Raw genomic sequence first — 72,089 nt, 5'->3', positions numbered from 1 at the left:
CAGCTGCGGTCTCCATCCAAGGCTTCAAACATTTGCCCCACTTCCATACTTTATTTATTTATTAATTTTGCATCTACCAAGTAGTGAAGTGCCTGTGTGATACACATGGCTAACAGATGAGGCAGTTGGGTAATTTCATGTCAACTTGAAGATAAATTCAATTGTAAGGGTGCTATCCAACCTGTTCATCAGCTCACAATCTGATAGTCCCTCCTTGTGAGTATGGCCTTCTCATAACGAGGGATCTGGGAATCTCCTCACCTTTCTGCGTGCTGGTAACCCTGAGGGCTGTCAGAGCCTTGCCAAGTTTCCAGCAACCTTGGATCTACGTGACTTTGCAATCACCAACCTGTAATCACCCTGCATTGTGTGTCTGAAGAGGGACTTAGGAACTAGTATCAGACTTATGAACTTGGTTGTAATGGGCTGAGATGTTTTCTTCATATATAAATACTCTAATTACTTCTTGATAGGAAGTTCTTTCTTACACATCATGAGTGTCACTGGATTTGTAATACAAGTCAACCCAGCCTCACACAACAATCTTGACTGCTAAACAAAATTTAGGGAGTTTGAGTCCACCCAGAAATTCCTCTGGCAAAAATCACAGCAATTGGTTTACCAAAAACCAGGTATTGCAAGCATTATGGAATACAGTTCTATCCTCACACATGAGATGGTCGTAATTTAGAATCAACTTGACAACGGGTAATATGTGCCCGAGCACAATGCCAACACTCCACCTCCTATAATAACTGTTACTCCCTGTGGCAGTTATATAATCTCCTGTCAACTTGGGAAAAGGGGAGGAGTGTAGTCTATCAATCAGGTCATAGACAATGATTACTCTGTGCTCTGTGTGGACATAGCCTTCTCAGGAGGATTCTGGGAGCTGCTGTCCTCCTCCCTGGAAGTGGGACACACACTCTCTCTGCTTCACCTTCCTATTGACAAGTCACATGAAGCTATGCTGATGGAGCCAGAACCTTGAAATTGGAGGAACCATGTGGACACCTACACTAGTGCTGAGATGCCTCTGCCACCACTGGATCCACAAAATTTTCTACCCACTGGCCTCTGATCTTCCTGCATTCAGCATCATTGCATGTGCCGCATGAGTCTTTGGAGTAATTTATGGACTATTATCAGACATAAGGGCTAATATTGGACTTATGGAATTGATGTAGACTGGGCTGGGATATTTTCTTAATACACAACTACTCTTTGATATAAATATCTTTCTTATACACATATGAGTGTCTGTGAATTTGTTTCTCTAGTCAACCGAGACTAACACCCTAAATTGATTTTAAGAAAATCATGCTATTAGATACTATCTGGGAATCAACCTCAAGTCATTACCTATACATAATAACATCTGACTTATAAACCCCAACTCTAGTAAGATATGATAAAATTCATAATAAAATGCGTCAATAGGTTTCTTCCAATATCTTTTGTACCATCTTACCATGATAATTTTATATCAGGTGACAATTCTATATCACAATTCCATATCCCAGCAATATCTTCTGACTTGGTTGTTGTTTTCAGGTACGATCAAACAGGTTCTGACCCACAGTGTTATGCACTACAGAGCGAAACACTGTGCAGTCCTCGCCATATTCACAGTTGTTCCTATGTTGGAGCTCGGTGTGGCAGCCAGTGTCTCAATCAATCTCCTTGAGGACATGCTTCTTTTTTGCCACCCCCCTACCAAGCAGGAGAGCCTTCTCCAGGGACTGAGCTCTCCTTACATGTCCAAAGTATGTAAGACAAAGTCTCTACATGCTTATCCCCAAGAGACCTTCTGACTTTACTTCTTCCAAGACAGGTTAGTTTGTCCATCATATTTCAATATGCTTCTCCAGTACCACAATTCAAACACACTGTTTCTATTTTGCTCTTCCCGATTCAATCCCCAGCTTCACATGCACATGACACAATTGAAAATAACCTGGATTGGGTTAGGTCACCTTAGTCCTCACAGTAATCTCCTTGCTTTGCAACACACAAATGAAGTCTTGTGCAGCAGTTGAGACAATTTAACATGTCACTTTACTGTTGCTTCGATGGATACTGATTATAGATCCAAATAAGACAAAATCCTTGAAAACTTCGATCTTTTCTCCATTTATCATGAGGTTACCGATTGGACCACATGTAAAGAGTGTCGTCTTCTTTACATTGAGTTGTAATTCATACTAAAGGTTGCAGTCATTGATAAAGTGCCTCATTTCTTCCTTACTTTCAGCAAGCAGGCTGTGTTGTCTGCGCATCACAGGTTGATAATAGGCTTCCTTCACTCCTTCTGCTGCTTTCTTCTTCATAGAAGCCGGCTTCTCCAATACTTGGCACATAGACTGAATCAGTGTGGTGAGAGGTTATAATCCTATTACTGATTTAAATCATGCAGTATTCCCTGTTCTGTTCCCATAACTGCCTCTGGATCCATGAACAAGTTCTACATAAGCACAAGGACGTGTTCTGGAATTCCATTCATCTCAAGGTTAGCCATAGTTTTGTGATCCATACAGTTGGTTGCCATGGTACAGTCAATAAAACATAAGTAAACATCTGTCTGATAGTCTCTGCTTTTATCCAAGATCCATCTGGCAATAGCAACGATATCCCTTATTTCATGTTCTGTGAAACTTTGGCCCAAACCTTTGGCAGTTTCCTGTCAATGTGCCACTACAACCACTGTTGGATGACCTTCAGCAAACTATTACTTGCATGTGACATCCATAAATTTGTTCTCTAATTTGCGCATTCTGTTGGGTCACCTTTCTTTGGAAGGGGCTCAAATGTGGTTCTCTTCCCGTCACTTGACCAAGTAAGTGTCTTCCCAGTATAGACAGGTAAGTGCTTCCAGCGCTTCATCAGCTTGTGGAACAGTTCAACTGGTGTTCCACTGATTCTTGAAGTCTTCTTTCGGACTAGTGCTTTCAGTGCTCCTTGAGCTTCCTCTTACAGTTCTAGTAGTTCTGGAATGTCTAGTAGCTAGTTTGGGTACAGTGATTCTGTGTATTCTTTCCATCTTCCGATGCTATCCGAATCATTCAATAATTTGCCTCAACATTACATCTCAAGCTTAAATTTTTTCTTCAGTTTTTTCAGTTTAAGATATGCTTAGTTTGTCCTTCCTTTTTGGTTTTCTACCTGGAGGCCTTTGTTCATTTCATAGAACATTTTTGTTTTGGGCACTTGGCGGAATGTTTTGAAGAGAATGCACATTTTGAAGCGACGAGCCCCCTTTTCAGTGGCTTTCTTAGCAGTGGCCCGCCTTGCACAGGGACAGCTCTGCAGTCGGATCCTTTGCTTATCTTTCCAGTCGTGGGGCTTGGTTGCATCGGCCTCATCTGACGGGTGCTGGCTTTGGCAAAGACCCTTTTACTTTGTGTTCACCTTTACAGATGATATGCCATGAGGAAGACACAGCACACGGGAAGTACGTGAAAGGGAAAAGACATTGCGGCGTGATGGCTGGCTGTGTAGATTACGGATTAAAAACACAGGATTCAGACATGCGTGTCATTAGAACATTTTTCCTATGTCTTCTCGGGATGCCTTTGAAATTTTCTGTTCAGTTATTAGACTTCATCATTTCTTCCATTTGCCTTATCTACTCCATAAATAAGAGCATATTTCAGAATTTCTTCTGCCGTCCACTCTGATTTCTCTGTCTCTCTTGTCTTTTTAACAGCCTTTTGCTTTCCTCATGAATGGTGTTCTGAGGTCCTCCCACAGCTAACCAGTTTTTCTGTTATTGTTGCTCAATAGAGCAAGTAAATTCTTGAGCTATTCTCAAAAGTCAGGTGGGATAGACTCCAGGCCGTATTTTGTCTCTCATCAATTTAATTTTCTTCAGCTTCAATCTGAACTTACATGTGGGTACCAGGGAATGTTGCACAGTCAGTCTTGGGCCTAGTTTTAGCTGCTGATCTTGAACTTCTCCATTGTCACTTCCCACAGTCAATGTAACTTCCGTGTATTCCATCGGGAGTACTCCATGTGTAGTTGCTGCTTGTGTCACTAAAAATAGGTATTTGCTATGAATTAGTCATTGGGTTTTCAACATCCTGTCATGAATTCTCCAGCTTTGCTTCTATCACAAATAATGCTCTTTCCTTTATGTTTTCAACTTTTTAAGTACACTGGCCAATAATTATCACAGTATTTTGATTGGATGTTTGGTCAATTTCACACTGAAGGCATTAATAAAATATTTCAATTTCTTCATCATTGGCTTTCATGTTGGGTACATAAGTTCCACTTTAGGAATGTGATTATGATTTGAAGATAGTCCATAGAATGGCTTTTTAAAAAAAGATCCACACCACTGTTCATAAAACAAAGGCTAACTCTGTTCCTAAAGCTGCATTGACTTTGAAGAGGAAACTGCTCTGTGGTTGTTGAGTTTATTATTCATATTATTTAATTTCTTATGTCTTTTACACACACATTCCCATTCACTGGAAGAAGCGTAAGTAAGTCTTGAGTCCTTACTGTTTGAAAATGTCTAATTCACACAGTCTTTCCTATTGATGGTGTTTTATAACCCTTACAGAATCTGTCACTCAAAAGTCACAGCCTCTAATAATGATTTAGTCTGATCTGTTCATGGACTTTAGGTCAGATTTCTTTGTAATTTATTCCCTAAGTCTTTAATGGCACCTGTACTCAAGGCATCTGTTTTTTTGTTGTTGTTGTTTTGTTTTTTTAAATCATTTTATTGGGGGCATATACAACCTTTATCACAATCCATATATCTATTCATTGTGCCAAGCACATTTGTACATTTGTTGCCATCATCATTCTCAAGACATTTTATTTCTACTTGAGCCCTTGCTATCAGCTCCTCATTTTCCCCTCCCTCCCCACCCCCCATCACTCATGAACCATTGACAATTTATAAATTATTATTATTTTGTCATGTCTTACACTGTCCGACGTCTCCTTTCAGCCACTGTTCTCTTGTCTGTTCCCTAGGGAGGGGTTATATGTAGAGCCTTGTGATCGGTTTCCCCTTCTATCCCACCTTTCCCTTCCCTTCCTGGGATTGCTACTCTCATTATTAGTACTTAGGGGTTAATCTGTCCTGGATTCCCTGTGTTTCCAGCTCTTATCTGTACCAGTATACATCCTCTGGCCTAGACAGATTTGTAAGGTAGAATTGGGATCATGATAGTGATGGGGTGGGGGTGGGGGTGGGAAGGATAGTAGGGAGCAAACATTAAGAGCTGGAGGAAAGTTGTATGTTTCATAGGTGCTATACTTCACCCTGATTGGTTCATCTCCTCCCCACAACTCTTCTGTAAGGGGATATCCAGTTGCCAACAAATGGGCTAAGGGTCTCCACTCGTCACTTCCCCTCATTCACAAAGATATGATTTTTTGTTCTTTGATGCTTGATACCTGATTCCATCACCACCTCGAGCTCAAAAAGGCTGGTGTGCTTCTTCCATGTGGGCTTTGTTGCTTCTCAGCTAGATAGCCACTTGTTTAACTTCAAGGCTTTAAGACTCCAGATGCTATATCCTTTGATAACTGGGCACCCTCAGCTATCTTCACATTGCTTATGCACCCGCTTTGTCTTCAGTGATCATGTTGGGAAGGTGAGCATCATGGAATGCCAGTTTTAATAGAACAAAGTGTGCTGCATTGAGGGAGTACTTGAGTAGAGAGCGGCCCAATATATGCACATATATCTAATTCCCTATCATCATATACAAATATATTTACATATGTACATGCCTGTAGTTAGACCTCTATAAAGACCCTTTGCTTCCTAGTTTTTTCCTCTATTTCCTTTTACTTTCCTCTTGTCCCACTATTATGCTCAGCCTTCATTTAGGTTTCAGTCATTCCTCCCAGTCACATTGCCCTTGATCAAACCCTACCTACCAGCCCTCCTATACAGTCCTTGCCATCAATTTTGGATCACTTGTTCCCTTGTCCCTGGGTTTGTTAACACCCACTTCCTTTCCCCTGACTTCTCCCTCTTCCGTGTCCCCCGCAGCCATCGGTCCAATTGTTTTCTCCTCCAGATTGTTTATCTGGTCTATCTTATCTAGCTAGCCCTGCAGAGATAATAATATGCACAAAAACAAGACAGAGCAAAACAAAGCAACAAAAGAAACAAAACAATGACGAAAAGAAAGAAAAGCCTGCAAATTGTTCAATGTCTGTTTGTAGATCTTTAGAAGTGTTTTCCAGTTGAAAATGATGGGTTCAAATCAGGCACAATTCCCACACTGTGTCTCCAGGGTTGTTCCCCTGTCAGGCTATGGGTCAGTGAGGGATGTTGTGTCTAGTAGAGGGGCTGACCATATGGTCCTCTCTGTGAATTGGCTGCTCTGAGCAGGGATATCATTCTCAAGGCTTGGTAGGCCAGAACGTGCTCCACTGTCGCTTCCTTCCCCTTCATGTGCTCCTGTGTGCTCTGATCAGACATGTCTCTCTCTCTGAGGCAGCTCTGTTTTATAAAGAGGTATGCTATTTTCAAGAAGAAACTTCCTATATTTGACTTAATTATTCATATCATAGACCTGAGAAAGTATTTGCTTTTTAAAAATATATTTTTATCCAATCAAAAAGCAACAATTGAAAACTTTTAAACTTCCATATGTTTTCATACATATATGCTTGCCATTCACCTCTCTAATGTATGCTCTACTTCTTTTGGTTATTTCAACTAATATTTCAGATTTGCCGATGAGCAATCTCTCCTCTCCTCCATTGCATACTAGAAACTCAAAAAACATATTGAGTTCTCTATCCTTTCTTCTAAATGTGCAATCTTATCATTTTTTCTTTTCTTCTCTATTTTCTATCTGTTGTCTCAACTCTGTTCTTAGCACCCTCCATCCACTAATATTTCAGAGGAGCTGGGTTCTTTTTCTATCTTTCCATTTCTGCTATGTCCCACTATGTGCTATGTTACACTTCACACTGACTCAGTCTTACATCTGCAAATGGGAATGTAAAACAGCCATATTTTCTACTTCATTTAAAAAGTTTTGAGAATGTAAGATGGAAATGTGCATTAAGATGTCCTGATATTGTAAAGTTTTACACATATTTTATGCAATATCTAGAAAATAATCTCATCATGACTTTGTCACGTCAAAAAGAAGTCATTGCATTCATAAACAGTTTGTATTTTAATGTATGCTCTTTTATTTATATTTGCCCCATTAAACACTATTTTGACGAGTGAGAATTGGTTTTTGTAACAGTGTGAAGCCTATGATTTTGAATGTGCACTCTTGTTCTTACTTGTGCTAAGTGCCTCTATCTATGTCTGACTCTCAGCAATCCAATGTAACGTGGGAGAAAGCACTGCTCAGTCTTGTGCCCTCTGCAGAGGTGATGCTCTGAGCTGCTCTTGTAGTCATGGTGTCAAGACTACAGCTTCTTGAGGACCTTATCTTTTTCTGATGCTGTTACCACTCATGAGGCCTTCCTCCAGACACTGCCAAAGTGTGTGAGAGGAAGTCTTGCCATTCTTGAATTTATGAAGTATTCTAACTGTCCTTCTTTCAAGGGAGATTTGGTTCTTTTTCTGGAAGTCCAGGACATATTTAGTGTTCTTTGCCAATAGCATAATTTAAGTGTACTAATTCTTCTTTGACATTCTTCACTCGTGTTTTAGTATATGAAGCAATTTTAAATATGATGGTTTGAATTTTCAAGGTGACATCTTGACATTTTATTACTTTATGTCACTTGTTTCTTGATTCCTGATTCCACGAGCTTTGATTATGGGAACAAGTAAAATTAATCCTTGATAAAAAAGGTGGTCTGTGATTTATGAAGAAGATTCTTATGGATCCACTTGTGAGGATATTTGTCTTGTTTACATTAAGTTGTAACCAATACTGAAGAATGCAGTCTTTGATGTTCGGTAGTAATTGCAACAAGGCTTCTTGAATTTTAGGAAGCAAGGTGTGTCACTTGTATATTTACATTTGTTAACGACTTTCTACGATCTGTATGCTGCATTCCTCCCATATACTCCAGTTCCTGGGGTTAATGCTCCTCATACACACTGACTGAATATGGAAAAAAAAAACAAATCCGACACACGTTTCTTGATTGTAAGCCACACAGGGTCCTGTTCCGTGTGAACTGCTGCTCTTGTTAATGGACAGGTGTTATGTGGGCAGAGTTAAAGGTTCAGGGACTCTCATTCTTCGCAGTGTTAGCCATAGTTTCTGATGAGTCACGCAGCAGAAAGCCTTTACTTAAATAATAAAACATAAAAACCTTTATATTATTCTATTCTTTAAGCAAATTCTATAAGAATATAATAAGTGATCATATCCCATTTTCCACATCCTCTTCTCTTCCAGTTTGAATTTCTGGGCCTTCCCTGATGATCTGCTGCTGAAACTGATTTTGAGTTATCTTCAGTATAAATTTTACTTGCATTTGATATAAGTGATGCTGTCAGATCATTCCCGAGTTCAGTTTGGTTGCCTTTATGTGAACCATGCACAGGGCCGGATCTCTTACAGTTGGTTGTCCAGGGAGCCGTTTCCCAAATTTCTTGGCCTAGACAAATTGAGTGCTTCCAGTACTGCATCTCTTTCCTAAAACACCTTATTGGTATTCCATAAGTTCCTGGAGCCTTCTTTTTGCTTATACTCATAATTTATTAAATTAAAAAATATTTAGAAAACTGTTTTAAATATTAGTTATCAAAAATAACGCAGTGGTCCTTCTCTAAACTATGATGAGAAAATCAATATGTTTTGTCTACATTATGAAACAAATAGAGCTATGCCCTCCCTCCTTGATGTGATTAAATTAATATACTGTCATGGAGATTTTATGACTTATTATGGATGTAATATGTGAAAACATTATATACTAAAATGTATCACAGAAGACTGTTACATACTTACCAAATAATTTTTCTACCTATTTTGAAGTCTTAGCATTTCCCATGTTTATATGATGCTTTTTCCCTGAGGATGGAATAGTCTATTATCTTGCAATATGAGCTAAAACAAAAACTAATATCTATCTGAATATAAAATATTAGAGTAGAGAAGACTATAAAACGTACTGCTGGGTTCTCATAATAACTTGGTTTGTGCTATTATCAGAGTGGTTTCCTTTTGTACATTCAAAATTGAGGATGAAGTAATGTCCAATTTCACAAGTAAAATGAATAATAATTATATATAAGATGAATAAAATAATTCAGTACATTTCGTGAGATGGTGAAAGATCTTTTCTGAAAGAACAGATTGTACCTATATTTCTACAGAGGCACATGGTAACAGTGTCATACAGCAATTTCCTTAAGGGATAATTCATTATCATTTAAAAAAATATTCTGAGGCAAGATTTATGGTTCATTTCTTATTTTCATCTTATTATCAAGAACCTGTTCTATTTACAATTATAAACCAGAAAAATTAACAGCTTTAGATATAAATATATCTGTCTTAAGAAATTGGTTGCTTAGTTCAAAAGATAATGCTGTGATAGCTTTTTAATTGAGCCATATGATTTCTATAGTTGAATATATTTGGGCTTTCTCCATTCTCTGTCCTTTAAAATGCATAATGTGACACATCATCAAAAAAAATAGGGACTTGATTAATTTATAGCTATATGTTTCAGAGGAGAATTATAAGCTGCTCCCAGAGTCTTTAAATTTCAACCTCAATTTTGAATGCTCACACCATTTAAATCCTGACATTGATTCAGAAAAGTGAGAATTGAGGAAATAAAATGTACTATTATAAATTTATAAAATAGGCTTTGAAAGACTGTTAAAACACATGCCAGTCATATTTAAATACCTGTTTTGTTCAGAAGGAGTTGCTTCAATTATAGTCACTGTGAAATTGGTTTAGTCCTAAAATTATCATAATTGAATTTTATAAAAAAATTCCTATTGAGCAAAGTTAATTGGAATGTTTGTCTTTTTTTCTTCAAATTTTAAAATGTATTTATGGGATCACAAATTTGTGTTTCATTTATTTGAAATAGTTCCTCTAACAGTGACTTGAAAATTTGATAGTGTTTAATAGTGTTTATAAAATGGAGGCAACAGAAAAAAACGAATTATATGATTTTACATAACGCTCTTTAAAAAATGCAAGAATTTTGGAGTTATACAAATAACAATTAACAACAAAATATGCTGTGTACAAGATATTGGACTTTGGATTTTAAATAATAAAATAATCTGTCAATTCCCATAGCATGTAAACGGAATAATTACAATCATATCATAAGAATTAAGAATAATGATCCCAGTCCTATACTAATAATAACAAAGTCTAGACAAGCTAAGTGAGCTAAGGAATCACAAAGATAATGTTATAACTAGATCCACAGCCATGGGCTTTAGGTCCTACTCCATGCCTGATGACAGAGTGGTTCTGAGTTGGGTTGCTAAGCACAAGGTCAGCAGTTCAAAAGCTGGGACATTCGTTTCACAGTTTCCAAAACTTATAAGAGTAGTTCTGCACTGTCCAATAGGGTTTCTACAAGTGTACGTCCATGTGATGTCATTTAGCTTGGTCAGTTTAATTAAATATTGGTAAGCGCGTAGTCACTTAAAGTGACTTAGATTTATTACTTCCTTAATAATGCCTTGAATACATTTAACATGCAAGTGATATCTTCTAGAAATTAATTATTGTCATATAGAGGACAATATTTTTTTAATTTCTAGTAACTCTCATATGATAATATACTAAATTATTTCAGATTATTGATCTGCAAATTTAACTCTTGCCTGGTATGGCTATTTGCAACTCTGATACAGCTTTAAACACCTTTAACTCAACTTGAAGTTTATGGGTTTTTTTTCATTCCTTTTAATTCATAAATTAACCCAGAAAATATACATTTGGAACCAGTCTATAGAAATAAGTATGATTCCATAACTAGTTGAATTTTCATTGTCTATAATTACATAATCAAGTGAAGAGATTCAGCAGTGAAATTTAATTCAAGGATTTTGCTGCAGAGATAAAGGAGGAGATGGGGACAAAACAGAGGGTGAGATAAGCAGAAATTAGTAGCATCAACAAAAGACCCCACCATGCCTAATCTGGAGGTAACAGAGAAATGATGGTGTCACCTAAAACAGGCCTGCTCCTTGCATGAAAGCTGGAGGGCTGGTGAACTGTCTAGTAAGACACTGTAAGAGTGGAGCCAGAGAGAATATCCAGCTTCCTCTAGAGGAGTGGTTAAGCCAGCAAGTGAGGAATGAATACCTGTCTTCCTCTCTTACTGACTGCATCCAGTCATTTTGTCTCATGGCCTGAACTAAATGAAATCAGGAAAGAAGGCAGTTGAGAGGCTAAGTCGGATTCCTTAATTTCTGTGTTCTTCCATATATTTTTGATCTGATCATGTTTCCTATTGTCCTCCCCAATGCTTTTGTTATTAGCTGCTATGGAGCTGACCCTGACTTATGTGATCCCATGTGCAAAGGAAGAAAACAGCCCGGGGCCACGGCTGATTTCAGACTGAACTACTGTGATCCACAGGCTGATTTTCAGAAGCAAGTAAGGTCTTTCTTTCTAGTCTGATTGTGTGGTAGCCGCACTAAACACTGTTCAGCCTCATAGGAAAAGGCAATTTACCACTCTCAGAGAAATTTAGACTATGCAAAAAGTACATTGTTCAGAACCTAGCTTTCCTCCATGGTTAGCAAGAGTTTTACCATTGTACCACCACTGTCTTATTAGATAGTTTACTCGTCCAGTTTACTAAAATAAGGTGTCACTTGTCTTAATGAAGCACTCCACAGCAATAACCGTCCTCCAACGTAGAACCAGTAGCTGTACTGAGGTGTCAGATACCTCCGATGATACTCCCCCACATAAAAACGAAAGAAAAAATAGCACAACCTTTGGGTATATTATGATTCGTAGTAACCTTACAGGACAGGTAGAACTGTCCCTATGGGTTTCTGAGACTAAAACTTTTTACCATCGTAGGAAGCTATATCTTTGTCCCCCCATATAGACTCACAGATTGATACTCATGCATTCAAACCTCACAACCTGGGTTCTCCTCATTCTCCTTAGCTGCAAGAGGAAAATCAATTCAAGAGACGAACACTGACATCTAAGTGGGATATTTTCAACGTACAATTACAACTTTATATAAAACAATATAATGCGTGGTATGAAACAAGTGAAACTCTATGTCACATTTCTCAACTAATTCCTTTGTAGATGTGTCACATTTTGTTATCAATCAATATTCTAAGCTAAGCAATCCTTATATATGATGTGACAGATTGCCTCTATAGCAACTATGCCTGCACATCTTTGTATTCCTGGATAAACATCTATTTTTGTTGTTATCAGGTGTTAGTGAGTTCCTTCTGAATCAAAGAAATCATGTGGGCAACAGAATAAGGTACTGTCCAGTCCTGGGCTAAAATAGCTCCTAGCCAAAGATAAATACTTATTTCCTTCTCCAATGATATTATGGTTCATGAAAGAAATTAAATCTTCTTAGAATGCAACAGTATTTTTCAAGTTATTTGGAATTTAAAAACAGGAAAAATCCAAGAGCCACTCCTCAAGCCTACCTGTTGTTGTGGTTGTTAGGTGCTTTACCTTGGTTCAACTCACAGTTTTGTTAAAAAAGAAACTAAAAGGGAAAAGTAAAAGGAAATATATCAAAGAACTAGGAGACAAAGGACATTTATAGAGGCATGTACAGGCATGTACATATGTAAATATATTTATTATTAATGATAGGGAAATAGATCTGTGTACATGTATTTATATGTTAAATATTAAGGTAGCAGATTAACACTGGACTTCTACTCAAGTACTCCAACAATACAAGAACACCGTGTTCTAATAATCTGGCATTCTGTGATGCTCACCTTCCCTACACGATCACTGAAGACAAAATGGGTGCTTAATAAGCAAATATGGTGAAGAAAGCTGATGGTGTGAGGCTATCAAATGATATAGTGTCTGGGGTCTTAAAAGTTTGAAGATAAACAAGCAGCCATCTAGTTGAGAAACAAGAAGCCCACATGGAGGAAGCATACCAGTCTGTGTGATCATGAGGTGTCGGTCGGATTAGGTATCAAGCATCAAAGACCCAGAACAAAAAACTATATCAATGTGAATGCAGGGGAGGGCAGAGTGGAGACTCAAAGCCCATTCATAGACAATTGGCCACCCCTTACAGAAGGGCTATAAGAAAGAGACAAGCAAGTCAGGGTACAGTTTAGAACCGAGGAAACATACAACTTTCCTCTAATTCTTTAAAGCTACCTCTTCCCCACTATCATGACCTCAATTCAACATTACAAATCTTAGACCAGAGCATGTACACTAGTACATATAAAAGTTGGAAACACAGGGGATCCAGGACAGATCCAGGACAAGTAATGAGAGTAGTGATACCAGGAGGGGAAGGGGTAGGTGGGAGGAGAGAGGAGGAATCTATCACAATAATCTACATATGACCCCTTCTTAGGGGAATGAACAACAGAAAAGTGGGTGAAGGAGACAGCAGTCAGTTAAGACATGGGAGTAAAATTTTATAAATTATCAAGGGTTCATAAAGGAGGGGGAGAATGAGGAGCTGACATTAAGGGCTCAAGTATAAAGAAAATGTTTTGAGAATAATGATGGCAGCAAATGTACAAATGTGTTTGATACAATATGGCTATATGGATTGTGATAAGAGCTGTAAGAGTCCCCAATAAAATGATGAGAGAGAGAGAGAGAAAGAGAGAGAAAGAGAGAGAGAGAGAGAGAGAGAGAGAGAGAGAGAGAGAGACTGAAGCACTGCCAGAGCTTAGACCATCTTCACAACAACTGTTATGTTTGAGCCCATTGTTGCAGCCAGGGCGCCATTCAGTCTCATCTCGTGTCTTCCACTTTTCTGTTACCCTTCTGCTTTACCAAGCATTATGTCCTTTATCAAGAGCCCCAGTGGCGGAGTGGTTATGCATTTGGCTGCTAACCAAAGGATCATCAGTTTGAGTCCCTCTGTGAGAGAAAGGCAGGGCTTTCCACTTACACAACAAGTTACAGTCTCTGAAACTCCTAGGGGCAGTTTTACTGTGTCCTATAAGGTCACTATGAATTGGCCAGGACTCAATGGCAGTGAGTTTGGATTTAGTTTTATGCCATTTTCCAGGAACTAGTCTGTCTTTATAACATGCCCAAAGTATAAAGGGGGAACCGATTACAAGGATCTACATAAAATTTCCTCCCTGGAAGATGGACAATGGATAAGTGGGTGCAGGGAGACGTCGGACGGTGTAAAATATGAAAAAAAAATAATAATTTATTAATTATCCAGGGTTTATGAAGGGGAAAAATGAGGAGCTGATACCAAGAGTTCAAGTAGAAAGCAAATGTTTTGAGAATGATGATGGCAACAAACATACCCATGTGCTTGACACAATGGATGGATGGATGGATGGATTGTGATAAGAGTTGTACGAGGCCCAAATTAAATGATTTAAAAAACAAACAAACAAAAATATCTGAGGTGAAGTCTAATCATACTGAATTCTAAGGACCATCCTGGTTGCACTCTGTCATTCTGAGTCAGCAGTGACTCAATGGCAACAGGTAAGTTAGGTTAACCAGTCAGGGAATTTGGAAATTCTTTACGTATCAGTAGAGGAATCTTCCCATGGTAGAGTTCTACATGATTTTTTCTCTTTGTAGACAATTTAAAGTATGTTATAAAAAATAACAAACTGATTTTTAAACTATCTGTACAGTGTCTGGAGTCACTGGGTCATAAAGATGGTTAACGTGTTTAGCTATTAATCAGCATGCTGTGTATGCAGATGTTTTAGAAGAAAGGCCTAATAATATGCTTCCTTTTCTTGTCATAAAGATAAAATGCAATTTACTTTTATTTAAATTTCTTCTAACATTCCCTCAATTTTATTTTAAAATTACATTTATCTAAAACTCCAATATGCTCAATAAATACCAAGCACCATAAATCTCAAAAAGATACACATCAAGGTCTGTCACAGTCAAGCAGCAGAAAGCAAAAGACAAACAGAAAAATCCCAAAAACATTAAGCGCAAAATCTATCAAGTACATAGGGTATTTTAAAAAGGAACAAAAGAACAAAATAACATGAGACACACTCACACTGCAGTCAATTTTGATTTATAATGTCTCATTGGGCTATGCATTGAGCTGCTAATTGTAAAGTCAGCAATATGAAACCATCAGTCGCTCAAAAGGAAAACATGAGGCTTTCTATTGATCCCTTCAATATCCTGTGATCACACAAGCTGGTGTGCATCTACCATGTGGGCTTATTTGTTTCTCAGGTAGATGGCCACTTACTTATCTTCAAGCCTTTAAGAACCTAGACACTATATCTTTTGATAGCTGGGCACCATCAGCTTTCTTCACCACATTTGCTTATGCACACATTTGTCTTTGGCAATCGCATCAGGAAGGTGTGCATCATGGAGTGCCAATTTAATAGAAAAAAGTGCTCTTGCATTGAGGGAGTACTTGAGTGGAAGCCCAATGTCCATCTGCAACCTTAATACTAAACTTACAAATATATGCATATAGATCTGTTTCCGCATCTTCATATATAAATATATTTACATATGTACATGTCTGTATGTAGACCTCTATAAATGACCTTTGCCTTCTAGTTCTTTCCTCTATTTACTTTTCCTTTCCTCTTGTCCCACTATCATGTTCAGCCTTCATTTGGGTTTCAGTAATTCCTCTCGGTTACATTGCCCTTGATCAAGTCTTACCAGGTCTCCTACACCCTCCTCGCCATCAATTTTGTATTACTTGTTGTTCTCTTGTCCCTGGGTTGGTTAACACCAGTCCATTTCCCCCACATCCCCCTCTCCCATTCCCCCCCCCCCCCCGAACATTTGGTCCCGTTGTTTTCTCCTCCAGATTGTTTATTCCACCTATCTTATCTGGATAGATCTGCAGAGATAATAATATGCACACAAAAACAAGACAGGGTGAAACAAAGCAACAAAAGAAAAGAAAACAACAACAAAAGAGAAAGGCCTGTAAATAGTTCAAGGTCTGTTTGTTGACCTTTAGGAGTATTTCCTAGTCGAGTCTGATGGGTTGCTGCACCCTGGCCCCAAGTCTATTTTTGGTATTCCCTGGGGACTTTTTTACTCTGTTCCCCTTGCTGTTCTGTTGCACACCCTTAGTGTTTTACCTCACTGTAGTGGGGTCAGATCAGGCGCAATTCCCACACCGTGTCTCCAGTGTTGTCCCCATAGCCCTATGGGTCAATGAAGGACATCATGGGAGAAACTGGTTTAGAGTGTTCAAAAAGTTTTGATTCACTTAGGATTATGATTATTTTTCATCTTCTGACTACCTCAATACAAAATAATTCCAGGGGAAAAAAATCAACAAATGTAAAACATTAATAATAAATTCCCAGCTACATCTTCATTATTTTTATTATTCATTATAATAAGTTAACTGCAGTTACACTTCATTGATTGCTTATTGATTAGTTACATTAAATTTATTTTATGCTGATATCATAACTAGTATTTAACGTTTTCTGCATAAAGCATACAAAAATAAAGCAGTGATGAGCAACCCTCTTTTAGCATAAGGGCCACACTTAACACTTCATAGACTTGTAACTAATTACTTCTACCTGAGAATTATCAGCGAAAGAGTGCTTTAACAGCTCTGAAATGAAAATCAAGAACTTCTGTGGCATACATTTGACCCCTAGTCAGTTACAGGTCAACTGTGCATATTTTTCTAGCAATTGCTATAGCAACATACAGTAATTGCTTTTAAGTCGCAAAAGGTGCCTTTGTTGAAATCATTTCAAGTACATTCATTTAACTCTGTCAACAAAGCAATGATAGGTCTTTGGTTCTTTAATGGTAGGTTATTTTTACAAAGAAATGACAGATTCATAATTATTCATTGAAAATTTCAGAAAATGAAAACACATCAGATAAATGTATTTTATAACTATCAAGAAATGATTTCTAAATCCCTATCATTCTTATATAGTTAACATTTTCCTTCACATGTATTGTCTGCAGACATAAGGCCTTAAGCATTGCTGTGCTGCTAGTTTTCATTGCTTTCTTACAATCATTTTGTATAGACCTATTAGGATAATGAATTCACAGGGGTTTTTTTTCTCTTAAAATAGTATATTTTCCAGGATACAATTGTGAAATGAGTGGCAACCAAAGAGAATATATATATATATATATATATATATATATATATATATATATATATATATATATATATATATTACTAAGACATTTTTGTAAATTCAATTCAATCAGCATATATTGAAAGATGCTTAGTGATTTTTTGCATCAGACTCCAAAATGTTCAACATCGATATAACTATATTTCCTTTATATTCTTTATTTTCATCCCAGCCAAATAAAACAACTTACTTCTGTGTGTAAATGGCAATGCTGTCTTTATTATCTGGTGTGCCATAGAAATAACTCTGAATACTAAGATATAAATAGAAATCTACTAATAATTTACACATCCTTTTTTTCCAATTTAAAGAAAAATAGATTATTTCCTCCTAGGAAGAATAAAAAAGGCAGCAAGTAACACTACTCTATGGTCACCTAAAATTAGCAGCTACTCCTATAAGAATGATTAGCCAGCCTTACTGGAAACCCAAGTCAAGAGATGGCTGGGTGGAGGGCATGTCTGTCCAGAGAAGGTGACTGCAATAGTTTGACGCACAAACAAGGCCGGCAGCCTGCTACTGAGGAAACATTCTCAACATTAAGCAGACAGACCACCAATGGGAGAATAAGCTCGATATCAAGTACCTAATTGGACACTTTTGACCTAGTTTGTATTCAAACTTCATGATGCAGTCCATGTCCTGTAGACACCCCACAGATTTAAACTGTCCATTCATGGTGCACAATATCCTTCATAGCACACAGCAGCAGCAGGTTTAATCTGGAAACCCCACTGAGGAAACTGGACATTATCCCAAACACACCAGTAGCAAATCAAAGACAATGAAAAACTCCCGTGTGAATAAGATTGACCTGACTCTAGGCCTTTATAAAAGAGCATTAATGAAAGTGTTGATCTCTTCCCAAATCTCTAAGTAAATGCAAATAACATCCGGTCACTTACATTGCTAATCTGTACAAATCAGAAATCCATGTATTTTGGTCTAAAAAGCTGTTCTATACATGGATACTTTCTTTTTCTTGACAGTGATTTCAATTCTATACCAGTGGCTACATTAATGGTAATATAAGTAGAATTACATCAATATCAACAGAATATCATATGTACTATAGGGATAATTTATAATGTCCTTCAATAAAATAATAATGATATATTTAAAGTAAACCAGGGACTTATAGAAGTCATAGATATATGAATGGATTTTGAGCTTGCATACCTAATCAATCAGTCCCAATCTAATAACAATTAATTCTTAGAACATATCCCTGTTCAATATATACTCTCATTAAGAGATCACTAAAGATATAGTTGCTGCAACAAAGTGCGGTGAAGAAAGAAGATGGTGACTAGCTAGCACAAAGGATCATGCCTGGGGTATTAAATGCTTGTATTTAAACAATCAGCTATATGAATATAAGTCCACATGGAAGAAGTAGACTAGAAGAAGTAACTAAAAAATTATTTAAAAAAATAAAATCCAACCACAGAGGAGGGAATGGTTTAGATCTTAAATTCTGAATACCGGGTTTGCAGAAGACTGCTGACTACAGTGAAACCCAAAATGCATTTCCTGGGTTGCTTATGTGTCTTCTTTAGAAAACATGATGTCCTTCTCCAGAGACTCTCCTGACAACCTGTCCAAAGTATGTGAGAGGAAGTTGCTCCATCTTTGCCTCCAAGTAGCCTTCTGGCTGTACTTTTTCCAAGACCGAGTTGTTTATCCTTTTGGCAGTCTTTGGTACTTTTAATATTTTTTTGCCAGCACCACAGTTTAAATGCATGTGTTCTTCCACTGTGTTGTCTGTTTTAAATGCATCTATCATTCCACTGTCTTGTTTGTTTTTCTTATTCAATGATCAAATTTCACATGCACATGAAACAACTGAAAATTCCATGGCTTGTGTCAAGCACATGTGAGTCCTCAAAGTAACAAGCTTGCTTTTCAACACTCTACAAAGATCTTTTGCAGCAGGTTTACATAATGCAATATGTCTTCTGATCTGTTGATTGTTGCTTCCATGACCTTTGATTGTGGATCCAAGCAAATCAAAATCGACAACCTCAACTGTTTTTCCATTTGTCATGATGTTACCTATTGGGCCAGTTATGAGGATTTGGTCTTCTTTACAATGAGTTATAATCCACACTGAAGGGTACAATCCTTGATCTTCATCAGCCACGGATTCAAATCTTCCTCACACTCAGCAAGCAAGGCTGTGTTATCTGTGTATCACTGGTTGTTAACATCAGTTCTGATGCCACTTTTTTTTTTCATACAATCCACCTTCTCTGATCATTTCTCAGCATACAGATAGAATAAGATGAGATGATACAACTCTGACACACTTGATTTCAAACCATGCCATATTCCCTTATACTGTTCGAACAACTGCCTCGATTCATCGATACATCCTCCACAAGCACATGAAGTGATCTGCAATTCCCACTGCTCTCATTGTTTGTGATCTGCATAGTTGAATGCCTTTGTCTAGTAAATAAAACACAAATAAACATCTTTCTGATATTCTCTGCTTTCAGCCAAGATCTACCTAACAAAGGCAAGGATATGCCTTGTTCCACATTCCCTTCTGAAACCAGTGTAAAACTCTGGTAGCTCCCAGTCAATGTACAGTTACAAACATTGCTGTATGAACATCAGCCAAAATTTACTTGCAGATTATATCCATTATATCATTCTATAATTTGAGCATGCTATTGAGACATTTTCTTTGGAATGGGTAAAATTTGAATCTTTTTCCAGTCAGGTGGGCAAGTAGCTGTCTTCCAAATTTTCTAGCATAGACAAATAAGTATGTGTAAGTATGTATATTGCATCATCATCTTATTGAAACATATATATTGGTCTTCCATCAATTCCTGAAGCTTTGTTTTTGGCTAATGCTTTCAGTGCTACTTGAGCTTCCTCCTTCAGTACCACTGGTCTTGCTCCTGAGAATAGTTATTTTGGGTACAGTGATTCTATGTATTCTTTCCATCTTTTTTTTGTTACTTCCTGCATCATTCAATATTTTGTCCATTGAATCTTTCAATATTAAAACTTGAGGCTTTAAGTTTTTCTTCAGTTCTTTCAGTTTAAGGTATATTGAGTATGCTCTTGTTGTTTGTCTTTTTAACTCTAGGTCTTTATATATTAAAATAGTTTCTTTTGTCTTCTTGAGCTGGACCTCTGAAATGATCTATTAAGATCTTTAATTTCACCATCTCTTCCATTTTTCCTTAGCTGCTCTGTGATTAAGAGCAAGCTTCAGAGGCTCTTCTCACATCCACTTTGATTGTTTCCTTCTCTCCAGTCTGTTTACTGAGCGTTTGCTCTCTGTTCAGGCATGATGTTCTAGATGCCTTCCACAGCTCATCACAGCATCTCTCATTAGTGGTCAATGCAGCAAATCTCTTTTTGGAATTCAGCTGGTGTATAGTATTTTGGCTCCTGTGGAATTGTTTTCATTTTCTTCAGCTTCAATCTGAACTACGGAGGAGTCATTGGTGGCCCCTTCTCCAGTCAGTCCCATAGCCCGGCTTCAGCTGCTGAGACTGCACTGCTCCCTCTTCTCTCCCCACAGGTGGAGTCAATTTGATATTCATGCATTTCATCAGGAGACGTCCATGGGTATCGTCTCTATTGGTGTTTCTGAAAAGTTATTTACTATGCGCAAGTCATTTGTCTTGCAAAATTCTATCATGGGATTTCCAGCTTCATTTCTATCATATTTCCCAACATCTGTTCCTTTCTCTTGTTTCCAACTTTTGCATTTCAATAACCTATAATTATCAATGTGTCATGACTGCTTGTTTGGCCTATTTCAGACAGAAAGCATTGGTAGAATTCTTCAATTGCTTCAGCATTAGTTTTTGTGGTTTGTGAATAAGAGTTTTATTGCTTGGATTTCTTTGAATGCAGACAGAGATAATTCTATCACAGACAACAGTGTACTTGGAGATAGACCTCAAAACGGCCTTTTGACAATGAAAGCAGACCATTCTTACTGATTGTGTCATTCCCAGCTTAGTAAACAACATGGCTCTGATTTAAAATGGTCCAAACCAGTGCTTGACAGCTCTCTAACACCTGGGACATGGATCTCCATGCCTTCCATTCCATTTCTGATGATTTCCAATTTTCATAGATTCCTGTTTTATACATTTAAAGTTCTGATTATTATTAGATTTCTGCAACATTTTCTTCTCATTTTTAGTCATGCCTCACAAGCAAGTGAAGATCCCAATGCTGCATTCCGACAGGCTTTACATCATTCACGTCAGATGGGCCACTTTGCTGTGAAAAGGTAGCTCATTCACACTTCTCTTTTGAGTGCCTTCTGACCGGACCCTGTCTTCTGGCACTCTCTGCCAAAGTTCTGCTTCTCTTCCTTCGGCCTGCAGTATCTGACAATGATTCCATGGCCTGCATACAGTTATCAGTGGATAATTCCTCCTTATTGGCCAGCCTCTTCTTTGTAGTCCGTTCTTAGTCTGGAAGCTCTGCTGAAACCTGTTCACTTTGGGTGATTCTGCTGGTATTTGAACTATCACTGACATAGTTTCCAGTTTCACAGCAACATACAAGCCACCATAGTGTAACAAACTGACAGAAAAGTGGTTGATTTACTCCATAATTATTTATAAATATAGTTTATTTTAAACTGAACAACCAAAAACCTTATGTAATTAATATGAAGGAATTCAAATAAGTTAATGCTCTTCCACAGTTGTGCTTTTAAAAATCCATGTGAATAATGAAAGCTATTTTTAAAAATCCATGATAAATATTTCAAGTAGTCATTTTAAGCTACATACAGGCACCTTTAAACTTAAAAGTGACTGAAACACTTATTTGTTTAGCTGGTTTATGAGTACCTACTCATTCTGGTGCCAAATAGGAGATCATAAAAATAATTTCAACATATGAAATTCAGACAACTTTTTATAATGCAACTAGTATCTTAGTTATAAGGTTGAGCAAATGTGAATTTACTGTATAATGAAACTAGCTAACTAAGTGATTCTAGACTACTTGCCTTTTCAATAGAGCTTCAGAGACTTGTTAAACTTTTCTTAAATAACTGTGCTCGTGAAGGGCAGAGGAGACCAGGTCTCAAACAACAAAGGCGGGGTGGTGGTGAGAATCACATAAGTGAATGAGGAGGGGTGCGTGACGGGGACCCAATGCCCATCTGTAGACAGCTGGACATCCCTTGCAGAGGGGTAGTGGGGAGGAGATGAGTCACTCAGGGTTCAGTGTAGCAACAATGAAACTCAAAACCTTCCTCTAGTTCCTGAATGCTTCCTCCCCTCCCAATCATCATGACCCCAATTCTACCTTGCCTTGTGGACCTGGTTATACCAGAGGATGTACAGCAGTGCAGTGGGGATCTGGAAACACAGGGAATCTAGGACAGACGAACCCCTCAACACCCACGGTAGGAGTGGCGACACCAGGAGGGAAGGGGATGTAGGAAGGGAGAACCGATCTTGGAGATCTATGTGTAACCTTCTCTCTGGGAGATGGGCAATGGGGAGGTGGGTGAGGAGAGATACCGGGGAGTGTAGGATAAGATAAAATAATTATTTATAAACTATCAAGGGATCAGGAGGAAGGGGCGAGCGGGGAGGGAGGGGGAGGGGAAAAAAAGGGAAACCGAGCTGATTCCAGAAACCCAAGTGGAAGGTGAATTTTGAGAATGACGAGTGCAACGAATGTATAAGGGCGCTTTGCTCAATTGATGTATGTACGGATTGTGATAAGAGTTGTATGAGCCACAATAAAAAGATTTATTAATTAAAAAAAGAAAGAACAATAAATAAATAAATAACTGTGCTTCTATTCAAGCTGGAGATTACTACATAAAGGGGCTATAAGATTAGTCTAGGCAAAATGAGGGTGATAGTGTATTGTTTTCCCTTCTGAATTCCAATTTTGTATCCTTACCTGAAAATTGTTCTTCTCTATCCATGTCAACTCATAGTGTATGACATCTCAAATAAGCATTTTGTAACTTCATGCCAGCTGCTGTCAGGATGACAAGGTATATGCAACCCACAAGGTAAAGTCTGTATTATAATGATATTTTAAATGCCCTTAAATTAAATTAAATTCCATGTGATTATCTTCCAGATCAATTGACAAGCAGACATAATGTTAATTGTATTTTTCTGAAAGAGTATATTGCTTGTATTTAGTGTATACTTTGAAATATGAAACAAATAAGTATAATACTAAAATATGCTTTACTATCTAAAAGCCAGTAGAATTTATTTCCATTTAGTATAAATATGTTATCCAAAATGTTTAAAGGGTTCTATGCTAAATTCATTCATTCATTGAATTCATTAAGTAAACACTTAATTGAGCATTACGGGTTCTTGGCAGTGATGAACATAACAATGATTTTTAGGGTGACAGAGGAATGCAGTGTTTGCCTTTCTTGTACATACGTTCACTATGAGTTTGCACTGACTTGATGGCAGCTAGAAACTACAGCTCCAGTTTAATGAGGTCCCAACTATCAGTGTTCCCTTTGCCCATGGTGTTCACCTTTCTATGTTTAACTAAAAGTTCCCCCAAAAAAGGAATCTGTATGTCACAATACATTATTACAATGTATAAATTAAGTGCAAGAAACAAAAACAGTGTAAAATGCTGGTCTGTTTTCAAAAGTTCCTTTTATACCCAAATGTATATATACAAAGGACCTAGTTTGTATTTACTGAAAAGGAAGATAAATTTATGTGTTACCATACTGTACATTAGCTTTATTAAAAATAACTGAAATCTGAAACCTAAAGTCCACCCAAGTAGTAAATAGATAGACAATGATAGTATATTTGTAATATTGAATACTATTAAAAATTGAAGGAATAAATGACAGATACATGCAACAACACAGGTGATTTTCACAAGCATTAATATTGTATATAAAAGAAGGCAGACACAAATGGGAAAATCTTTATAGTTTTATTGAAACTACAGTTAATAAAAGAAAGTTATAAAATATATTCAGAAGAGAAACAGACTCAGTGTTTGACAGAAACTGGGGCTTTGGGGTAGAGTATTGACTATAAAGTGGTATGAGGTCACATTTTTTAATAACAATCATTTTTATCTTAATTATATAGCAAGCTCTATATGTATTAATATTAATCAAGCTGCATACCTGAAACAATTGAGTTTTCTTGCACAAAAGGTATATATTGATATTCTTTAATTTATAAATATTTCTCAAAGAGTTAAGAGATTGCATTTATGACAGCAACAACAATGAAATCCAACAAAAACGGCAAGGCGTTGTTGAAAAAGACTAGGTGGTTGTGAAAGAGGTGAGCGAGCAGATATATGTGCGTGATTGTGGTGGTTATATTTTAGGACAACTTGATGGTGCCTGCACGGAAGCAGGGGTGGGGTCCAGGTCACGTCCTTCCTAATGATGCCTTCTTAGAGGTGTGGCCTTTTTAGGAGACGATGGGCACCTCCCTCTTCTCTTGTCCTCATCCCTTGGATTATGGACTCTGGGAGCTGTCAGGGCCCTGCTCTGTTCCCACCAACCTTGGGTCCAGACAGTTCTGCACTGTGATCTCGATCCTTTCCTCCTCACCCTTCTGCTTCCTGGCTCTCAGCGAGGTGAGTCTGAAGAGGACTGTGGCTTGCATTGGGACCATGAACTTGACACGGACCAGTCTGGGACTCCTTCTTGATCAACAATATTTCTTTGTATGAAATTCTTTCTTATACATATATGAGAATCACTGGTTTTGTTTCTCTGGACAACACCCAGTCAGGCAGAGATAATTGCAGGAAATCTCTGAAAGTTTTTATTTGATCACTTCTTACATCTTCTGCTTGATGGACTACACTTGTGCCGTGATGGATACAGCCCTTTCCTCAACTTTCAAGATTACATGCAACGACCTCATTGTTTTTCAAGGACTTTGATGTTTAATTGGCATTTATTTTGGTGAGAATACTGAGCTGGGGTCTTTGTTTCTCTGCATGATAGCTTTAAAGAAGATTCACACTATTATTGAATCTAAAATCATTTTACAAAATATAAACATTCAACTATCTTCTTCCTGCACCTTTTCATGAAAGAAGTGAAACTTAAAAATATATCAAACCATCTCATAACCATGTATAAATTATATCAAGAAGAATTGCATAATGCTAGAAAGAAAATATTCCAAAGACCATATAGAGAAATTCTCTTTCCATACTAGAAAAGTTCTACTAGTAACATTCTGCAGTATAAAATTAGACTCAGAAGAAGCAATAATTTCTGTGACTATTATTTTATTTGAGCCTGTGTCTGGATACTCAAGTCTATAATCATATGAAGGTATTCTGATTTGAATTGATAGCTATCTACATGGAGAAACCCATTAAAAATCCCAGTTTACATCAGCTGGTTTTCTGGGGGAGGGCTCTGTTTGTTTTGTATTCTAGGCTCAAAATCTTGCCAGAAAGTAAGTCCTCCTGAAAACAGTAATTTAGAAAATATGCCACTGAAATTACCAAATTCCCACTGCACCCACTACAAACTAGTCAATACCAACTTATGTCGCACTACCCCAGGTGGGATAGTGGTAACACATTCCATTGCTAACTGAGAGATCAACAGTTTGAAACCACCGGCTTCTCTGTGGAAGAAAGGTGAGGCTTTCTACTCCTGTACAATGTCATTCTTGGAAATTCATGAGGACTATTTTACACTGTCCTGAAGTGTCACTATGAGTCAGAATTTATTCTATGGCAGTTTGGGGGGGGGTTGTTTTGGTTCAAATGGGACCGGGTAGAACTGTCCATAGACTTTCCAAGGCTGTAAATCTTCACGGGAGCAAATTGGCTCATCCTTCTAGGAAGCCTTTGATGGGTTCCATTGGGTCCCTTTTTGGTTAGCAGCACCCCGCTGATCTGATGCACACCAAGAGGTCCTTGAATTTACAATGACATATGAACATTTTATTTCATAAAGATAAATATTTTAACATTAAAGTCGCTAAAGCAAAAGAATTTCACAACGTGTGTCATTTGAGAATATGATATATTTTGAAGCAATACAATAGGAAACCAAAATCCTTCCAACTGGACTAATAGCCATTACTGTAATAAATAAAGACTGAGATTATCAAGGATTTTATTTTACCTGAACCCAGAATCATGAAAGCCACAGTCAAGAATTCAAATGATAAATTGCATTGGGCAAATCTGCTAAAGGGATCTATTTAAAGTGTTGAAAAGCAAGGTTAGAGCCTCACTTTGAGGTTCTATAAATGACCCAAGCTATAGTGTTTTAAGTCATTTCTTATGCATGTGAAATCTAAAAAAGGGATTAGGATCGCCAGAGAAGAATTGATCTATTGAATTTATGGAGTTGGCAAGAAATGTTGAATGTAGCATGCACTGCCAGCAGAACAAACATTCCGTCTTGGTGAAAGACCACCCAGAATGCTCCTTAAGAGCAAGGATGGTGAGACATGGCTTCATGTCCTCTGGACATGTTATAGGTCAAGACTAATCCCCAGAACAAGGGCATCATACTTAGTTAAGTGGACTACCCTCACTGAGATGGGTGGCACCATGGCGAAGATCGTTGTGACGAGGGAGCCTGGTGGACAGTGCTTCAGCTTGTTGTGCACAGGGTTGCTGAGCACCAGAGGATGTGCACCCAGAGAATAAGGGAGTACAGGGATAGTCCAAGAAGAGTAAAGATGCTGACACAAAAGTAAACTGTTGAATTAATGAGCCCTCTAGAAAAGAAAAGGTAGAAGATGAATTTTAATAACCTGATCGTTCCCAACCCCCACCCCCTGATATTTCCATAGTGATGTCACTTACCTCTTTCTACTCTTCTGGACAATTATATAAGTTATTAATTTTCAAATGTACCTACAGTCCTTCATACTTAAAACATATTCCTTTAAGTTATAAATGTTTTTATACAAGGAAATTTTATGATATTGAACATTTGTTTTTAACTTTTAATTGAAAAGTTCTAGACTTACAACAATGACACTGAGAAGTAGAATTATTGTTATTTTTTATAATACCTATATTTGTGTCTTTTTTGTTCAAACTTAATATTCCTAAACGATAATACCTCTTCTTCTAGATTTTAAAATTGAAGCACCCATCAGTTTCACTAAGTCCTATGATATAATGGAAGCTTTTTTTCCTTTGGTCTAACTTTAGAGCCTTAGAAGACCAGTGTTATAAAATCAAACTTGAAAATTACTATTCAAAGTTATCCCATTATTCAGTATAGAGAGTTTAGTTTTACTTGTTCTTTTATCTGAAATAATATTTGTTGTTTTACCCTAAATACAAGTTTCAGGGACTTTTATTGTCCTCATTCTTTAGCAGAATTCAATTCATCATATATGATCAGTATTTTTATTCATGTTAAACTTTGCTTGTTTTTAGCTCTCTGTTCCTTATATAATGAAATATTTAAAATGATTATTAATACTCTTGCTAAAGATAATCTCTTGATAAAGAGTATCAAGTACATATTCAAGACCAATGTTTTATTCAATTAAAATACGCCAAATAGCAACATAAGTTTATAGAATGTTCAGTATGTATATATATATATATATATATATATATATATATATATATACGCACACACACATACTGATATATATATATATACATACTGAACATTCTAATAGGAAGTCATATAAATGTAAATAACATATATACTCAAGTATAAGCTGAGTTTTTCAGCACATTTTTAATGCACTTTTTGTGGTAAATTAGGTGCCTCAGCAGATATTCAGATTGGCTTGAGTATACATGGATAATGCATACATCACATGTAAATATACAAACATTAATTTTATATGCAAAGGTATATATATAATTTCAATAAACATGATTTTTAAAGAGGTTTAGAAAAATATAAATTGAGTGTACAGATTATACAACCTTAATTTTTAAAATATTAAAAATAATTTGACAAGGATTATTCTTTTTAATGATCAATAATACTGATTCTCTTGTTCCTAAATTTTAAGTAACTGGATATTCAGTTAAATGATAGACTGCATGGTTAAGAGCAACAAAAGCAACTATATAAATTTTTATTGTAATTTCTCTGTCTCTATATTGATTGAAAAGGTTTATTGAACTACATGAGTAAGCAGATTTCAAATTCTCTAAAAAATAAGTTTGTTGTATATTACCTAAAATAAAATAAACACTTTTTTAGGGTAAAACAATTAAATTTACTTATATCTTTAATATTTTATGATTATATGGACATGACTCTAAATTTAAACTTAATAACACTTGGGCAATATACAGAGCTCAAGTGGTACAATATTAAGTGCTTGGCTGCCAAGTAAAAATCCAGAAGGTAGAAGTCTCCCAGAGGCTCTCTGAGTGAATGACCTGGTGTGTTGACACATAAAGACTGTTATTTCTGTAGCTCTTTTACATCATCAAGGATATGAATGTTTCAATACATGGAGACTTTGTAGGGTGAAGTAGAATAGTTCCACAGTTGCATAGGCAGTCATCTTCATGGGAAGAGATCACTTGCTCTTTTCTCATACAGAGCACCTTCTGGGTGTGAATTGCCATCCTTTTCCTTAGCACTCAGGCCTTTAGCCAATGTGCGGCAATTGTGTCATCTTTTCTATAATTATTTCAAAGTAAAAAAACTAAACTCACTGCCATAGAGGGAATAGGGACTAGTAGTGATCCTGTATAGAGTTTTCAAAACGGAAAATCTTTACAGGAAGAGATAGCCTCATCTTTCTCCCATGGAGTTGCTGGTGGGTTGGAACTGCTGACCTTGCAGTTAGCAACCAGTACTTGCCCCACAACACCGCTAGGGATCCACTGTTTTGGACATTTCTGCTCTGTCACATGGGTTTCTCTGAGTTGAAAATCAACTCCAGAGCACCTAATTGAAAGATTTGTCACCTGGTTTCCAATAGATTCCTACTGCTGTGGAATCAAATCCAACTTGCAACAACCCTATGAGGCAAAGTAGGTTGTCTGTCCAGGGTTCCTGAGGCTGTGAATCTACACAGGAGCAGAAAAGCTCATCGTTTTCCCTACAGGCTATTAGCTTAACTCATAACCCATTGTGCCAGCGAGGCTCCTTCTTCAATACATAAACAGCATTTACTAAATTTTTGTTTCAATCGTGTACAATGTTTACTAAATCTTTGTTCTTACTAGGCAATTGTTTTGTATAAATTTTAGACCTGAATAAATAATTTTCTATAAATTACACAATAGGTATTCTGACTATAAATCTATGCAGTGAGTAAAACTATGCAGAACTCACTTCCATCAGATTGTACAGTGCAAGCATTTTAACTTTAAGTTGGTCAAAAATAGGGAAATTTAATTTGATTATGACGCCTAACTTATGGCTTATGCATGCAAGTAATGATTATATTATCAAAATGTTTAACTTGGTTGAAAAGGTCCATGACCACCTAATTTTTCTCATTTGGGGATTATTAGGAGCACACATTTTCCCCTGACTTAGGGCTCATTAAAGATGCGTAGTCTGAAGTTTGGCATTCAATATTTATTCTGTGATCCAGCGAACTAGTTTACAACGTTCTTTTTACTCTCTCTTTTTTGAAGCAGATGAAAAAGAATTTTTGGTCTTTAAAGAACATCAGAGAGGCTTCTCAAACAAACACTAATATAGTCATTAAAAATGAAGCTGCACTGAGAAATCTCATGTATTTAAAATTCTGAAGAGCAAGTTCGACTTAGCTACTTTGAGAGACACTTCTTATTGTTGTCTTATTATAGTAGGTATAAAGAAGTTACTCATTATATATTCTGTATTTGAATCAAATGCTCATATCTGAGAAAAATTGTGACATTGTTTTACATGACATATAAGTATTCCTTGAAATTAATTTATTTAGTCAATATTACTACTCAGTAGTATTATTTATTATGTATGTATTTTACAGCCGAGGGTTAATGCGAGTAGTTTCTAACTAAAAGTTTGGAGGATCAAATCAGCCAGAGGAAGCTCCAGAGGAAGACCGGTGATCTACTTTAGAATGGCCTCCATTGAAATCCTTAGGGGCTATTCTAAAGTTTAATTGTGTATACTAAAAACAATGTGTTACATTCAATTAATTGTTTTTAATTTAGCCATTTAAAAAACAAAGACCTGTTTAGTATTTCCTAAGCCTCGAACATTGTGGTCTTCCTACATACATAAAAATACATAAAAGATTTGTGTTTACTTTTTAAAGGTCTTGCTGCTAAATGATAGGAGAGTGAAGTAAAATAAATAAATATAATGCAATGACATGTATAATATTAAAGAAAATCAGGGAATACATTGGCAGCATAGTACAATGACAGCTAGACTAAACATGTAAAAAAGCTTTTTGAGGTGTGATAAGTGAAATAAATTTGAGTAATTTCTAAACTAGAATTTTTTTTGGAAACAGTACATATAATCAATGGTAAATATTGCGTGGAAACAAATGTCAGGTAATAGTCACCTCTAAAAAATGGAGCAAAGGTACTATGGACATATTAAAACTTTAACTATATTACTAGGACTTATTTTTTACTTCTGTGTATCATCATAAATTTTGGATAACATTGAGAATAATGGGAATTCTTCATGCCACCTGCAAAGCCTCTGGAGTGCAACATAGTTTGTGGAACCTCAAACAGGACAAGGCATCCTTTTTCAGTCAAAGAGAAAAAGGAGAGTATTCAGAGAGGCCACAGTGGCAGAACTATACAGCGATAACTCCAGAGAACTACGGAGTATTCCTTTTACGTCATCATTTAAGTAAGGCTGTTGTCCATCACCATAGTTATGAGGGGGGAAATATGAGGTTAGAGATAAACCACCAGAGAAGAATAGACGAATTATGGAGCTCACAAAAGTCTAAAATAATTCAATTTCCAGAAAGCTAAAACAGAGAAGCCTCACAATGCATGGCAAACTAGTTTAAATTATCAGTAGTCCTAAGGGGGGTGGGGGGGGATTAGCTTTAAGGAAATGATGGCCTTGATTCTGCTTAGCAAATTTCAAAGCAATCCCAAAAAGGATTAAAGTGTTTCTGAATCTCTGAACTCTATTCTATAAGAAAAAAATTTCAAAACAATAGAAAGAAATTGAGTTCAAAAGAAGTCTCTTTCATAATATTTGTCAACTCATCAAACATTTACCAACAACATAAAGACACAGAGAAGCAAAACAATAAATCAATAGAAGCAGACACCAAAAGAAAACAGAAGATGTTCATTATACACATATTCTTCATGTTGGAGAATTCTTCATGTTGGGGACGGTGGAGAAAGGCAGTATCTTATAGATGCACACGAAGTACTAAGACTCATTCAGGAGTGAAATACACTTACTAGCCCTTTATCTATTAGGAAAAAAAATAATTAACATCACATATTTCTACTACCTTTTTTTAAGTTATCTTTTCTCAGCTTCATGGAAACCATCAGCTGTGATTTATTTTTATCCCCACAAATGTGTTTTAATCCTGACCCAGACACCTGTGAATGCCATTCTTTTTGGACTTAGTATAATGAGGTACTGAAGAAAATAGACTTCATGTGAACTAAAGAGCATCTGAACTGTAGAGGAGGAGACACAACTCCCCATAGAGATCCGGCCCTACAACTCACTGGCTTGCTGCCACCGAGTCAATTCCTACTCGGAGACTACAGGACAAACCTGATCCACATCTGTGGGTTGACGGTGCTTTCCAAGAGTAGAAAGCCACATCCGGCTGAGCCGTTGGTGCTTCCCAACTGCTGACCTTGTGCTTAGCAGCCTAATGCGTAACCCAACACACCACACCTCGTGTATGAATTGGAACTTCCAGGTTCGTGAACTGTGAGAAAATAAATTCGTTTTATAAATCTACCCATCTTCCTTCCCTAGCTCTCGCTTTGCCAAGTTTGTTCCTCAGTCTAAGAAGAACCAAGGCCGTTATTTTCCTCTGCAGAGACACATTTCCTGAGCAATGCCTTTTCTGTCTTCCTTGAGTCTCTCCTGGTCAAACCTGTAGCTTCTAGTATACTCTGGGTCTCCACAGCTCTTCAGCATAGTAACAATAGCAAATGAGGGAAACTGGTTATCCTGGGCTAAATTCTTTCCTTGGGATGTCAATTTAACTCAAACTCCATTTTAGGATACCACTTTAAATAATTTTGTGAGGGCTGTGGAGAGATACAGAGAAAAGAACAATATATAGCTAGCTATATGAGAAAGTATTATAGACAATGCATATAAAGAAATACTGCTAAAAATGTAGGGAATTATTCCATTGGAAACTAAGAAAGTTTCCTTGGAGGAAGGAAATTTTGACACAGACTTTCAAATAAAATAAGAAGACTGCAGCAGGATTTGGGCTTGAACGTTGTTTTAAATTCAGAAAACACTTTGAACAAGGTCTAAAGTATGGTCTTTAGGAAAATAGCTGTGACATAAAAGGAAAGAGTTTCCTTCTGGGCATTCACAGACAATTTTCACCTACTGCCTTTCTTAAGGAGAGTACATGGTTTTTGTGGTTTAGTTTTGTTTTTTAAATTCACAGAACAATCATAAAGGACATAAATCGAGGATAGCAATAGATAGAGACATAAGTATTGATTATGTGCAAAACAAACAACAACAAAGAACAAATTGCAAATAAAAACTATTTAACAAGTATAATATGAAGTCCGTTTTATATTTTAAAATTCAAACAACATTTTTAATAGTTTTATTAGGGGCTCATACAACTCTTATCACAATCCATACATACATCAGCTGTGTAAAGCACATTTGTACATTCATTGCCCTCATTGTTCTCCAAACATTTGCTCTCTACTTAAGCCCCTGGCATCAGCTCCTCATTTTTCCCCTCCCTCCCCGTGCCCCTAACTCATGAAACCTTGATAATTTATAAATTATTATTTTGTCATATCTTTCTCTGTCCGAGGTCTCCCTTCACCCACTTCACATGTAGATCCTTGTCATTGGTTCCCCCTTTCCAACCCAGTCTCCCTCTATGCTCCCAGTATCACAGCTCAGACCACTGGTCCTGAAGGTATCATCTGCCCTGGATTCCCTGTGTTTCCAGTTCCTATCTGTACCAGTGTACATCCTCTTGTCTAACCAGACTTGCAAGGTACAATTCGAATCATGATAGTGGCGGGGGGGGGGGGGGGGGTAAGGGGCGGGCGGGTGGAAGATGCATTTAGGAACTAGAGGAAAGGTGCATTTTTCATGTTGCTACATCGCACCCTGACTGGCTCATCTCATCCCTGAGACCCTTCTGCAAGGAGATCTCCAGTGGCCTACAAATGGGCTTTGGGTCTCCACTCAGCATTCCCCACCTCATTCACTATGGTAAGATTATTTGTTCTGAAGATGCCTTACACCCGATCCCTTTGACACTTCGTGATCGCACAGGCTGGTGTGCTTCTTCCATGTGGGCTTTGTTGCTTCTCAGCTAGATGGCTGCTTCTTTACCTTCAAGCCTTTAAGACCCCAGATGCTATATCTTTTGATAGCCAGGCACCATCAGCTTTCTTTACCACATTTTTTTATGCACCCATTTGTCTTCGGCAATCGTATCATGGAAGTGAGCACACAATCATATGATTTTTCATTCTTTGATGGTTGATAACTGATCCCTTTGGCACCTTGTGATCACACAGGCTGGTGTGCTTCTTCCATGTGGGCTTTATTGCTTCTGAGCTAGATGGCCGCTTGTTTACCTTCAAATTTTAAGACCCTAGATGCTATATCTTTTGATAGCTGGGCACCATCAGCTTTCTTCACCACATTTGCTGATTCACCCTCTTTGTCTTCAGTGGCTGTGTCAGGAAGGTAAGCATCATAGAATTCTAATTTAATAGAAGAAAGATTCTTGCATTTAGGGAGTACTTGAGTGGAGGCCCAATGTCCTTCTGCTACCTTAATACTAAACCTAAATATATGCACATAGATCTATTTCCCCATCCTCATATATAAATATATTTGCATATGTACATGCCTATATCTAGACCTCTCTAAATGCCCTTTGCCTCCCAGCTCTTTCCTCTATTTCCCTTGACTTTCCTCCTGTCCCACTATCATGCTCAGTCCCCACCAGGGTTTCAGCAATTCCTCTGTGCTACATTATCCTTGCTCAAACATTTATAATGTTTTTAATTATTCAATATTTCTGAGAAATAAAAAACTCATGGAGTTGTCCACACTTTATTTTAGGAAAAATGATTTAAATTTTCATTGATCACAGGAATTTCCAATTTGGTTAAATACTCACATTCTTGTTTATTTATGTCATAAATATTTAAAATTATTTAGATCATTTTTCTAAAGTGTATTATTCACACGAATGAGCTAGACTTTATGTTTGAGCCTTTTTATTACCACAATTAATCTTTAAGTTTTGGAAGTAATAACTTTTAGGAAATAATTTAGCACTCTTTTTGACATTGATTTCAGAGAAATACGGCACATTATGGATTGAAAATGTTGTCACCTGCTTGGAGATATTTACTTAATTCTGGTTAAAGGATCAATCAAAATTTTGCTTCATTGTTGTAATATTTTTATACTTTTTATTATGTTTCAGCTGATTTGATAGCGATTGTTTTTTAACTTAAAAAGAATATGTAAAAACTGATTCCCAGTATAAATGTACACACTGTTATATGGCATGTATTGGATCTCTAGCTCAAGATATTTGGTTGCTACAGAAACAGTTTCTAAGGAAACAGGAGCAAGAAGTATGGGCATTTCTGTTGCTGGCTGTCTGCCCAAAAGAAATGAATAGTAAACAAATAGTAATAACTCTCTGGACTATAGGTGATTAACAGTTGCGTTTTTATGGAAAAGAACTGAAGAAGTACTACCAGTTTCATGAGGCAAACCACTGGAATAAACAAAGGAAATTATTTTCTATTATGTTTTTTGTTAATATCCACGAGATTAATACTAATCATGTAAATGGATGTATTAGAAAATATGACCATTTTACTTTTAATTTTTATATCTCCAACACAAGATCAGGTTAAAATCTCCAGTTAGAAGCTGGTTAAAATATAACTTTTGGGGGAGGAAGTTGGGGGACACTATCCTTACAAGTGTATAGTACAAAAAAAATCTTACTTAGTTTTTATTCTGTCAAATGAAGAAGCTCAGGAGACATAATCTTGGAGTAATTTACAAGGCGATAGATTAGAATTCAAGTTCCCAAATCTAAATTCAATTTTTTCCACCACAAAATTTACTTTAAAATATAGTCAGGAGAAGGGAACGGGACCAGAGATGTACCGATACTGTCCTCTCCTAGGAGAAAAGTTGGGAGGACTCACCTCCAAGTGCATGGGCAGGGAGAATGAAGGAAACTATTTTTAAGGACCCTCAAGGGAGAACATCACTGGCGATATGCACTGAATAAGTCACTTTGATCCAAGCTTCTGGATGCATCGTGGACACCCAGCTAAGTGCCATAGAACACTGGGGCACTGAATCCTGGATCTGTGGGGCTCACAACACAGTCCAAAGACAGCAACAGAAAGGTTCGATGCCAACCCTCCACCAGGTGAACTGGGCTCTACCCCAAACATACCTGTAACCAAAGACTTAAGAGTCAAAATTTGTGGTTTTTAAAGAAGCATAAACCAGCAATACCATGAGTCTTAAACTTCAGTAGACAGACAATCATTAGTTTACTATATCAATGCCATATGCCCATATATATGTAATTCTAGTGAGCCTGTGACTGATATTCTCAATGAATATTGTTAAGTTTTTTCTAACAACCAATTGCCATTGTTTGTGTAAACATCATCCAGCCACAAAAGATTTATTCTGTATAATGTGAATAATTCAGGTATTATGATAAATGGTTAGCCTACTTTGACCCAATATCCTTCTTCTGTTTTGGAAAATTTAATACCAGAAGCTAATGAATGACATTAACAGAATATCTTTATGTTACAGGGAGAAGATTGATAAGACTTTCTACCATAAATTAACAAGGAGACTTCTAAAGAGAGCTAAAGGCAGATTTTAAAAAGATAGCTAGATCTGGGGATGGGTTTGGGGCTCACAGTGAATCCTACCTCCAATTTAAAAACAACTGGTTCTTACATCATCGCCATACTCAATACTTGCCCTCGGGAAGGAAACAAAGCATATGGATGCAATAAGCAAGAGTAATGAAGAAATTAGATGCTGCCCAGTAATCAGATAAAATATCATCTGGGGTCCAAAAAAGCAGCCTTCTAACTGAGATGTAAGCCTTCTAACTTAGTTGTAAGCTTACATGGAAGAAGCTCTCCCCAAGCAGCGACAAATGGATTGTAAATCATATGACACAAAGCTGAAGGAGGAATAGTATCAGAGCCCAAACTGTGAGATGGTGGTTTGTAGAAGACTCTGAATGACAGTGGAGGCCCAAGAGACATTTATGAGAACTGTGCAGGGAAGTAGCCTCCAGCGATTTCCCTCTACACATAACGGAAGCAAGGGATTAACTTGGTTACAAAACCTAGACCCTCGCAGAGATGACTGTAGAAGATCGAAATGATGAACCTGACTTGAACAGGTGAAACCTTGCAGGTGATTTCTCCATTACACTTTGGGCCCGATATAGTTTTCAACATTTTATGTGTGTGTTTTCTCTTTTTCTTCTTCTTTTTTTCTTTCTCAGGGGTGAGCGTGAATGCAGTCCCTCACTACCACAAATTATGCCGCCAAGTTTCCTGCATTTGGGAAATCACACGGATCAGTACACCCGGAGTGCAATGGATAAGCCTCGCCCTGGGAAAACCACATTCGTGATCAAAGTATCTCCCCTGCCAGGTAAGTATCCCTTTTTCTTCCTATTGGGGTTTAACTCTGATGTATTTTGTCATTGGGGATAGTCTTCATGAATTTTTGCCATATGTTTTTCTGATTTCCTTTATAGAAAACCCAGGACGGATGAACCTACAGAGACATCAAGTAGTATGAGGGTCCCTGGGAAGTAGAGTGGGAGAGGGAGGGGTGGTGGTAAAGGGGAAGTCATGTCAAGAAGTTCAAGAAGAACAAGAATGTTTTGAAATGGATTGTGGTAGCAATTGTACAATACTGTTTGAAGTGATTGATCTATGGAATAATTTATCTGTACTCATGCCTGATTGAAAGGTTGTAGGGGAAAAGATATATACAAAGTCTTAGAAACAATGTGCCCAATACTAGAGACACAAATCTGAACGACACCATTGCTTTTAAACAATTCCTCTTTGGGTTGCGTACCTGGAATAAATGGACAATTTCACAGCTAATTCTAAGTATCCAATTGCAATGAAGATTATGAAAAAGCTATTGTATAAAGGGTCACACATCATGGAAACTTTACATTTGCCTGTATTAAGTAATCATGGAATTTTAATAGATCACTCTGAGAGTGAAGAGGTAGGATATGTTGGTATCAGTGTTATGCTAGCTTCATATAATGAGCTGGCCATCCTTTTCCATGCTCTACAAGAGCTTGTGTAGAACTGGTGTCAGCTCTCCTCTGGATGCTTGGTAGAAGTCTCCTGTGAAGCCATCTTGGCTGGGAGACTTTGTAGTAGCTACAGCCTTGATGACCTTATCTATTTCTTCTTTTGCTATGGGTCAGTTCAGGTTCTTGACATCCTGTGGGATAATCTGGGGAGAGATTGTTTTTTTTCCCAAGTATTTGTCCATGTCTCCCCAGTTGTTGTATTCATTGGAGTACAGACCAAAAATTGAAATAATTATATATGGGTGTACACTAAAGATGGTTTTTGCCTTTACAAATTGTTTTTTCAATATTGTTTTGAACCCATCTATTCAATAATAAAAACATGTAGCAAGAGATGCTAAATAGACACACTTGTTATAACTCACATCAATTAATTAGTGGTTATCAGCAGGTTTCCTTTGAGACGTCTATGCAGGCAATATTTACAAATATTAAGCAAATAACTAACATTTATACAACATTTACTATGTCCTAGGTACTATATAATTCATCTTTTAATTTCATTGGGGTCTATTTTAATGTCCTCTGTTTCATTCCTTATCCTCATGTTGTGGTGATCTCCCTATCATAAAATTATTTTCATTGCTACTTCGTAACTGTAATTTTGCTACTATTATGAATCAGGCGACCTCTGTGAAAAAGCCATTTGGCCCCCCCAGAGGGGTTACGACCCACAAGTTGAGAACCAATGTAATTTAGCATATCAACCATCTGTCTCTTTTCCTTTTCCATGTGTGAATTTATTGTTATCAAACATCCTCTGATAACTGCTTTTGCTGTATCTCATAGGTTTTGGTACATTGTATTCTCATTCGTTTCTAAAATTTTCCTAATTTCTTCTCTAATGTGGGCCAGTACTTATTCATTTTGAAGAAGAAAATTGTTCATCCTCCAAGTGTTTGCCCTTGTATTTTCTATCTTCCTTTTGATGGCATGATGATAGGAAAAGGATGTCTGAGTGATCTCTATATGATTGAATTTACTAAGGCTCAAGTTGTGTCCCAGAATGTGGTCTATTTTCCAAATGCTTGTCATGGGCACTTGAAAGGAATGTGATTTTTTTGCATGTGTATGGGAAGTTGCCTAATTGTAGAATTTAATTCTGTAGCTTCCTTGTTGAGCTTCTTTTGCATTGATCTATCCTTCTCCAAGGTCATCTTATGGAAATCACCTAATATGATTATTTAACTTATCGTTGTTCATCTTTTGAAGAACTTGATTGGCAAATTTCATGGGTCTCTTGTTGGACACAAATATATTTTTATGCTCACTGGCTTTTGATCTACTGACTCCTTGAGCATTATATAGTTCCCATCCTGTCCTCTTGTTATGACTTGGAACTTGAGGTTAATTTTGTAAGAGGTTAGGAGTGCAACCCTTGCTTTTTTTACATTTCTATGAGCCTAGTATATTTTTTACCAGCCTTTGATTCTCAACCTATTTTTGTCTGTGAGCTTAAAATGTTTCTTGCATACAACAGATTGATGGCTTATGCTAATGGGTTGCTAATCCAGTCTGTTAGCCTTTGTCTTTTAATGGGTGAGTTCAGATCACTGACATCCAGAATTATTATATCCATCCATAGATTCTTTTTTGTACTCTTGTACCTTTTGTGTTAGATATTTCCCTCCCTCCGTCCTTATCTGTGTGTTGTATAACTGTGTGAGGGGGTTTCATTCTTGCCTTCTTTTCACCGTTGGGCCAAGGTTATCTTGGGGGTTGTTTTTGGTATGTTAACTTCTGGATGGAGTTGCATTATGTGGTGGTCTCTTGTTTGTGCTTGGTAATTGTTGGTATTCTGCCCACAATGAGTTAGAAATAATTTTTTGTAGTGATAGGTTTCTTTTGATTTGTTCTCTGAATTATTCCTTGGCCCAGAAGACTCTTACTTCTCCATCTAGTTTAATAGATAGTTTGGCAGGAGGGATAGTGCATTCTTGGGTTGTCATTATCCTCTTTAAATTTTCAGAAGATGTTACTCTACTCTCTCCTCTTCTTCATGGTATCTGCTGATAAATCTGAGTATATTCTTATCTGAGCACCCTTGTAGGTGACTGCCTCTTTTTCTAGCTACTCTTATGATTTTCTCTTTTTCCTCAATGTTAAATAATTTGACTACAATATGCCTGGGAAAATTCTTCCAGGAATTCAGTCTAATTGATGTCCTTTCTGGTTCCTGCATCACAGTCTGATTCTCATTCATTATGTTGGAAAAGTTTTCTTCCAGGATTTCCCTTGCTATTTTTGCTGTTGATTTATTCCTTTTTCTTAATCTTGTTCTGGTATCCCAATTATTCTAATGTTGTTCCTCTTTATACCAACACTCATTGTTCACAATTTTTCTTCAACTTATTTGATTATCTTGTATCACAGCCTTTCCCTTTGTTGATGTCTGTCTGGTCATCTTCCAGATCATTGATAGGTCTGTAGGTGACGTCTCGTCTCTTATCTTGTTCTTTGGTTTGGTTGCATCATCCCTTAGCCCTTGTGCTCCCTTTGGTATGTGGACTCAATCTCTTCTATTACTTCATTCTTTTTCTGAATTGATTTATTAATACAGAAAATGCAGAAATAGCACACAGGCAACTGATCTTCAATAAGGTCCCCAAAAGAATCAAATGGGAAGTAGCCACCCTCTTTCATGAATGGTGCCGGAAGAACTAGATATCTACCTTTAGAAAAATGAAACCAGACCCTTGCCTCACTCCACACACAAGAATAAATTCAAGGTGGATTACACACCTCGAGGTAAAACCCCAAACCATTAGGATCATCAATGAGAAAGTTGGTACAATCCTAAGAACCTTGACACATGGAATATATAGGCTACCAGAGACAGGGAATAACACACACACACACACACAGTGGAAAGACTTTTTACCAAGAGAGTAATAAGAGAACCTACAGACTAGGAAAAGATATTTAGCAGCGACATATTAGACAAAGGGCTTGTTGCCAAAATCTACAAAACTCTGCAAGTCTATAATAATTTTTTTTAAATGCCCACTGAGGAGATGGGCCAGAGACCTTAACAGAAGATTCACAAGTGAAGAAACCTGAAAGGCCACATGAGCAAATGATCCCAATCACTAACCACCTTGATAATGCAAATTAAAACAACCATGAGGTACCACTTACACCCTCAAAGAAAGCCCAATTGAATAAACCAGAATCCAAAAAATGCTGAAGGGGATGTGTGAGACAGGAATTGTCATCCACTGCTGGAGGTCTTGTAGATATGTATAGCTACTGTGGAAAGTGACCTGGAAATATCTAAAACAAATGGAAATCAAGTTACCTTACTGCAACCCAGAAACCCCCCTATTGGGCATATACCCAGAAGAGGTAAGAAACAGAGTATGACCAGACTTTTGTGCTCCAATGTTCATAGCGGCACAGTCCACAATCGCAAAGAAGTCAAAACAGCCTTAATTTCTATCCATGGGCAAATGGATTTACAAAACCTGGTATTATATACAAAATGGAGTACTATGTACCCCTAAAAAATAGTAATGACGAGATGAAGCACATAGTCTCATGGAAAGAGTATGGAGGATATTATGTTGAGTGAAGTTAGCCAAGTACACAGGACAAGTACTACATGAGTCCACTGAGGTAAGTTGAAACAGTGCAATGGGTATAGAGGCATATAGAGGGAAACGAGCATATTGCATAGTGTCTGGGCAAAGGATCAGGGAGTCTGGCAGGGGTCAGTCCAAACTCAAGGATGCATTGGCATAAAAAATAAATTAAGAAAGAGAAAAGGTGCAGACAGCACTGGGGAGGAAATATATGTTTGCCTCCTTCTTCATACCTTTAAAGTCCACAGTGAGTGGAAGAAAGAAAAGAGATGGCATTGGAGCAAGGCATTAATCCATCCATGGGGAGGGTATTGTTTGTGTCTCCACCGGAAAGGAGGAGACAGCAGACCTCATTCAGGTGCACCAATCCTTGAAGGCATATAGGGAATAGATATAATATAGGGCATACACACACACACACACACACACACACACATACATACAACTAGGAAGCAGGTGGGCTTTAGGCCTCCACTTAAGTCCTACCACAGGACAGGAACAATAGAAGGGGTGGGGTCTAACCTGTCAATCAAGTTGCCGCTTGATGACCTCATTTGGAGGAGCAATGGAGATAATTTGGCAATTTATGATACTCACCTTCCTGATAAGATTGCTGAATACAAAATGGGTGCATAATCAAATGTGATAAAGAAAGCTGATGGGGTTGGGCTATTAAAAGACATAACATCTGGGCTCTTAAAGGCTTGTAGTTAAGCAAACAGCCATCTAGCAGGGAAGCAACAGAGCCTCCATGGAAGAAGCACACCAGCCTGTGTGATCATGAGGTGCTGATGGGAATAGGTATCAGACCTTAAAAGTATATATATACTCGAGTATAAGTCAACCCCAGTATCAACTGAGGCACCTAATTTTACCACAAAAACTGCATTAAAATGTGCTGAAAAACATGACTGATGCATAGGTATATATGGTAATCAAATTGATGTGAAGGACCATAGACCCAAATGGAGACCCAAAGCCCTCTTGTATGATAATTGAACAGTCCCTCACCAAGGGGCCACACAAAAAGAACAGTACTTTCAGTGTGCAGTAGAATAATGATGAAACACATAACTATCCTCTAGTTCTTTAAAAGTTTCTCCTCCCACTGTTATAGCGTTAGATTTACTGCACTAACCTTGCTAGACCTGTGTCTGCACATTGTTACTAGTAAGATCTTTCAATGCATGAAATCCAAGATAGATAAACTCATCAGAAACAGTAATGGGAGAAATTATTCCCCGAGAATATGGGAAAAGATGGGGTGGGGGGAGCTGATAGCAATGATGACTGTATAACTCCATTCAAGGGGAATGAACATCAGAATTTTAGGTAAATGGATTTGTTGATAAGTATCATTTATGGCAAAAACAACCACCAACAATAATAACATATAATTTATTAAGGGTTCAGGGGGGTGGTAGGGTGGTGGAGAGAGTAGATAAGGGGGAGCTTATATTAAGGAATTCATTAAAGAAAGAACTGTGAATGATGATGGCAACAACTGCATAACTGCACCTGATCTAATGGAACTATGGATTATAATAATATCTGTAAGAGCTCTCAATATAATGCTAACAAAAAAAGATGATGGAAGGAATTCACAGATTCACTGTACCAAAATGAACTAGTTAACATCTAACAATTTCAAAAAATCTATGATCAAGAACTAATGGTTCTGAAGGAAGAAGTGCAAACTGCACTAAAGGTATTGTTGAAAAAGAAAACTCCAAGTATTGATGGAACACAGATTGAAATGTTTCAAGAAGTTGATGAAACACAGTAAGCACTCAGTCACCTATGCCAAGAAAATTGAAAGAGTACCTGTCCAACCAGTGGGAAGATGTGACAGTTACATAATCTACTGTCAACTTGAGGAAGGGCTGGAATCTAGCCCATCAATCAGTTTGCAGTTTGATGACCTCATTTGGAGGAGCAATGGAACTCACTGGAGGCCAGATACACCCTCTCCCTGTGAGATATTCCTGTTGACAAGTTACATGGAGCAATGCTGATGGAGCCATAGCACTGGAGCTGGAGGAGCCATGTGGAGACCCATGCCAGCACAGAACTGCTTCCAACACAACTGCATTCACAAGACTTTCCAATCATTGGCCTGGATAGTCCTGCATTCAGCATTATTACATGCATTGCTTGAGTCTGAAATGGAATTTATACACTGGTATAGGACATATGGGCGAATATTGGACTTAAGGACTTGATCTGGGTTGTGGCATTTTCTCAATATACAATTACTCTTTATATAAAGTTTATATAAAAGTTCTCTCTTACATATATAACAGTGTCTCTGGATTTGTTTCTCTAGTCAATCCAGATTGTATTTATTCCAAAGAAAGGTGACTCGATAAAGTAAAATAAACTATCTAGCAATATCATTAATATCACATGCAAACAATATCAGATGCTAATGGCCATTCAACAATGGTTGCAGTAGTACATAGACAAGGACCTGACAGAAATTCAAACTGGATTCAGAAGAGGATGTGGAACAAGGACTACGATTGATAAAATCAGATAGATCTTGACTGAAAGCAGGGAACCTCAGAAAAATGTTTACGCATGTTTACTGACTATGTGGATTATAGCACCCTACGGAGAGCCTTGCTAAGAATGGAAACTGAAAAACCCTTCATTGTGCCCATGAAGAAGCTGCACATGAATCAACAGGCTCTGCTTCCTTGGAGAAAAATAAGGTAATATGATAGAAAACAATATTTTAATTCCTAAAGGCATTAATAAGCAGCACAAATAGTGTATATAAGTGTGTTAGTTTCCACTAGATTCCTGTGGATTCAAAACTGACAATATTCATGGGTTATGATTTTTTAAAATCATTTTGTTGGGGCTCATACAACTCTTATCACAATCCACACATATATCAATTGTGCAAAGCACACTTATGCAGACATTCGTTGTCCTGATCATTCTCCAAACTCGCTTTCCGCTTGTGTTCCTGGGATCAGCTCCTCATTTCCTTTTTCCCCTCCTCTGCCCTCCCTGCTCTCCCCTCCCCCATGAACCCTTGATAATTTATAAATTATTATTTTATCTTATCTTACACGGCCCAGCATCTCCCTGCACCTACTTTTCTGTTGCCCATCCCCCAGGGGGAGGAGGTTCTATGTAGATCCTTGCGATTGGTTCCCCCTTTCGAGCCCCCTTCCCTCCCAGTATCACCACTCTCACCACTAGTCTTGAGGGGTTCATCTGTCCTGGATTCCCTGGTTATGTTTTTTTTTAAATTCAACCAAATATAAAAATGAATTGCTCTTTCTTGATGCTAATAAAAATATAAGCTATTCTTTAGCCAGTTTAATGAGAAGCAAGTAATTTTATTCATAAGTTCTATTGGTTCTATAAAATAGCCCTTTGGAGTAAACATAATAATCCTTAAAAACCTATATGTATGAATATTAAGTAGTAAAGAGCAGAGCTTTACTCTTTCATAATGTCAGTTCTTATTACTGACAAAATATAACTGAAAAATGCAACTTCCTCTCCTCCCTATAATTTGAGGATGCTTGTCAAGCTGATTTAGAGAATCAAGATTCACATATATGCAGAGAAAATAGAGAGAATTACACTAGAGAAGATAAAGTAAACAAAAAATCTAAGCAAAATTGAAAAGTATTTAAATAACACTTATCTAATTAAGAACATATATTAAAAACATTAATAGAAAGTTACATTACATGCACACAATCGATCTGTGGTTAGGTTTTAGCCAGTTTGTATCTGTTGCTGACACCTAATTTTAGAGTAGGGTGAAGCAATTGTAGCAATGGCACGTGTAATGAGGGTTCCCTCTAAGGTGGGCAGCTCGGCGGTTGTCCAATGTAGAATCACAAGTGCACCTTACTTATGCTTTTTTAACATTCATCTACTCAATGAGCACCCATGGGTGATCACTCCATCCACAGTATAAAAATTAAATGGAAATATGCTTTTAATATTTATTTATTTCATAAAACATATATTTTTGATAAAACACTATATTTTTATTTCCATTCATTTGGTACTTCAGTAAACAATCATGTAACGTACAGAGAAAAAGTACCAAGCAACCAGATAGTGACAGTTTTAGACCCCAAATTCCCACAAGATCTTATGAGTGAATTGTGAAATTCCTGAAAGTGTACAAAGAGCTACAAATTGTGTCACAAGTTAAAAATTGTGTCAGAACAATTGCTATAAGTATGGCAGAATCAAAAGGGGCTTTTCAAAGATGAACATAATATGTTCAGAGAAGAGAAGAAGCCTGTTTCTAATATATTAAACACAATGAATATAGTCTAATTGGCCTACCTCTAAATGAATGGGCTATTACTCCTACAGGGAAGAGATGGTTAAGGATAAACAACACAGCTGTTAATCCTTGGATTAAAGCAAAGAATATTGCACGCGAAGATGCCAATCTAGAGCAATGTGGAACTCTCTTAAATAACAGTTTCACTGTGTTTTGTCAGGACTTAGTTGATATTTTTTCATTAGTTAAACTTTTTTTTTCATATAACATAATCTAGTTTGTGTACCTCTTTGTGATGCCAAATGCAGGAAGATCACAGGCCAGTGGTGGATCCAGTGACAGTGGACGCCTCTCAGCCCCGGTGCAGGTCTCCACAGGGCTCCTCCAGATCTGGCTATTATCAGTGTGGCTCCCTGTGACTTGTCAACAGGAATGTCAGGCAGAGTGTGTGTCCTGCCTGCAGAGAGGAAGACAGGAGTTCCCAGAATCCTCAAGAGAAGGCCATGCCCACACAGAGACCGCATTAGTTATGAGCTGATTGACAGGAGATTATGTAACTGCTAGATATCACCTCTTGTCAATTTGACATGCTTATGCAACTCTTTAAGCATATATACTTTTAAAGGAAAACAATAATAAAATCATACCAGTTTTTAACAGTATAAAACAAAAATGCATACAGTTCAATATATGCCAGCCTCATTTAAACATAATATTCTATAAGTGAACCAAACAGCAATATTCTATGCCTAACAATCACAGTTAAGTGAATACCTACATGCTAAACCTATAATCCTATGAGCATATTCCCCCATTTTTGAAAATTTGTAAGCCAGTCATTTCATGTCTTTATCCTCCCCATTTTGGGTATCCAATTTCTATGCTGTCCACTTATATCAACCCAGTGTTCTGAGGAGATAAGCATGTTCTTTGATGTGAAGAATCTATATTCCTGTTGGAAGCTTGTGAATCTGTAGCCTTAAGCAATGTCAAATCAGGACAGGCCATCCATAAAGTCAACAGCAATAAGCACCAATTCACAGGCTTAAAACGTTTTCTTCATATGCACACATGCTAGTCAACTAAATGTGGGCTACCTTGTTAGTCTCACCAGGGTGCCCATTGGTTGCCTCAACTTTGGACAATGGACCATGGGCAGTGTCAAAAATTCTCAGCATGCCTCATTCTCTAGGGTTAGGTCATGAAGTTCACACTAGCCAACCTCCTCTAGTCCCTGTGAATCAGGTCCACCAGTGTCAGTGGCCTGACTCACCTACCTTTTTATTGTTGCATTTCTCCCACTTCCACTAGACTAGTGGATCAAGGTGGTTTGCTAGCAAGCATTTAGGCTGCTCACCAGCTTCATTTAATGTTGCATCCTAGGGAGGAGAGTTTCCTTGTGGCTCCAAATTTTTCCTTTCAACTTGTCAACAATCCTCTAGGAAAATCTCTTCACCTTCAAATGTCCTGAGCACTTGGGACACTGGGTGGGGCTTAGCTTTCAGAGGCTTCTTTGCAGGCCTGTCCTACACCCATTTAAAGATTTAACTTGGCTAAAACAGTGAATTTACAAACTCTGTATCTTCCCAACAATCATTTCTATCAATCAGTGTATCAATAAAAATAGTTTTAAACACCAGTAAAGAGAAGTACAGCCAGATCCTAAATTAAATTCTTAAAACAGTCAAGTTCAATCCTTCTTATCTTATCTTATTCCTCTCCTAAATGATTCCATTGATACAAAATATGGCCTTAGGCCTCTGACTGCATCAAGCCAGGGCCTTCTGTCAGCTATTTTGACCTTCTGTCTGTCAGTGGTTTTCACTCAGCAGCATAGACTCTGAGAAATCTAAGGAGCAATTTTGACCCTTACTTCAAAATAGACATTAATCACATTCATTTTTGCCATTTAAAAGAGAAATAACCTAAGATAAGAATCAAACACTGTAATAAAAACTTGAACTTCCCATATTCTTTCCAGAAAACAACCCAGTAAACTACATGGCCATATCTGACCTCTGGTTGGCCAAAAAAGAAAAACCAGGAGGCAGAGGTCAAGCAAACATCCATTCTCCATCTTCACGATTTGTTTTTTAATACCATCCTCCTGGTACCATAATGTGGTACTCTGGGTTGACTAGAGAAACACATCCAAGGATGTTCATAGATGTGTAAGATTAAATCAAAGAGCAATTGTATATTGAGAAAACATCCCAGCCCAGTCCAGATCAAGTCCTTAAGTATGATATTAGCCTGTATGTCTGATAGTAGTTCATAAATTCCTCTATAGGCTCATGCAGCACATGCAATGATGCTGAATACAAGAAGATCACAGGGCAGTGGTAGATCCAGTGGCGGTGGAAGTATCTCAGCGCTGGTACGGGTCTCCATGAGGCTCCTCCAGCTCCAGGTCTCTCCCTGTCATCAGTATGGCTCTATGTGGCTTGCCAACAGGAATGCATAGAAGAGAGAGAGTGTGTCCCACTTCCAGGGAGGAAGACAGGACTTCCCAGAATCTTCAGGAGAACAGAGGCTTGGCTATGACCTGATTGACAGTCTAGACTCCACCCCTCTGTTTAAGTTGACAGGAGATTATGTAACTGTCCCACTATTTTATTGCTCTTATTTAATTAATAATTATGTGAAATAATAAACAACCTTTCCGTGAATTGTTTTTAAAATAGTCATTAGGGCTGAAATTTGGTTGTTAAATCATTTTAATCCCACTACTGCTTATAATCTTAAATCTAAAAAGCTATGCTTCTCATCTGTAGTATGCCAATTATATTTTGAATCTTACCCACTTCCAAGTAAGAATTGAATTTGCATGTCTTGCTTCTTCAAAATTATATGCAAGACCAGAGAGAAGTAAATTCACAGAGAAATATGATAGCCAAATAGAAATTAGCAAGGTATCCACACTAAAAGTATTTTATACATTAATGCTATTTCTTATTAGCAATTTTCAAATATCAAATTTGGACATAGCATGCAGGTAGGATGGTAAATTTCTGTGGAAGGAAAGAATAGTCTATTTCTGGCAAAAGGAACTCACAAATGGTGGTAGTTGTCTATCATGAAGACATCTATTGAATAAAAGTATATTTGAAAAAGTGTAAATATAGAGTAAAGAGGCTGGAGAAGACAAAATGTCCTAATGAATTGTGCAAAAATCTCGAATCATAAAGACAAAAGGAAGAACATACTCAGAATGTGTTAAACTGAAAGAACTGAAGAAATATCCAAATGTAGTATATGATCAAGAACTAATGATATGGAAGGAAGAAATCCAAGTTTCACTAAAGGAATTAGCAAAAAGCAATTCCCCAGGAATTGGTGGAGGTTGCAACATTGGTGAATGAAGCAATCCACTCACCTATGCCAAGAAATTTGGAAGACGGCTACCTGGCTAACTGACTCAGAGATCCATATCTGTGCCCATTCCAAAGAAAGATAACCCAACAGAAGGTCTCAATCTTGTGAGCAATATCATTAGTATCACATGCAAGTAAAATGCTGCTGAAGATATTGAAAAAAAAAATAGTCATAACCTTACATTGACAAGGAGCTGCCAAAAACTCAAGCCGGATTGAGAGGAGTGTGTGGTATGAGGGATACATATAATTATGATGTCAGGTGCTTCTCAGCTGAAAGCAGAAAATATCAAAAGGATGTTTACTTCTGTTTTATGGATTGTTAAAAGCCATATGCCTGTGCGAATCACAACAAACTGCGGACAAAATTGAGAAGAACGACAATTCTGTAACACTTCAATGTGCATAGGGAGAACTGGTACATGGATAAAGCAGAAGCTGTGTGAACTGAATGGGGGAATATCGCATGGTTTCAAATCTAGAAAAGTGTGTGTCAGTGTTGTATCCTTTCATCATACTTATTCAGTCTGTGTGCTGAGCAAATAAACTGAGATTCTGGATTCTGTAAAGAATAGCATGGCATCAGGATGGAAGGAAATCTTTTTAAAACCTGCATTGTGCATATGCCGTGAACTTGCTGAAATCAAGAGAGACATGAAGTCCTTGCTGATGAAGATCAAGGATTACATCCTTAGGATGGCTCATACTTCAATATAAAGAAATGAACTGCCAGGAAAACAAGCAGACCTGCCTTGGAAGAAGTACAAGCAGAATGCTTATGAGAAGCAATAATACTGAAACTTTGAAGTAAGGATGCTTCACATATTTTGTACAGATTATCAAGATAGACCAGTTCCTGTAAGTGAACATGATGTTCGGTAGGGTAAAAGGTGGCTTTAAAAGGAAGACCATTAAGATGATATACTGACACAGGGTTTACACGTAACAATAAGTGTGAACATAGTGTAGGACTGGGCAGTGTTATTTTTATTTGCTTTTTGGTTTTTTTCCTGTTGTACTTAGGGTCCCTGTGAGCTCCAACCGACACCTAAGAGCAATAATAAGAATGTGCTGGAAGTCACTGAACAAAATATACGAAGGGTATAGAACACAGAGAAAGGAAATATGATGGTAATTTCTATGAACTAGATGTCAGAATGTGATAAATTAGTAAGTAGTATGGTAAACAATATATCAATAATAGTGCAAGCATAAAGTTCAAATTTGAAGAATTCAAAGATTAAAAACCACACAGGTTTTACATGTGACTTAGACACACTGTGATAACTAGAGTGTGTGGGAATTAAAAGATTTTATATCTCAATATCCAAAATCTGGCAAAAGATAACATAAAATGACACAGTTTATGCACAGAAATATCTGTGTCCAGGTGATGCATCTCATTCCCGGTTCCTTTTTCTTGGGGGCAGTGAAACTCCCCATTTTTGCTTCAGCAATGATTCCTTTTATTTCAGCGGGATGACAAAATTGGCAAGAACTCACACTAGTGAGTTTCATACACTCCACTCTATTTGCATGATTCTATTCAGTAACTTGGTGGGAGTTACAGAGACTAGTGCTAGAAGAACAATAACAAGCAATGTAATTTCACCACACCAAGGTTTATCCAATTTCCAAGGCTAGGCTGTACTGTTGGACGATGGAAATGTGAAACTACATACATTTAAAAAATCTTAATAGTCTAGGACCGTGTACAGCATACTCCCAAAAGAAAGATCCCTTCGTTTGCATTAGTGTGTTAGTGTTTCCACCTTTCTCAAGTAGACTTCCTAAGATCTGCACGTGGCTTTGAAAGTCCACAGAGGATGATACAGCGCTCTGCACCTTGTCCTAGGGGCATTGCTGTAACCTGGTGATGCATACGCTCCCCAAATGCTCTCAGAGCTTCACGAATCCTCTTTTCAGAGATGGGAGGCTCTTTTGTAATCATGTGCTGTAGGGAACTGCGTGTCCCCCCACCCTGGATTTAAGCCATGTACAACCTTTATGAATTTACTCTCAGTTTCCTGCCATACAAACTGCCCTGAGGTTTAACTGCCCTTTGTTCCTTTCCCACCAGAGGGCGGCTGCCTTGACCCTTGCTAGGATTGGTGCTCTTTCACTAGCAGCTGCTATGTTCATTGGTCAATACATGACTGATGGCATCTCCCCCCCCCCCCCAGGCACCAGGTATGCTTCGTTAGCATACTTACCTATTTGCCTTATTTGGAGATGCACGATTATTGGCTACCTCAGTTGTACCTTATTTTACATGTGACGTAATGGTCCCCACCCTTCGCTGGCTATTTAAACCTCTGCTCTCAACTCAATAAACAAGGCTTGATCAGATTCCTGTCTTGCCTCCATTTCTCACGCCCTTGCCCTTCTTCATTCCCAGTCCCTCTTTAAGGTACCTACGTTGTTGAGGTCCCACGGGACGGGACATTTTGGCACCCCAACGTGTCACAAGATCGAGTCGAGAAGCCTCAGCTCCTGCGAGACTGGCATCTGGCCGTATTTCTGAGCTATATCACTGAGCTGAAACGCTGAAACAAAACGGTGCCACTGGCGCCCCGCTGCTAACGTAGCACCGCAACTGAGCTGACACTCTGACCTGCTGACACTGACGCTAAGCTGGCACTATCGCTGAACTTCTAAAGCCGCGCTGAGCTGTTAACACCTGCAGAGCTGCTAGCACGGTCGCTGAGCGCAAGACTCGCAGTCGCCAAGCACTAGGCGCGGCCGGACGCTGCCATAAAGCGCGCTGCTGCTGCCGTAAAGCGCGCTGCCGCTGCCGTAAAGCGCGCTGCCGCTGTCGTAAAGCGCGCTGCCGCTGCCGTAAAGCGCGCTGCCGCTGTCGTAAAGCGCGCTGCCGCTGCCGTAAAGCGCGCTGCCACCACGGGGTCACACCCACCAGCGCCCACCACTCCCGTGGCCACCAGCTGTGCCCGCTTGGCTCCAAAAGCGGGGCTCCGAAAGCACCGATTTGCAGTGATACTCTGCAACATCCTGTCGCTGTGCCTTTGTCGCTTGGAAGCTTCGAGACGCTCCTCATTCAATGAACCCTGAAAACGAGGGTACCCACTGAGGAAGCAGATAAGTCAGCAAGGATCGGCCGATTGACTTATCAAGCCCACTACACAGTCGTTGTAAACTGTGATGACTAATAACCGGGTGAGTTTTTGTCTGACGATGGGTCAAGAAATTAGCATCAATTATTCGTAGGACAAATGACGGTGATGCTTCAAGGCGCGGAGAGTAAAGGTTAAAAGTTGTAATTAAAAACAGAATCCCATAACAGACACTACTGACTAACATGGCCTTGAATGTTTACAGAGAAAATTAAGAGTAAGTGGTGAAAAGTTGGAAGTAATAAATTATGGGACAGATTTCTAATAAATGTATGTATGTAAGTATGTTTCAAAATAGGTTATAAGCTAAAGGAACAAAAATAAGTTGCCAAAGATTAGAGAAGTTTCCAGATTTTGTGGCTTAGAAAAGTTCCCTCTGCTGCTGAAGCCGCTGAGGGCTTTGAAAGCTGGCAGAAGCAGTTAGAGGGCGGGTCAATACATTATCATGATAAGGATTTATCACTTTGAAACCTGGTGCAGAATACTCAGTCCTGCTGGGATGAAACAATGGAAAAGGCGGTAGCCTGGGAGCAAGAGTTTAAGTCATTAGCTTGTGGAAATCAAAATTTTTAAGAGTTTTCAAAATACAGCAGATATAAACTGTTTGTGTGAACAATGTGTGCGTGTGTGTGCGCACATGTGTGTGTCTGTGTGTGTGTGTGTATTACATACTCTTTCACTTGTATGTACGGATAGGTTTTTCTGAATGTTTATTTTAAGGATAAAATCACTTTTGCTTGTGTTTGTTACTGTTTGAAGTTGAGTCTTTTTTGAATATTTAAAAAATAATTATACCAATGATACTACTCTCTTAAGGAAAATATTGCCATCATTTGTAGACTATGTAACCTTCAAGACTGTGATAATTTTTCATCCCTTTGTCTAATTCAAATAAGAAATTTTATTTAAAAATTAAACAATTGGCTTTTTAAAATTCCAGGTAGTGCTAAGACCTTTCAACCTCACCTGTCGAATTATATCAAACTATGTTTAAACATTAAACCTTCCTTTGCTCAGGGCTTGCTATAGCAGTTGCTTTTCAAGGAAACAGTAAAGGAGGATTAATGATATTGTGGAATTTATGGAAGCCTTGTAGCCTGGGCTCCCTTCTCCCTCTGCTATTCCAGCCAATACATATAAGATCATTTTAGATTTAAAGGATTGTTTTTATACCATTCCCCTAGATTCCAAAGATTATAAAATATTTGCTTTTAGTGTTCCTAATGTTAATTTTTTAAAAACATTTTATTAGGGGCTCATACAACTCTTACCACAATCCATACCTATACATACATCAATTGTATAAAGCACATCCGCACATTTCCCTGCCCCAATTATAATCAAAGCATTTGCTCTCCATTTAAGCCCTTTGCATCAGGTCCTCTTTTTTTTTTACACCCTCCCTTCCCACTCCCCCCTCCCTCATGTGCCCTTGGTAATTTATACATTGTTATTTTGTCATATCTTGCCCTATCTGGAGTCTCCCTTCCCCCGCTTCTCTGCCATCCATCTCCCAGGGAGGAGGTCACATGTAGATCCTTGTACTCAATTCCCCCTTTCCAACCCACTCACCCTCCACCCTACCAGCATCGCCCCTCACACCTTTGGTTCTGAACGTATCATCCACCCTGGATTCCCTGTGCCTCCAGCCCCCATATGCACCAGTGTACAACCTCTGCCCTATCCAGTCCTACAAGGTAGAATTCTGATTATGGTAGTTGGGGGGAGGAAGCATCCAGGATCTGGGGGAAAGTTGTGTTCTTCATCAGTACTACCTCGCACCCTGACTGACCCATCTCTTCTCCTAAACCCCTCTATGAGGGGATCTCCAGTGGCCGACACTTGGGCCTTGGGTCTCCACTCTGCACTTCCCCCTTCATTCAATATGGTATGTATATATATATACATACATACACAAACACACATATATATACATATATATCATTTTTTTGCATGATGCCTTATACCTGGTCCCTTTGGCACCTCGTGATCGCACTGGCTGGTGTGGTTCTTCCATGTGGGCTTTTTTGCTTCTGAGCTAGATGGCCGCTTGTTCACCTTCAAGCCTTTAAGACCCCTAATGTTAATTTTAAAGAACCTGTGGAGCATTATCAGTGGAGATTCTTAAGTCAGGGAATGTCTAATAGCGTCACCTTATGTCAAAGGTTTGTAACTGCAGCTATAAAGTCAGTAAGAACTTCTGAAACATCAGTGTATAACATTCACTACATGGATGATATTTAGATAACTCATAGGGACCAAAAAGTGATTCTCTTTATTTTGACTTATTGCAAGAAGCATTAAAAAGGCATGAGTTACTTATAGCAGAAGAAAAAGTACGAGTTATTGAACCTTACAAGTATGTAGGACATATTTTATAGAAAGGTTTTTTTAAACCCCAGAAGATAGAAATAAGAAAAGATCACTTACAAACTTTAAATGATTTTCAAAAATTATTAGGAGATATTAATTGGCTTAGACCATATTTAAAAATAAGTACTGGAAAACTTAAGCCTTTATTTGATATTTTAAAAGGAGATCCTGATCCAATTTCAACTTGGGAAATTTCCCCTTTAGCAGAACAAACTTTAAATTTAGTAAATTTATTTATTCAAGAACAACAAATTATGTACATTAATTATGGTAAACCTTGGTAATTTTACATTTGGTGTGTTATGGCAGAAAAGACCATTATTGTGGGTATATTTAGCCTCTTCAAGAAAAAAGAGTTCTAAAACCTTATTTTTTTTAAATAGCTGAATTAGTGATGAAAGATAGATCCAAGTCTGTAAAATATTTTGGAAAAGATCCTAATTCTATAGTCATACCTTATGACAGACTCCAAACTTCTTGGTTATGGGAAAGTTGTGATTCAGGGGAATTAGCATTTGCTAAATTTTGTGGATTGATGAACAATATTTATCCTTCAGATAAATTGTTACAATTTGCAAAAAAACAGTTATTTATCTTACAATATTTACTGATGGTTCCTCCAATGGAACTGCAGCTATTTCTTACATAGGAAATATGTTGTTTTCGTATTAAATAATTTAGAAACTGTTGCTTGTATTCAATCACAAAATGAACCTATTTTGGCGTTCTTTGGTGAATTGCAACAATTAATTTGGAACCACAAGTATCCATACTTTGCGGCACATATCAGAGCCGACTTTTCCCTACACAAGTATCCATACTTTGCGGCACATATCAGAGCCGACTTTTCCCTACCGGGTGCTTTGGGAAAAGGCAACAATTTAGCTGATTGTGCAACTCAAGCTGCAGCAGCATTTGGCAGTTTTTCTGAAGATCAAATTACTTTAGCCCAGCGTTCTCATCAACTACATCACCAAAATAGCCAAGCTTTAAAACATCAATTTAACATATCTAAAGAAGCAGCAAGGGACATAGTAAAATCTTCTCCCCATTGTGGAACTCATTTACCATTTCCTTATTCAGGTGTTAATCCTAGAGGACTGCTCCTGGGACATCTTTGGGAGATGGATGTTACTCACATTCCTTCATTTGGTAAATTGAGATATTTGCATGTTTCAGTGGACACTTACCCTGAATTTATTGTGGCCACTCCTATGACTGGTGAAAAAATGTCTTTAGTTATTCAACACATATTATGTTGTTTTGCTATAATTGGTGTACCTAAATGCTTAAAGAGAGATAATGGATCTGCTTATATTAGTAAATCATTTGTTCACTTTTGTGTGTCACTTTTCAAATTAAACACATAACTGGAATCCCTTATAATCCTCAAATCCAAGGTATTGTGCAACGTGCCTATAAACTATTAAGCGACATTTAGATAAATAAAAAGGGGGGATATACCCTTCTATTCCTCACAATTTAATTAATCATACTTTATTTTAACATTTTTGAATTTGGATGTACACGATCAGTCTGCTGCTGACTGTCTTTGGAAAAGGATTGCCAAATATAAAGACAAAGCGTATGTAAAATGGAAAGATCCACTTAATGGCAAGAGCCAGCTCCCCTCCTAATTTGGGGACGAGGGCATGTTTGTGTTTTTTTCCATAGGATGCTGATGGAGCTTGGTGGCTACCTGAACCTTTGGTGTAGTTTGCAAACCATGCAGATGGTAATTTGCCTCCAAGTGCTTCTGGAGACTTCGCACAGTGAGCAGCACTAGGCTCATGTTCCTGATCCACCACTCTTACATCCTGCTGAAATCATGGTGTTGGTTAAGACTCGCGTTTTCCCTGTACAAGGTGAAGGAAATGTACTATCATCTGCACAGTCCTTTCTCTTTTTGTGGACTAGAGACGTGAAGGAATAATAAAACCATATTGTGGAGATCGTGTTTCATGGACAAGCCCATTCAGTATAACATCACAAAAGAGAGATATATCATCTATTGGTCCAGCAACCAGGACAATAATAAAAAAAATATTGCCGAATGGAAAATAGAGACTAATTTGGAAATGTGAAGCTTATGGACACTTCCTCCAAACCGCAAGGGAACGTTACTGCCTGTGTATTATTGTCTTATGTACTTTTGGCAGGGAATATTACTATAGATCATGATGATTATAAGTTTAACACATCTTATAATAATTGTAATTTGTCTAATTGTATTACCTAGACCCCTGAAAGTATTGTCATTGCAATTTTGTATCAATCTTCTCTTATTATGCTGCCAGTGAATATTACTGGGCCTTGGTATTCAAAAAGATGGTTACAGGTATTGGAAGAGATTTGAGAAAGCATTAACCAGACCTAAGCATTTTGTAGGTTTGCTTATAGCAAGTATTTTAACTATATTGTTTAGTTGCTACTGCTATTATCGCAGCAATTGTACTTTCACTAAGCATACAAACTTCCCCTTTTTCTTCTGCTATTGCTCCCTTTGTTGGATCTTTCATTGTAATTCTGATCATTATTTCCCTGGGCCCCGTATTGTTCAACAAACTCATGGTGTTCGTAAAACAACAAATTGAGGCAATCCAGGCTAAACCTATCCACGTGCATTATCATCGACTAGAGATGATGGACAAGGGTGGCCCACTCTTGGACTCATCCGAGTGATAAGACCCCCTTCCCTTGTGCGCTGGGCTGGACAGCCAATGACGGGTAAGATTGGGCATGACTCATAGCAATCTAAGCCAGGCATTTTGAAAAATGCGCATTCCTTGAGACCAATGATGGGTAAGGATGGGTCAGTGGCCCAATGACCTAAGCCAGGCGCAGTCCCTGAAGGGATACTCCATATTAAAATCATACTGTTGCCTGTTATTGTCTTGGTAAAGAAGGGGGACATGTAGGGAACTGCGTGTCCCCCAACCCTGGTTTTAAGCCATGTATGACCTTTATGAATTTACTCTCAGTTTCCTGCCATACAAACTGCCCTGAGGTTTAACTGCCCTTTGTTCCTTTCCCGCCAAAGGGCGGCTGCCTTGGCCCTTGCTAGGATTGGTGCTCTTTCACTAGCAGCTGCTGTGTTCATTGGTCAATACATGACTGATGGCATCTCCCCCCCAGGCATCAGGTATGCTTCATTAGCATACTTACCTGTTTGCCTTATTTGGAGATGCACGACTATTGGCTACCTCAGTTGTACCTTATTTTACATGTGATGTAATGGTGCCCAACCTTCGCTGGCTATTTAAACCTCTGCTCTCAGCTCAATAAATGAGGCTTGATCAGATTCCTGCCTTTCCTCCATTTTCTCACGTCCTTGCCCATCTTCATTCCCAGTCCCTCTTTCAGGTACCTACATTGTTGAGGTCCAGTGGGACGGGACAACGTGCACCACCATATGCTCCTAGAATGTGTGTTATTAGATTAAAATCTAGATAGGTTTATTCTTTAGTAATCTGACAAAAGAGTAAAGACATATCTACTTAGAACTAAGGGATAGAAGAAATAAACTATTCCAACTGTCTCATTATCTTTTACTCACCCTTTAAAAATATTTATAGGAAAGGATGTTTATAATATCAGAGATTATCAAAATTCTTTTTTGTGCTGTGCGTTTATTCACAAAGTATTCAAATATTATTAAATTAAGATAATTTTAAAAAGCTAAACCTACATATTTATTTATTTTCAGTATATACCCATAAATACATATACTCATATATCATGGCTCAACTTTCAGCCTTACATGGTAAGACTACAAGACGCACCAGGGAAGAACATACTCTTTAGAAAAGTCAATCATTGCAGATCAAAATGCAGCATTCTTTGAGGGACAAATGTAAAGAGCAGGAAGGAAGGATAGATGTAAATAATAAACATAGAAGAAAGTAGTGTTACATTGTGGGGATTGAAACCAAGGTCACAATCAAATGCATACAAATTGTTGAAAGGAAACCCAATGTCTGTAATTATTCACCCAAATTACAATAAAAAGTTAGGAATAAATTGAATCCATGCTAAAATATGTGATATATATATATATACAGATACCTACATATATAAATTCTATATAAAACATAAGCAATTACATTTTATATCACATTAGAATGGTAGCTAACGAAGTATGGCATTAGAATATAATCCATAACATTTATTATATAAGAAAATAAAAATAATAATATTGTAACTTTCATTATTATTGTTCACTAATTCTTCACAATTTTAGACTTATACCATTACATGAATTCACTTCATTAGTTATCAAATAGTGAATCTTTAGCATCTTCTGTATTCTATTTAATATATGCATATTCTACTACTGAATTTTTTAATCCTTTTTTTTAATTCTAAGATTTGTTTCTACTACCTATTACAATTTGCGTCACTAGAACTGGAGGCTCCATACTGACTTTGAATTTCACTAGTTATATGCAAATACACAACTATACACAACACACAACCCCCTTCTGTGTAAAATCACCCAGTCACACAGATTTCTTAGGTTATAAATATTGTGATTAATAGAGAGCTTCCCTATCCAACATAAAATTGCAAATGCATTCCCAGAATGAGTATAAATACACACCACTAAGCATATGTGTATAATCAAGGTTGAACATAATTCATAAGTGCCTGACAGATGCAGAGGGCTTTATTGCCCTTGGGGCTCTGGCTGGCAAAATCATTATAAACTTATCAGAGTTTTTCATTGTAATAAAGCCGTTGCTTGACACAACTTTACAATTAATAAAATTTTAGATAAGCACACGTGTGGCATGTCTGGAATATGTTTTGCATGCTTTCTTTTTATTTGTTCTTTCATTTCAGATGGTGACTTCAGATACCCCTCTCTGCTTAAGAAGTCTGATTAATATAACAGATCAAAATGATCCAATCCATTAGTAAATCCTCTTGGCTTAGCCTTCAAAATATATTATGATTCAGACTATTTTTCAAACCTTCAGTACTGACTTTATCTTTTTACCTTTTATCCAGTCCCCTTCTCTACATCTCCCCAACCTTTATCTATGTTTATCCTTCACCCCAAATGTGCTGCTACTGGTTCCTCTTGTTTAGCATTCCTGTGATTTACATGTTAAACCCACACTGGCTCTTTCTTAGGAAATGTCAAGCAAAACGCACCCTCCCAAGCTCAGACTCTGCCCTTCTAGGAACAGAAGAGCTGCTCTTCACAACTGTGTGGGGAACCCTCTCATTCTCTGTCAGTCAGCTGTGCTCAAACACAGGCTTTGTGCGGACATCAGTATTTACTGTTGCTTGATAACCTTTACTGGGTGCCCAGAAAGAGTGAAAACTCCCTTTCCATTCTGTTTTTGTTTTTAAAAAAAAAACAACACCATAGTAGTCATCATCTATATAATAAGTGATTATACTATATATGCTTTAGTACATCATATGTAAAAGCACATTTTTATCATGCTAGCTTACTCTTTATTGTCATTCTCCACTAGTACGAAGCTCCAAGAGGGCAGGAAACTTCTCTTTTCTTCTGTGACTTATCCATCACATTGTGATCAGGACTCAGAACATGGAGTCCTCAATAAAATGTGTTGTTAAATGAACCATGCTTATTAAGTAAGAACATATGGTTATGCTAAACACCGTTGCCCTTAGATGATAACACTGTCAAGGGGTTTGAATTATATCTTAATTATTGGCAACAAATACAATCTTAAAATATTGCTAATTTTGATTTTAAAAGTGATACCAAACTGCACAGCATGCTTTTTGCATAAATGGATTTGGTGGCAACAGAAAGGTCTGTGTATTACTTCCTTATATGCAAGTGACTGATGATAATACATAGAATTGAGATTTATAATGTATGAGGAGAGGTGAGTACCTAAGTAACAGTGTTTGCTTTAGCATTTGTAATAGAATTTGCTTCCACCTAAGGACCAAAGAGTGAGGGTATAGACTTTTAACCCACCTTTCAACTCAGCTACCCAATTTTCCCACTTCTGCCCTGGTCTCACTCAATAATTAGAGTGATGTCATTCACCAACAGACAAATAAGATCTACCCCAGCGTTGAAACCAAAACTTAAAGAACATGATCAATAAGCAAAACCTCACTCACTTCCCCAAAACGCATGTTAGAAGAGGAAATCAATCATATCTGAATATCTCAAGATGAATTCCAGCTTCAACTTGAATACTTACTAAGTAAGTGAGCTGAGTCAACATAGTCTGTACCTCTTTCTCATTGACAAAACTGTGCAAAGTTCAGATTTTCAATCCTAAATCATTATCACGTGCAAACCAGATATTGAACCAGGGCAATATTGCCCACAAGTCTCGTGATATTGGCCCACATCACAATACTGGACTGCTTTAGATTCTTTCTGCTCAAAGCTTCATGTGTCCTTCCCCATTCATATGCTCACCTTAGAGTGGATATTCTGTCCTGAATGCCATCTCCACTGATACAGATTACTTCTCACCAATTGCATTTACTTCCTGCACATTGAAAATGAAACCTTATACAGACCTAAACCCAGAAATATGCCATGACCTTCCATCGTTTCATATCACCAGCTGTCTAGAATCTCCTGGAATCATGTCTACTGTGTACACAAAGGCATCCCGAAAAGCAACCTCACTGCCACGGAGGGGATCTGACTCATGGCAGCCTCTGGGTCAGAGGAGAGCAGCTCATTTGAGTTTCTGAGGCTATCAATCTTTACAGGACTAGAAAGCCTCGTTTTTCTTCTGAAGAGTGGCTGGTGGATTTGAATTTCTGACCTTGAGTTAGCAGACCAACTCATGACCCACTACACCATCAGGGCTCCTTAGTGCATCCTTAGAGCCATGTGTCGCTTGATAATTCCTCGAAGACCATGTGCATCAAGTTATACACACACACACACACACACACACACACACATAGTCAGCTCTACTGAGGTTTACCCAGACACTAAGAAACAAGAAGAGGGACAGATAAAAAGAAAAAACAATAGCAAAAGGAAGAAGCAGATAAAGGAAAGCAGGAAAAGAAGCAGAGAAATGGTGTGACCACCTTTTATAAGACTGTAACACAGAAGACAGGGAGAAACCTAAAAAATGGCCCCAGCCATAGAGCTGGATCAATATACAGCAGCGCTAAGAGGATCGGGTCTTTGTTAGGTGCTGCTGAATACATCCTGACCCCGGGAAATGCTCTGTACATCAGAATGTAAAACTGCCTGGTTCTGCACCATCCTCACAATGGTGGCTTGAGCCCATTGTTGCAGCCACAATGTCAATTCATCTCGTCACGGGTCTTCCTCGTTTTCACTGCCCTGCTGCTTTACCAAGCGTGATATCTTCCTCCAGGGACTAGTTTTCCATGATACCCTGTCCAAAGTATATAAGACATATTTGTCTGTCAGTTTGTCATCCTGAGGTGACTTGCGTGATACTATGATTCTGGAAGCGATGTCACTGGTATTTCAAAGGCCAGCAGGGTCACCCAAGGTGAACAGGTTTCAGCAGAGCTCCCAAACCAAGCACAGACTATTGAGATAGAACTGACTGTCCACTTCTGAGAACTCAGCTACTGAAAACTTTATTAATAGCAGAACATTGTCAGAAAAATATAATATGCATGAAGAATTTATATTATGAAATTTTCATATTCATTAAAATAAATTTTGCATGCAGTTCTCATAATACTATTTCTTATTTCTTTTATATTGTTCAGTAGAAAGGAAAGACAAATAATAGATGCTCCCTAATGCACACCACAGAATACAGAGGGCATTCATTTGTGAAGAAGATGCTGTGGAATTTACAAGTAAAAATATTGGAGTTTTATTACTGATTGTACTATTGATCTTTGCTCTCCTTTATACCTATCTCAAGTGACCGGTAACAAAACATGGAGTATCATATTGCTATAGAATAAAAATACTGAATAGAAAATGTGCCTGTCCTACAAATCCTCCTTTGCTTGTGAGTTAAGCACGTCACAAAGTGTGGTCCAGTTTCCAAGACTACTGAGAATGAAAACTTTGATTCAATGTTATAAAGCAGTCACTAGACTCCAATTGTGTATTTCAAAAGATACAGAGAACTCAAAGAAACATTTTGACACAGCTGGGTCCATGAGGCTTCATTTTCTAATCACCAGAGGTTGCTGGGGCTTCAGCTTTCTCAGACACACTACTACGGAGTGTGAGGAACTCACCAAGTTAAGAGAGCCAAGAATCATAGCTCTGCTGTCGCTATAGCTTTGTGGGATGAAAGCCTTGGGTAGGAAGAAAATAGTAGTATTTAATGACCTACTATAGAAATATGTAAGAAATATTTCACAATTTCACACTCATTCTGCATGATGGAAATATTATGATTTTCAAAAATCTCTCACTGCAGGCTCCTAATTTTTCTCTGCATAAAATGATTAAGCTGTAATGTTGAAAATAATCTTTCTAGCTATTTGTTTTGATGGCTTCACTAGTGTTAATACTTCCCACATCTGTGCAAGTACTCCTAAGCACTATTTATAACAATGGCAGATGGCATTATGCACTGAGAATATGACAGTGTACAGTGAAAAAGTATCTCAGTGTAAGTCAAGTTACTTAATTGGTGATGCCCCTCGTTTTGTTTGATAGGATTACCTAAAATTCAGTTTATGAAGATGGGAAAATAATTAAATATATTTTCTGTGACCTATCCACCGGCACCCTGCTTGTCTGGCCACCTGCCCCCATCAGCCTAGCTCTCGCTCCACTCCTGGCCAGGGAAGCTGCGCTGCCTACACTTCCCGCCGGTGCTAGCCTGCAGCCAGAACCCATACCACTTCTACCCCAGACACTGCATTTCTGCCGCCAGAGCCACTTCGAGCTGACCTGTGCCACCGCAGAGCCCTGTGCCCGTGGCCTGGGACACTAGACCTGCCAGCCGTGGGAGAGGGGTGGGGGCCCTTCTAGTGCCGACAGCGCCGGGTGGAGCAGTGGGCACCCCTGTCTATTGGGGGTGCAAGCAACAGGGCTTTGCATTCATACAGGAGCAGCATTTCCCTGCCAGGTGCGCTGTGGGGATTCCAGCAGACAGCAGTTCCGAGTTCTGAGCCTGCCCTGACACATTCCTTCTTCACCAGAGGACAGGCACCATTGCCCGCTGTTTCCCGCCAGAGGCACTGCTGTCTGATCAGGCTCGACCAGGTCTGCGGAGCCGCTGTTCACAGGGCCGGCGGCTTAAGCGATGAACATCTCCGCCTACCAGGGAGCCTAGGACATGGCTTTGCGGTAACCGCTGGAGTCGTCTGTGTGCCCCCGCCGACTCTCACGACGGCAGCGCATTGCAGGTTCCCCAGCGCCAACGTCTAAGCCTGCCCCAGCCATTCCCAGCTGGCATAGGAGGTGGGTGCTATGGCCTGTGCCTCTCTCAGCACCCATTATGGCCCCAGCATTTTCCGGCTGGTGTAGAAGGCTCGCCCCTGTGGTACTGATTCCACCTGTGTAAGCTTTGGCCCACAGGCTCAGCTCTACAGGCCTGCAGGGACCTGGGAGGGCTTGCTGATCTGAAGTGCATTTTCCCCCACATAGCCCGACTCCGGAGGCCAGATCAGCACCACGTCCTGTGACAGCGAGGCCTCACCCACCTCCACCTTCTATTAAGCATCACTAGAACTTGGAAGGAAAAGAAGGGGGGAAATGTATATTTATCTCACGCTGGTTTCTCTCTTTTACTTTCTGTGTTGTCTTTTCTGTCTTCTTTCTTTCTCCTTTTTCATGATTCCTAGTACTTCTCTTCTGCCCAATTTCTATAAATTCTCCTTCTATCTTTTTTTCATCTCCTTCCACTTCTACTATTATCACTTCTTTTCTTTTATTTTCTCTCCTGTTTTATAGCTTCTCCTTCTTCCTCTCTCTCCAAATTTTTCTTTTTTTCTCCCAAAATTTTGTTAAAACTTATTTTTAACTTTTTAAATTATTTTTTTAGTTAAAAAAGGGTTGCTAAGGGTACACTGACAAACCAGTTCAAAGCAGCCTGAGGGCACTCATTGAGGCTACAGTCCCCATTCAAGTTGCTGAAACATCTCACCACCGGGGTCAGTAAGCCTTTGGGGAACTCTGCCTACACAGCAGTCTGACCCATCCCTATAGCAGGTCATAGGCAGTTTCCTGAAAGAATCCTTAACAGTAACACAGATAAGGTTACCCTGGCCTTCCAGAAGCATGGGGTCTTTGAAAGGGATTGAGGAAAAATCAACAGACCACATGACTCCCAACCAAAAAAAAAAAAGAGAGAGTGAGACAAAACATAATTGCAGGGCTAACATCTCTCGTAGAAGAAACAGATACAGATCTACCACAGAAGGAAATCTTCAGAAGTCTGCCCGCAGTAATACAGCAGTGGAGGGAAGCAACCCAGAATAAGGATGCAATGATAGAGGAGATGAAGTCCACAATAGAGTGGATGAAATCCACCCACCAAAGGGAACTGTAGGAGTTAACAGAGGAGGTAGCAGAAGCCACACACAAGGTCACAGAATTTACAATTAGGCTTGAGGAGGCAGAGAACCCTATAAGTGACCTCGAGGACATTCAAACAGACCTAAGCGAGAAAGACAGATAGGAAAATTAAAGAAACAGAAGACAGCGTGAGATCAATGACAGATGCTATGAAGAGGAATAATATTCGAATAATTGGTCTACTGGAGCACAACACAGCACACAAGCCGACAACCATGATAGCAAAGGAATTTCTGGAAGAAAACTTTCCCATCCTAACAAGGAAGAACCAGGCACTCATACAGGAAGCAGAAAGGATGCCAGCTAGACTATATCCCAAGAAGAACATGCCAAGACATGTAATAGTAAAAATATCCAACTTAGAGGAAAAGAGAAAATTTTACAAACAGCAAGAGAAAGGAAGACAGTCACATACAAAAGAGCACTAGTAAGAATATGCTCAGACCTTTCAGCAGATACCATGAAGAGGAGGAGAGGATGGAGCAACATCTTCCAAAAGCTATAAGAAAAAAAATGCCTCCCCCAGAATCCTGTACCCTGCCAAGTTATCCATTAAGATAGCTGGTGAGATAAGGGTCTTCCAGGACATGGAAAGACTCAAAGAATATGCTTCAAGACACCCAACCCTGCAGAAGATACTGGCTGACTCACTATGGCCGGAGGATCAGCCTTCACCAAGAACAAACAGGAAACCAGCATATATTCCATCTCCATCTAGAACCCAATATGTCAGCAACAATTACCAGGATAATAACAGGGTCTCAGATGGAAAAGAGGACAAGATAGAAACTTTCCACTCACACTGATATGAAGGGAGATAGGTATAGATCCAAAACACAGAACAGGGTATGACAACTATTAATACATAGATAGTGAAAACAACTCTGAATCCAATGAACTTAATTCACACATTAAAAGAAAAAGGCTGGAGGGCAGGCTCAGAAAACATAGTCCATCAATCTGTTGCCTGTAAGAGACACATCTTAATTTAATAGACAAGAATATGCTAAGAATAAAGGGTTGGCAAAAAGTTTACCAATCAAATTATAACTCCAAAAAGGCAGGGGTGTCTATCTTAATCTTCAACAAAATTGACCTCAAGATCTAAACTATAAAACGAGACAGAGAGGGACACCGCATAATATTCCAATGTTCAGTAAATCATGAAGCACTTAGCTTATTGAATACTTACGCTCCTAATAATGGTGCGGCGAATTCCGTCAAACAACCTATTAAAAAGATGAAAAAAGAAATCACGGAATCAACAATCATAGTAGGTGACTTTAACAGTCCACTATCAGAGAAAGACACATCACGGGAAAAAAGCCTAACAAAGAGGCCATCGAGCTAAATCATGTAATTAGGCAACAGGGCCTGATAGACATCTATCTATAGAGCTTTCCATCCAAAGGCAAAAGATTTCATATTCTCTACAAATCCACATGGATCTTTTTCAAGAATAGACCACATGATGGGACATGAGTCCAGCCTGCCTAAATTCAAACACATAGACAACTTTCTCAGATCACCATGACATAAAGCTGGATATTAATAAGAAGATGTCCAGAAAAGCAAGGGCAACCAATTTGAGTATGAGCAACGATCTCCTGCGACATGAATGGGTACAGGCCTAGCTCAGAGAGGATAATAGGAAGTTTCTAGAAACTAATGAGAATGAGAATACAACATATCAAAACTTATGGGACACTGTGAAGGCAGTTATCACAGGTAACTTGATATCATTAAATGCATATATGAAAAAAGAAGAAAGGCGTATGACAGATATGTTAACACAAAACCTCCAACAACTAGAACAGAGTCAGCAGAAAAACCCATCCAATAGCAAGAGAAAAGAAACAATAAAAATCCGTGTGGAGTTAAACCAGTGGGAAGACAAGAAAACAAGGCAAAAAATAAATGCAGCTAAAAGCTGGTTCTATGCATGGTTAACAAAATTGACAGTCCTCTGGAAAAGCTTACCAAGGATAGAAAGGAACAAACATCAATAGCCAGGATGAGGGATGAATCAGGGGCAATAACAAGAGACTCCAATGATATTAAAAGGATAATGACAAAGTACTATGATGGTCTGTATTCTAATGAATTCAGAAACATGGGAGACATGGATAAATATTTGGAAAAACTGTCTCTCCCTAGATTATCTGACAGAGACCAAGAACCTCAATAAACCCATAGCGAAAGAAGAAATAGAGAGGGTCATCAAAAACCTACTGGAAAAAAAAGCCCTAGGGCCAGATTGTTTCACCACAGAATTCTGTCAAACATGCAAGGAAGAGTTGATACTGATCCTCCACAAAGCATTCCATAACATAGAAGAGGATGCAAACTCCCAAATTCATTTTACGAAGCCAGCATTACTTTGATATCCAAACAGGGCAAAGACCCCACAGGTATAGAGAATTACAGACCAATATCTCTAATGAACATAGATGCAAAAATCCTTAACAAAATATTGGCCAATAGAATACAAAAGTATATAAAACATATCATCCATCACAACCAGGTAGGATTCATCCCCTGGATGAAGGGATGCTTTACCATAGAAAATCCATCAATATTATACACCACATCGAGAAGAAAAAGGATAAAAACCATATGATAATATCCATAAATGCAGAAAAAGCATTTGACAACATCAAATACCCATTCCTAATCAAGACACTCATGAAGATAGGATTGGAAGCTAATTTCCTCAAGCTGATACAAGCTATCTATGAAAGACCAATGGCTCACATCATAGTCAATGGAGAATAGACAAAAGCAATTACACTGAAGAAGAGTACAAGGCAAGGATGTCCCTGCCCCCATTTCTATTCAATATCATTTTGGAGGTTCTGACTGACAACATAAGGGGGCAGAAGGACATCAAAGGGATCCAAATGGGAGAGGAGGAGGTGAAACTATCGCTATTTGCAGACGACATGGTTCTGTACATTGAAAACCCCAAAAACTCCACAACTGAAGTACATACAGCGATAGAGGAATATAGAAAAGTAGCAGGATACAAGATCAATAAACAGAAGTTGGTGGGTTTTCTATACATATCAGACAGGACCATGGAAGAGGAGATAAAGAAGGAAGTACCCTTCACAGTAGCTAAGAACAAACTGAAATACCCAGGAATATATTTAACAAAAAACACTAAAGAGCTATACAAGGAAAACTATAAGCCTCTACCACAGGAAACAAAAAATGACCTCTACAGAGGGAAGAACACCCCCCGCTTGTGTATTGGAAGGCTCAACATAGTAAAGATGACAGTCCTATGTAAAGCACTTTAAAAATTCAATGCTATACCAATTCAAATGTCATCAACCTTCTTCAAAGAATTGGAAAAACTGGCCACCAATTTCATATGCAGAGGGAAGAAACCAAGAATTCGCAGAGAACTCCTCAAGAAAAAGGACACAATTGGAGGACTCACCTTACCCAATTTTAATGCCTATTACAAGGCTACAGTGGTTAAAACAGTGTGATACTGACACAATGACAGCCACTCAGACCAGTGGAAAAGAATAGAAAACCCAAGAATAAAACCATCAGCATATTGACATCTGATTTTCGACAAGGGTCCCCCAAACCATCAAGTGGGAAGTGGATGCCCTTTTTAACAAGTGGTGCAGGAAACAATGGATGTCCACATGTAGAAAGATGAAACAAGACGTTTACCTCACCCCATGCACAAGAATAAATTCAAGGTGGATCACAGACCTAGAAGTCAAACCAAAAACCATCAGCACCATCAAGCAGGGAATTGGAACTAACCTTAGAGCACTGGCCGAGGGAACTCATAGACTCACTGCAATAGGGAAGGGTACATACATAGGTGAACTGGAAATCAACAAAAGGACTTTAATAAGAATAAAGCACTTGTGCACCTCAAAAGACTTCACCAAGAGGGTGACAAGACATCCCACAGACCGCGAGAAGATTTTTAGTAATGACACATCAGACAAAGGGCTCAACACCATCATGACCTGCAAAAAGAGGAAAACAGTTAACCTCCTAAGGAAGTGGGCAAAGAACTGAAAAGAACTTTCACTAAGGAGGAGATCCATATGGCCAATAAGCATATGATAAAGTGTTTCAGGTCCTTAGCCATAAAAGAAATGCAAATCAAAACAACCATGAGATACCACCTAACACCCCTGAGGCTATCCCAAATCAGCTAATCAGAGAGCAACAAGTGTTGGAGGGGCTGTGGTGAAGTGGGAACCCTCCTGCACTGCTGGTGGTCATGTAGATTTGTACAGCCACTGTGGAAAGAAATCTGGAGATACTTAAAGAAAATGGAAATTTATCTACCTTAGGACCCAGCCATCCCTCTATTGGGCATGTACCCAGTGGAAGCAACAAATAAAACACGACTAGTCATCTGTATATTGTGGCACAATTCACAATTGCAAAGACTTGGAAAGAGCCTAAGTTTCCATGAGTGGATTAGTACACTCTGGCACATTCACACAATGGAGTACTATGCAGCCCTGAAAAGCATGGACGATCACATGAAACACATCGTCCTTTCATGGGAAGAGCTGGAAGGAATCATGTTAAGTGAGGTAAGCCAAACTTGAAAGTACAGCTATAACATGAGTCCTCTGAGGTAAGTACAATCAGCATGCCAGGAATAGAAGAATAAACACCTATGTCACAATAAACTGGTGGAAGCATAGGTAATTGGAGGGAGGGCAGGACACACCAAGGGAGGTACATGAGAGCCCAACCTAAAGAAGGAGAAGGAGGGGGGCAGGTGGAGGGAGAAGCGGAGTGGGGAGAAACCAATTGGATGGCATGGTGGGACTAGGGCACTATCCCACCCAGGGGAGATTATTGGTTGTGTTCCCACAGAACTGGAACATGCGTATGGACCACACCATAACACGCCAAACCAGGAGGGCAACGTAACACGTGGAGGAATCCATAAAGAGACTGGACCATATGCCGGCCCCAACCATAATTAGCCCGACCCCCACCATCGAAGGGAGTACCACAGAAAATGAAAATAGATCGTCTGGTGTGGGAAAGGAACTGACATAACACACCACACCCTGAAGGAAGCTGAAGCAAAGGAAGGAGGAAGAACGGAGCCGAGCACACCTGGGCCCACCAAGCTCAGAGGACGATAGCCCGGCTCGAAGGGCCCAATGTACAGAGAAGACAATATAGCCAGCCTCACGGTGAGGTGCGACATCTTGCACTGACCCATGGCTCTAAAAGGGACAGCGACTGAGTGCGACAGTGTGCGACTGAGCTGATCCCACCACACTGAGGCAAAATACTGGGGGTGTGCAATGGAGGGGTGGGGGAAGCAGAGCAAGGGGGTCCCGAGGGAGTAAAAGAATGGACTTTGGGGCCAGGACGTGGCACCCCATCAGTCTCGTCTGGAAAACACTCCTAAAGGTCAACAAACAGACCTTGAACTACTAAGAGCCTTTTTTTTTTTGCTGTCTTTTTGTTTGGTTTTTTCTTTTTTTCTCTTCTTTTAAATTTTGTATATCAATAGCTTTTTGTTTGTTAGTTTGTTGGTGTTGCTGCTGTCGAAGCCATGTTCTTATGTGCCACTTTCGGGCTGTCAAAGTCATCTGCATTTTTATGCACATATTACTATATCTGCAGGTCCACCTAGATAAGAGGCTGAACAAACAATGTGAGAAGAAAATAATGGGACCAATGGTCCTGGAGGGACTTGAGAGTGTGGGAGAAATGGAGGAGGTGTTGGTCAACCCAGGGACAAGGGAACAACGAATGGTTCAAAACCAGTCAAGGGAGGGGATGGGAGGACTGACAGGCAAGGTAACTGAGAGGAAATACTGACACCAGAATGAAGGCTGAACATGGTAGTGGGACAGGAGGAAAGCATAGGGAAATAGAGGAAAGGAGTAGGAGGCAAAGGGCATACATAGAAGCCTAAATACAGACATATACATATGTAAATATATTTCTGATAATGAGGGAAATAGACCTATGTGCATATATTTATAGGTGGACATTGGGCCTCCTCATGCACATTCCCTAAATACAAGAGCACCTTGCTCAGCTAAAAGGTCATTCCATCATACCCACCTTCCCGACATGATTGCCAAAGACAGACGTGTGCATAAGCAAACATGGTAAAGAAAGCTGATTGTGCCCGGCTATCAAACGATATTGTCTTAAAGGCTTGAAGGCAAACAAGCCGTCACCTAGCTTGGAAGAAACAACACCCACAGAAAAGAAACACACAAGCCTAAGAGAACACATGTTATTGAAGGGATCAGGTAGCAGACAGCAAAGAATAAAAACCATCATTGTGTGATCATCTTCCCCACATAATTGCTGAATACAAATGTGTGCATAAGTAAGTGTGGTGAAGAAGGCTGATGGTGGTACAGTTGGGATCTGGAAACACAGGGAATCTAGGACAGATGAACCCCTCAGAACCAACGTGAGAGTGGCGATACCTGGAGGGAAGGGTGGTACAAAGGGGCAACTTATCTCAGGGATCTACATATAACCTCCTCTCTGGGGGATGGGTAACAGAAACGTGGGTGAAGGGAGATGCCTGGCAGTATAAGATAAAATAATAATTTATAAATTATTAGGGGTTCATGATGGAGAGGGCAGCGGGGAGGTAAAAAGGAAAATGCGGAACTGATTCCAGGAACCCAAGCAGAAGGCAAATTTTGAGAATGATGAGGGTAACACAATTACACAATTAATGCATGTCTGGATTGTGATAAGAGTTGTATGAGCCCCAATAAAATAATTAAATAAATAAATATATATATATATATATATATATATATATATATATCATGCAATTTTTATAGGGTTCAAATTTAACTATTTTTAAACCAATGATTTATTGTATTTCTCTATTTATTACAACATAAGATAGATATTATTATCTATTATATACTTTAATGTTTTCAGTTACTACAGTAAAAAATAATGTATGGGAAATAGCATACTTTCTCCTTACTATGATGAGGGTTGGCTGTAATTGATGACAAATTGAACTTTTCTGTGGAAACCACATTGGAGAAGGGATATAAATACCAATGGTCAATATTAGCATTTCATATACATATCAATGGGAAAAGTACCATTTTTTGGTTCTATTGCCAAAGCAAC

The 72,089-nt window shown here is 38.4% G+C and overlaps 2 non-coding genes across 2 annotated transcripts; both read right to left on the bottom strand.

Moving 5' to 3' along the window:
- Positions 1-3,396: 3,396 nt before the first annotated feature.
- LOC142454041 (small nucleolar RNA SNORA15) lies at positions 3,397-3,531 on the bottom strand. Its single transcript, XR_012785574.1, has one exon. It is a non-coding gene; the product is annotated as a small nucleolar RNA SNORA15 (small nucleolar RNA).
- Positions 3,532-36,891: 33,360 nt separating this feature from the next.
- On the bottom strand, positions 36,892-37,054 carry LOC142453861 (U1 spliceosomal RNA). The gene has a single exon (XR_012785443.1). It is a non-coding gene; the product is annotated as a U1 spliceosomal RNA (small nuclear RNA).
- Between the last annotated feature and the right edge of the window lie 35,035 nt (positions 37,055-72,089).

Source organism: Tenrec ecaudatus, chromosome 7, assembly GCF_050624435.1.
Source record: "Tenrec ecaudatus isolate mTenEca1 chromosome 7, mTenEca1.hap1, whole genome shotgun sequence".
Classification (NCBI taxonomy): domain Eukaryota; kingdom Metazoa; phylum Chordata; class Mammalia; order Afrosoricida; family Tenrecidae; genus Tenrec; species Tenrec ecaudatus.
The sequence above is the reverse complement of the archived record's forward strand: the minus strand, read 5'-3'. Positions and strand labels throughout refer to the sequence as shown.